This window comes from Oncorhynchus kisutch, linkage group LG12 (genome assembly GCF_002021735.2).
Source record: "Oncorhynchus kisutch isolate 150728-3 linkage group LG12, Okis_V2, whole genome shotgun sequence".
Lineage (NCBI taxonomy): Eukaryota > Metazoa > Chordata > Actinopteri > Salmoniformes > Salmonidae > Oncorhynchus > Oncorhynchus kisutch.
The window spans coordinates 26,871,213-26,937,846 of NC_034185.2; the positions used below are offsets into that span (position 1 = coordinate 26,871,213).

At 42.6% G+C, this 66,634-nt stretch overlaps 1 protein-coding gene across 1 annotated transcript; it reads left to right on the forward strand.

Moving 5' to 3' along the window:
- The first annotated feature begins 11,081 nt into the window (after positions 1 to 11,081).
- On the forward strand, positions 11,082 to 57,892 carry ptchd4 (patched domain containing 4). The gene is made up of 3 exons (XM_020497399.2): positions 11,082 to 11,887; positions 14,321 to 14,801; positions 48,667 to 57,892. The coding sequence occupies exons 1-3, from the start codon at positions 11,288 to 11,290 to the stop codon at positions 50,346 to 50,348; spliced, it is 2,763 nt and encodes a 920-aa protein (XP_020352988.2). The 5' UTR covers positions 11,082 to 11,287; the 3' UTR covers positions 50,349 to 57,892.
- Positions 57,893 to 66,634: the final 8,742 nt, after the last annotated feature.

Below are 66,634 nucleotides of genomic sequence, written 5' to 3' on the forward strand. Positions count from 1 at the left end.
TCCAGTGGGTGAGCTCTATTCCTGAAAGGCTCAGAGGCTCAAAAGTCAGGATGCTGCTATTCATGGTTCAATGTCTGCCAGCTCCCTATGCCAGACTAGACAGGTCTCTAGGCAGCATGCATGTAGCAGCCAGTGACAGAGAGCAAGAGTGCTGTGAGCCCAGTGGCTGCCATAGAGACACACAACACAGTAAACACACGTAGCCCAGTCAATACAGGCAACCTGCCCAACCTAAACATGCCGCAGGCCCCTTAGAAGGCAAGCCCTCCTAGCCCCTCCTCAACCCCTTTCTCTGGGCTCAACCTCACTCTCTTCTACTCTGTAGGTCCCCCACACACCACGATGACTGAGTTTTTATAATCACTTAAGCAAACACCTATCTTTATTTATACTGCTGCTACAGTAGGCTTCAACACTTTCAAACTCCCTTCAACACTCAAGCTCAAATACTTGAACACTCTCCAGCTCTTTACGCTCCCTATGGTTCCCTATGCCTGCATGTTCTATGACTGCATGTTCCATGCCTGCATGTTCTATTGGAATGGATGATTCAGGGGTACGACTGGCTATAGCTTCTTTCGACATTACTTCTCACACTGTGTCTCATTGCTTTCCAGACACCGGCAACCTGTTATTGGCTGTTTGTGAATCATTGTTCTACAAGGGGAATCACATAATAACTCTTTGGGGTCTTTATTGAAAAGAAGGCATTTGGTGTTTCTCAAAATGTATACTACCGTGCTCCGAGCACGCAATTGGAGTATGGTAGGGTCGGAGTATAAGTCCAAATCTAAGTATGCGAAACGGAGCGACGGAGGGCACTTCTCAAAAGTGTACTCTGTTTGTACATATTTTAAGCATGCATTGATTCAAGCTTCAACTGAAAGTATGCAAAGAAATATAACGCAACCACATAAAAAATGATGCAACATTTCTTGAAATCAATGGCGGACATTATTTGAGCTAAAGCGAGAGAAAATACACTCCGACTTCAAAATAAAATATTGCCTATTCACATGTTGCCTATTCACACCTCATACGTTAATAAATACATGTGTAAATTTTGACATGTTTACCAGCCTACGTACTGTAGATCGCAAGCCCATAATTAGTCAATTGGGCTAACTGGCTAATTACTAATACTGTTAGCTAGCCAGATAGCCACAAAGAATTGTTAGCTTGCTACCCACGAAGAATTAACATCTATCCTGATTTTTTTTTAAATCCTGTTAAACTATCTGGTTAGCTACATTATTTTGATGATTCACATATAGCTAGCTGTTATGAAGTAAAACGTTTGTTTTGTGTGTATCTTGTTTCATCTCTATTGCCATTGTTGTCCTGGCTGGAAGATGGTTCAGTGAATGGGTATAGTTTTAAGTCAATAGGGCTAACTGGCTTGTTATCTAGCCACAAAAAAATGGTAGCAACCCTCAATTTTTTTTTACATCTACCTTGCATAACATTAGTTTTAGGTCATTTTACCTGTTTAACTAGCTGGCTAACTAGATTATTACAATTCATATATCTAGCTGATAATTATGAAGTAAAACATATCTTGTTTTGTTTATCCTTGCCATTGTCTTGGCTGGAAGAAGGTTCAGTGAATGGGGAAGTGAAGCGTGAGGTAATTCAGTAAGGGGAGTGCTTCTCAAATGTATTGCAGCAAGGTAGTAGGGATATTGAGAAACACCCAATGTAGTATTATTAAGTTTTTGCGGTGTATTATCCGTATGTCTCATATCTCTCTTCCTGAGTGTAACTGTGTGCATTTTGTTGCTTCAGTCACTCCATACACAAAGCCGGTGCTCCTCTACTGCGCTTAGCCTGTGGTTCTGGAATTGTAAAGGAGTTCTATAAGAGTCCAGTCTACCTACAGCTGCTGCAAATGGAGATGATGTTTTCATTTCTTAAAAGCGGGTCTGGGTTTATTTTTACTTGAACCAAACCAGTCCAGTGAATAGTTTAAGGGAAGATGTTGATATGGAAATCTGATGTCTCAAACTGTGAATTGGAAGAACGACTTAACAGATATGATTAAGATGTAAAACATATGGAATTCATTTGCCAACCCTTGTTGTCACAAGCTAGGCACTTATTTAATATATTTCACTGTTTATATCATGGAACTAAAGTATAACGTAAAGGGTGTGTGTGTCTTAAAATGACACTCTATTCCCTGTAGGGTGCACTACTAGTCCTGACCATAAGACCATAAGTAGTGGGAATAGAGTGCCATTTCAGATGTACAGTGCCTTCATAAAGTATTCATACCCCTTGACTTATTCCACATTTTGTTGTGTTACAGCCTGAATTCAAAATGGATTGAATGGATTTTTACACACAATACCCCATAATGAAAAAGCGAAAACAAGTTTTTAGAAATGTTTGCAAACGTATTGAATATGAAATACAGAAATATCAAATTTATATAAGTATTCACACCCCTGAATAAATACTTTGTAGAAGCACCTTTGGCAGTGATTACAGCTGTGAGTCTTTCTGCTTAAGTCTCTAAGAGCTTACCTGGACTGTACAATATTTGCATTATTCTTTAAAAAAAATCTTCAAGCTCTGTCAAGTTGGTTGTTGGTCATTACTAGACAGACATTTTCAGGTCTTGCCATAGATGTTCATGCTGATTTAAGAACTGTAACTAGGCTACTCAGGAACATTCAATGTTTTCTTGGTAAGCATCTCCAGTTTATATTTGGCCTTATGTTTCAGGTTACTGTCTTGCTGAAAGGTAAATTTGTCTCTCAGTGTCTGTTGGAAAGAAACTGAACTCAGTTATACTCTTGGATTTTGCCTGTGCTTATCTCTATTCTGTTTATTTTTATCCTAAAAAACTCCCTAGTCCTTGCCAATTACAAACATACCCATAATATGATGCAGCCACGACTATTCTTGACAATATGAAGAGTGGTACTCAGTGATGTGTTGTGTTGGATTTGTCCCGAACATAGCGCTTTGTATTCAGGATATAAAGTTAATTTCTTTGCCACATTTCGTGCAGCTTGACTGACGGACCTTACAGATAATTGTATGTGTGGGATACAGAGATGAGGTAGTCATTCACAAATCATGTTAAACACTAGTTAAACACTATTATTGCACACAGAGCGAGTCGATGTGACTTAAGCACATTTCTTACTCCTGAACTTGCCATAGGCTTGCCATAACAAAGGGGTTGAATACTTATTCACTCAAGACATTTCAGAAATTCATTTTAAATTCATTTGTAAAAAAAACACACAAAAAAAAACATTATGGGGTGACACAAGCCAGTGACACAAAATCTCAATTTAATCAATGATAAATTCAGGCTGTAAGACAACAAAATGTGAATTAAGTCAAAGGGTGTGAATACTTTCTGAAGGCTCTGTATTTACTCGGGTCCAGATTCGGACATTTGTCATTTATAGAAGAATGGCGACAACCCATGCATGTGCTACACAAGAACCAATTAAATTTTCTGTTCATGGACACCCCTCGCTAGCACCATTCACTAATCACGATTTTCCGAGCTTTGTTCTTTTAATCTTGTAAACTTACTTAATTGTGCTAGGTTAGTGCAACGGAGAACAGAAACTGGATGGTGGTTGCTGATCACAGGAGAGTACATATGTCATGTTCTTAGGCTGTGTCTACACAGGCAGCCCAATCCATTTTTCTGCCCAATTATTGGCAAAAATATCAGATCTGATTGGCCAAAAGACCAATAAGTGGGCAAAAGATCAAATTTAGGCTGCCTGTGTAAACGTAGCCCTAGTGTGTACTGTGGTGAGTGGTCTGAATGTTCAGAGTCTGCAGTTGTACATCTATGAAGTCACCACCGATGGACATATTGTAGAACACCCCTGACTGTAACTGGTAAGCATCAAGTGTGTAAATGACAAAACAGACCAACATGAATGTCAGCTGTGCGCAGTAAGATCACTTGCTGGGTGTCGATGAACAGTGGCCATTCAACATGTAGAATTATTGGGAAATTATCTGAAATTACTGACAATATTCTGTGGTCTAAGGCTGCGCAGCCGCTGTGCAAGGCTGATGTAAGTGATTGGTCTGTCATGTCCTTCATAGGGAACAAAGTAAGATGAGACAAGCCATCATGTTCAACAGTGCATTTGTTGTCAAAGGTCTAATTGAACCAGAGGAGGCAGGTGGGATGAGCTATAGGAGGATGGGCTCATTGTAAATGCTGGAATAGAATAAATGGAACAGTGTCAAACACATCAAACATATGGAAAACACGTTTCACTCCGTTTCATTTATTCCATTCCAGCCATTACAATAGCATATCCTCCTATAACTCCACTCACCAGCCTCCTCCGAACTGAACATTGCCTCCACAGTTCTATCATAACACAATCCGGGAGGAGAAATAACACCAAAATGTACACAAGTACCAGTGTTATAAAATAGCAAAAAGAAACTACGACATTGCTTAAATAAGAGTTAAAGTGCAACCCATTTCACCAGGAGGCAAATGTAAACAGAAGGCTAGGACATAAGCCTGGAGAGAAGTACAATAGGACATATGAACAAAAGTGGTGTTAGGGATAGGATAGGATTCTAATATTGATTTTGTTTCTTCACCTCACAATATGGTTAGATTTTTTTTATGGTTGTCTTGTCATTATCGTTATTGTCTTGACTGTATTTCGTTTAATATATGTATTTTTTTATTGTAAAAAACAACAACTTTACCAGCCATGTTCACATAAAAATACAACTGGTCTGCTCTCTATAAAACAAATATAAGACCCTCTACTCTAATGTAGTCGGTTTCCAGCATCATATAAAGGAGAGGACACCTACCCTCTGAGTGTTCGCTGCTCTCTCAGGGAAACTAGTCGTTCCCCCTTCTCTCTCTCAACTGCCTTGTCCCAATAATACAATAATACAAAAGACTGGGGAGCTACAGGCTGCCAGACGGGAAGTGATGTCATTGGCAGACCTGTGCAGACTGGAGAAGTGGCTGTCCTCTTCCTCCACAGACTCCCCCTTCCTGTTCTAGTGGATGAATGACCAGATATGAACAAGAATAGAAACACATCAACTTTAACACAACTAAATGCCAAATTGTTTATCCATTTATGGGTCCTGCCAAAGATCAAGTTCCGCAGCTATATTCGGAAGGGGTCACTCACCTCAATGCGTTTGGACCATGTCCTTAGAGGGCATCATGTTGTCTGGCTTATGGAGGTTAAACTGCGCCTCAGCTCCTGCATGGCCTTCCACTCGTCCAGACACATCTCCATGGCAACCTGGACCACCACCTCCCCCTCCACATCTGATGGTCTGTGATGAATGGGAGGGATATATAATACAAACATTACCACTACTAAAAATATAATTATACACCTGTTGCATTTTGCATCTTCCCAGTATAAATCAATGTTATTACCCCCCAAAATTGTTGTGTTGTGGTATGTGCGTGTGTTGTACCCCCCCTCCCATCTATCTCTTCTGTGTGTGTGTGTGTGTGACTCACTGATTCTCCACCTCCATCTCCACTGGCTGTTGGCTGCCCTCAGGAGACTGTAACCATGCTAAACCATCCATCACATCACTAGGACTTATAATCAAAAAATAATTTAAAACACATGTTTACTTTTGTAACTTATCTCCATGTGGTACTCACCCCATGGCTACAGGGTATTGAAAAGATCCCCAGTTCAAAGGTCCACGGGCCCATTCTCTTCTTCTCACAGGAGATGCCTCTGAAAGACAGGAAAACAACTTTACATTTACCATGTGGTAAACAAGGATGACACATGACTTGTACACCAAGTGTACAAATCTCTTTCGCAAGATTGATAAGCACTCACATTCCACTGTGGTGTTCATATTCTCCCTTGCCCCTCAGGTTGAAGCTACCTGTAGTATCTATGTTTCTCTATGCTCTTCTCCCCCCTCTCCCCCCTCGGACCCATCCGTCAGAGTCTGCATAATAGGCTGGCCTATGGAGAACATCAGTGGGGGTAGAGTTAATCTCTGTCTCACTGATGGTCCATATAATAAGACTATTTTTTTTACAAGGCGATGAACAATAAAAAGTTTGGCGTGAACACAAAAGTTTCAAGCTCATACGACAACCATTAGCCTGGGAGGTGATGAAGCAAGAAATCCATGTCTCCACCTACTTCTGGATGGAGTACTGCTGTGGGTGCTCCTCTTGGTTGGTCCTGCATTCCCCGTGGATGACTCTCCTTGTGCCCCTCTCAGCCTCCTCTCACCCCTCAACTCTCATTCTGGACTCCTCACCCTCGGGCATAACGTTTACCACCTAAAGAACATGGAGATTGAAATGAAATAGAGTCAAATAACTTGCTGTCCATGCATCTACAGATACAGGGCCTTCAGAAAGTATTCACACCCCTTGACTTTTTACACATTTTGTTGTGTGGCACAGCCTGAATTTTAAATGGATTACGTTGAGGTTTTGTGTCACTGGCCTACACAATACCCCATAATGTCAAAGTGGAATTACATTTTAGAATTTCTTACGAATGAATTAAAAATTAAAAGCTGAAGTGTCTTGAGTCTAAGTATTCAACCCCTTTGTTATGGCAAGCCTAAATAAGTTCAGGAGAAAAATGTGCTTAACAAGTCACATAATAAATTGTATGTGCAATAACAGCGTTTAACATGATTTTTGAATGACTACCTCATCCCTATACCCCACACATACAATTATCTGTAAGGTCCCTCAGTCGAGCGGTGAATTTCAAACACAGATTCAACCACAAAGACCAGGGAGGTTTTCCAATGACTCGCAAAAAATGGCATCTATTGGTAGATGGGTAAAATAAAAAATCAGACAATGAATATCCCTTTGAACATAGTGAAGTTATTAATTACACTTTGGATGGTGTATCAATACACCCAGTCACTACAAAGTTACAGACTTCCTTCCTAACTCAGTTGCAAGAGAGGAAGGAAACTGTTCAGGGATTTCACCATGAGGCCAATGGTGACTTTATAACAGTTACAGAGTGTAATGGTTGTGATAGGAGAAAACTGAGGATGGATCAACAACATTGTAGTTACTCCACAATACTAACCTAAATGACAGAGTGAAAAGAAGGAAGCCTGTACACAATACAAATATTCCAAAACATGGCACTGAAGTAAAACTACAAAAAATGTGGCAAAGATATGAACTTTATGTCCTGAATACAAAGTGTTATGTTTGGGGCAAATCCAACACAACACATCACTGAGTACCACTCTTCATATTTTCAAGCATGGTGATGGCTCCATCATGTTATAGGTATGCTTGTCATCGGCTAGGACTAAGAAGTTTTTTTTTGATAAAAAGAAACAGAATAGGGTTAAGCACAGGCAAAATCATAGAAGAACACCTGGTTCCGTCTGTTTTCCAACAGACACTGGGAGACAAATGTACCTTTCAGCAGGACAATAACCTAAAACACAAAGGCCAAATTATACACTGGAGTTGCTTACCAAGACGACATTGAATGTTCCAGGCCTTGTTACACTTTCGACTTAAATCGTCTTGAAAATCTATGGCAAGACTTAAAAATGGCAGTTCAGCAATGATCAACAACCAAGTTGACAGAGCTTGAAGAATATTAAAAATAATAATGTGAAAATATTGTACATTCCTGGTGTGTAAAGCTCTTAGAGACTTACCCAGAAACACTCACAGCTGTCATCGCTGCCAAATGTGACGTTCAGGAGTGCTCACAGGCAACAACACAAAAACAAGATCCCACAAAACACCGTGGGGAAATGGCTGCCTAAATATGATCCCCAATCAGAGACAATGATAAACAGCTGTCTCTGATTGGGAACCATACCAGGCCAACATAGAAAAAAACGACCTAGATTAGGAACACCCTCCCCCCCCTTGGCACACCGGGAAGAACGCCGTGCCCGGACTGGGCCTTGGCGCAGAGGATGGCCCCGTCTATGGAGCTGGGTTGAACGCCGCACCCGGACTGGGCACCAGGACTGGGCACAAGGCTCCGGCCTTGGAGCGGGACTGGACGCCGTGCCTGGACTGGACAACGGCGCAGAGGAAGGCTCCTGCCATGGAGCAGGACTGGAAGCCGTGCCTGGACTGGGCACCGGTGCAGAAGAAGGCTCCTGCCATGGAGCGGGGTTGGACGCCATGCCTGGACTGGGCACCGGCGCAGAGGAAGGCTCCGGCCTATGCACCGTCGTAGGAGGTTCCGGACTGTGGACCGTCGCAGGACGTTACGGACTGTGGACCGTAGCAGGAGGTTCTGGACTGTGGGCCGTCGTAGGAGGCTCCGGACTGTGGACCATCGCCGGAAGCTCTGGACTGGGGACCGTCACTGGAAGCTCTGGACTGGGGACTGTCCCCAAAAGCTCTGGACTGGGGACCGTCGCCGGAAGCTCTGGAATGAGAAGACGCACTGGAAGCCTAGTGCGTGGAGCCGTCACAGGTGGCACCGGACTGGGGGCACACACTTCAGGGCAAGTGCGAAGAGGAGACACAGGATGTACCGGACTGGGAAGGCGCACTGGAGGCCTAGTGCGTGCAGCCGGCACAGGTGGTACCGGACTGGTGACACACACTTCAGGGCAAGTGCGAGGAGCTGGCACAGGACGTACTGGGCTGTGGAGCCGTACTGGAGGTCTGGTGCGTAGAGCCGGCACATATTGTCCCGGACAGATGACACACTCCGTACGGCGAGTGCGGGGAGCTGGCACAGGACATACTGGGCTGTGAAGGTACTGGAGACTTGGTGCGTAGAGCCGGCACAGTTTTTACCAGACTGATAGCATGCTCCTCAGGATGAGTACGGAGAGATATCAAACTGATAACACGCTCCTTAGGGCGAATGTCGTGTATCATACACCAACACAACAACTCTCTCATTTCTCTCTCCTCCAATTTCTCCATCAACTCACTGACGGTCTCTGACTCTCTCCGTTCACTCTCCTCCAATTTCTCCCTCTTCTCCCAGACTGGCTCTGGTTCACTCCTTGGCTCCACCGACCACCCTGTGAATTTTTTTTTGCGGGCTGTCTTTTGGGCTTTCTATGTGGTCGCCGAACCCCGGCGTCGTCGCTGTCCTCCCTTCTCTCCTTGCGTCTGCTTCCAAGGAAGGCTTTCGTGTCCTGACATGATTTCCTCCCAAGTCCAGGATGTCTTCTCCTTTATTTCCTCCCAATCCCAGGATACCCTCTCCTCCCGGGCACGCTGCTTGGTCCTGTTGTGGTGGGATCTTCTGTCACGATCGTCGTAAGCATACTCGGACCAAAGCACAGCGCGATATGGGTTCCACATGTTTATTCAATGAAAAGCACAAAAACAATTAAAGAACAAATGAAACGTGATGTTCAGGAGTGCTCACAGGCAACAACACAAAAACAAGATCCCACAAAACACAGTGAGGAAATGGCTGCCTAAATATGATCCCCAATCAGAGACAACGATAAACAGCTGGTCAACATAGAACCATACCAGGCCAACAAAGAAAAAAACAACCTATATTAGGAGCACCCCCCCTAGTCACACCCCGACCTAACCAAAATAGAGAATAAAAAGGCTCTCTATGGTCAGGGCGTGACAGGGTGTGAATACTTACGTAAATTAGATTTTTCTGTATTTCATTTTCTATACATTTGCTAAAATCTCTAAACACATATTTTCACATCATCATTAAGGGGTATTGTATGTAGATGGGTGAGAGAAAATAAAAATGTAATCCATTTTTAATTCAAGCTGTAATACAACAAAATGTGGAATAAGTCAAGGGGTGTGAATACTTTCTGAAGGCATCTACTGTTAATGTGCCTTCTCAAATGGCTTATCACTTTGACTTTCGGTCCTCTGCTGAACTAGTCAGGTGTGTCACAATCATATCAGCATTTATTTCCTCATTGGGGGCAATTTTTCCCCCCCAAACATCTGCATGTATCAAACACACACAAACCTCTCAATGACAGATACATATTTTATGGCTTCAGAGTACATTCAAAACTCCCAATGGGCTGTCACTGGTGGCCATTCTGAGCAGTCTAGAACTATGACTATAACCTCATAAGAGTAAGACTGACCTGAAATACAACAAATCACTCTGATTTAATATCAGTGATATATCAGTATAAAGCTGCTTTCATTTTGAAAGATGCTAGCTAAATTACCTTTTTCCTTTAGGCTTCGGCTTTCTGGCTCTGTTTGAATGTGGCTTGATGGCTAGTTGTTTCTTGCATATGCGATTGGCTCTGGTCTAGGGGGCGGCATGCAGGCTGGGAGACAGGCTGCCTGTCAGGCTCTGTTAAGGACTTAAACGCCCCATGAGCGAAGAGACTGTTGCTGTCCTGGTGCTGAACTTCCGAATTCCGATTGCGTTGCTGTCCACTCCAGTGGTTCCGAATCGCCTCTATTAGCTAGTTTTTATTATTTTTTATTTTTATTTTTTTACATCGGACGATTGACAATACTTATTGTGAGGCATCAAAAATTCCTAACAACGCAAATACTTACAATATATAAATGCTACATTGGTGTAGGACCTAGGCTACTGTAGAAATGTGACCCCAGACGATGACTTGAGGCCCTTTGTCACTGAATCCCAACAGATAAAAGTGAGCTAGCCTACTGTAACCCAATGATGACACTATTGTCCCAGGTTGGGTGGCATATGTAAACAAGTTTCGCATTGAGAGGCAATCTAGTGTGTCTTTACTTGACTTTGAAGCATAAATCTCCTGGGGGGGGAAAAAGTACTTTATCAGTAAACTCCCCATGACTTTGAAAGGCTGTGTAGGACCCGCTGTCTCCCTCTCTCAAGAGGCTAACCTGGGTTACTGGCTATTAGATCTACGCGCAACTGTATGGTTTCCCCATTCATGAGGTGGGAGTGATTTCAGGAAGTGCATTTGGCCATTGTGCCACCAGTTAATATTTCACGACTCTCATATGGCTATTGTGTGTGCTTCTAAAATAACCCACCATCAGCATTACCCCGTCTTCCCCCTTAATCCCAGCACATGGTTACAGTCAAGTAGCCTACATAAATCAGGCGCCACGGATAGTGTAGTTAGAACTAGGAACACATGCACATCAGACGGCCGAGGCTTGCTGCTATTGCAGCAGGAGCAATAGGAATAGTCACTGGTCCGCGGTTAGTAAAAGGAGGGGAATGGCTTGAAACAAAAAAAGCAGAGATGATAAGTATATGACAGTTCTTGTTGCAAATTGCTGCAGTGCTCTTTTTATAGGTGTAGTGTATTCTCATTCGGATTGACTAAACTGGGCAACCGAGCCTCATGTCACATGTGCTTCATAGGAAGAAGCTGGGCATCTGCAAGCTGGATCTGGAGGAGGATGCTGCGGCAAATGATACACAGAGGGCTCAAAGCTTCTTTCTACTGGCTGGGCTTATTTGTTAGTAGGCATCCGGTTTTTTTCCTCACCGTTCCCGCAGTCTTAACCATCATTTTCGGATCTACCGTCCTGAGCAGATTCAAGCCCGAAACGGACATCGAGATACTGGTTGCCCCGACACACAGCTTTGCTAAAGTAGAGCGGAGTCTTGCGAACAGCCTTTTCCCCATCGACCAGTCAAAAAACAAGCTGTATTCCGACCTGCACACCCCCGGCAGATATGGCAGACTGATTCTGCTGGCCAAGTCTGGGGGAAATATACTGGAGCTAGCCGACCAGGTCCTGCAGGTTCACAAGCAGGTGCTGGATTTGCGGGTTAATTACAAGGGATTCAATTACACTTTCGCTCATCTCTGTGTCCTGAGCCATCAGGATCAGCGATGCCTCTTGGATGATATAATTACGATATTCGAAGATATCCGCTTAGCCATTCTATCGAATCACACTTTTTCAAAGGTGCCCGTGAACTATCCAAATACCACATTAAAGGTAAGACGGCGAGGATTTAGTTTTATAACACGATAGTCTACAATGTTTCCGCCGGCCGCGGGCATCAATTACCGATTTGAGTATCGTATGTGGTGACAGTTACCCTTAAAGAGAACATGACCGACGTGCGTTGCTACCCCAAACTCCGAATGACCTGGATTAGCAGTGGGACAATGTATCTGCAATGAGACCATAACCTACTGTCTGAAGCCTGCATTCATTTCTCAATGAGCAGTGGTTGTATTCACTCAGCCTCTTATGTAGACTGCGGATGTCTTCGTATATCAGGCAGGCAAGGCAAGGAAATACTCTGAATGGATTGAACAGCCAATGTAGGCTAGTTGTTAGCTGCAGGTTGTGAATTGGCTGCATGGCCCCTCACTGCTTCAATATAGAGGGAATGTCCCCCTTCTTATTTTGATGCAGTGTAGTTTTCCCTCTCCTGCACATATAGAATGACATTGCTGATCGACTAGTATGGAGCCTGCATCCTCTCCTCCCCTGTAAGATGTTGCTATGCCTCCTAAGTGTGTGCTGTGGTGCAGCCCTCTGCAGACGTATAGCAAGGCTGTTAGGCTACCTCTGCCTACCTCTATAGCCTACTGTCATTTTAGACAGTAGGCTATAAATTAGGTTAATGTTTTAATCAGATGTTACACAATTACAACAGGTAGCCTAATTTTACAACAGGTGACCAGATCTGTTGATAATACCATGACACATTGAGCACATGTAGTGAATGAGTGTGGAAAATAGAATATTGTGTATGATCTGCCTTGAGTAAGACTCACTATAGTGGGTGACATGGCTCGTTACTGAGTTGAAAACTGTTCTGTGCTAGGTCTTAAGTATCTTAAATTGTAAGGCACAAATCTAGCTAGTGTTGTATATCCTCCAATAAGAGAATCTCTAGTGGGAGGTAGCTAATCCTCCTGCACCAGGCCTAGCTGTGAGTAATGCACTGGGCCTGCTCTTTTCATTCAACCTGGGCTGTCCCTAAATCACTTCTAGATTGCACATCCTACCACTGTTCATTACTCTACATCCAAGGCCACTGTCTTCACTCACTTTGATTGCAGGCAATTGCCTCATTCCCTATGGCTCTGGCCCTTGTGCGCCCCGTGACACTAACCCCCAAGTTCCCGCTTTAAGGTTAGAATAAACTGACCTTCTTTTCCACCCCTCTTGGCAGATACTTCTACAACGCCATTCATTCGCCGTGTTGTGTCGCCTGCATCATTGATATTCCCCGTCTGTCTGTGCAGATTGTCTTGACACGTTTTTTTTGCTCTTCATTCAGTGCTTTGATGTCAGCTGGTGGCTTTATTAATTTGTTTACTAGTCTGATGCTAACCCAAGCCACAGCACTGCACTACTAATGTTAAATCCCTGAATGTTATGTCAGAATTTCATGGCTTCTGCTTGTATGAGGAGTCCTTGTGGTGTAGGGTTGATACTATGAATGTTCAGGCCCAGTGTTACTGAATATTCCATTTACATGATAATGATAGGGAATAAATGGCAATGATATCATGCAATTCCCTATTGTGCTGACAGTGTAAGTGATATTTAATTACAATACCCCATGGAATCCCACTCTTGCTGACGTTACACTTGTACAATCAACATAAAACATTGCATTGAAGAGATTCATTATTGGCTGTACAGTACAGTAGGTTACAGTACAGTGCAATAGCTGTAAACATAGATCAAATCAGGCCAGCTAGGGCCCTTGTCTGAAATGAACAAACAATGCTTTATTACATTTGCATCGTTTCACTATTGACTGACAAGTTAGCTGTTCATCCACTTGTCCAAGAGATCCATCTTCTCTGGAGGGCAGTCAAGTGGTGTCATATATCTCATCTCCACATATCAGTCATCTTCTGGGAGAATTATTGTCACTGCATCGCTATACTAGTGGAGCTCCAATCTAATAGGACACCTACAATATGCCCGTCTAAAAACAACTAGGAAGCCAGTGATTGGTTTAATGCATTTTTTATTCAACAGTGTTTAAGTAATCATACAGTACAGTGCATGTCGTCTGATTCTTTAGTAGCCGTAGTAATGGGACATTCTCAAGCATGAATCCAAGATACAAAGTTCAACTTTCTATAGTAGAAATAATGGGAATAGTTTGCCATAGCATCCATTTACTATTGCTTGGTAAGTATGATATACCATTTATCTTAATGTAAAATGTATCAAATATGGGAATTCATGCATATTGTAATGGTTGATTGGTGGGTTACTGTGTTCAAATCATTTTCAAGATTTAACCATAATCCACAATGAACTACAAATTACAACTGTTGCTAATATCAGCTAACAGAAACCAAACAGCATATCTCCAGGTATGCTCTGTAGGGACTTGAGATCCCTCTCTCAGTGTGTCTGATAGTAACCTGTCTGCTGTGCTCTCTCCCCCAGGATGGTCGTGTGTCCTTCATCGGCCACCAGCTGGGTGGAGTGGCCTTCTCGCCCAACAGCCGAGACCAGCAGGTGAAGTTTGCCCGGGCCATCCAGATCACCTACTACCTTCGCAACCATGGCCCCGTGGTGCAGGACGTCATCGCAGAGAAGTGGGAGAACGCCTTCTGCGCCCTCATCACACGCCTGTCCACGCTCAGCGAGGACCTGCACATCCAGTCTCTCACCTCCTTCAGCCTGTGGAGGGACTTCCACCAGACGGGAGTGCTGGCCAAAGGGGAGGTGCTGGTCAGCCTAGTGCTCCTTCTGCTGGCGGCCACCATCTCCAGCTCAATGAGGGACTGCCTGAGGGGAAAGCCCTTCCTGGGTCTGCTGGGTGTGCTCACAATAGCCATCGCCAACGTGACCTCCACTGGCATCTTCTTCATCTCCGACGGGAAGTTTAACTCCACGCTGCTGGGGATCCCATTCTTCTCCATGGGTGAGTGTGAAGCTGCTTAGCCTTATCAGCAGTGGCCATATTGCCTATTGGGGAGGGGATTAGGGTAATTGGCTGTTGTGGGCTTCCTCAAAGAGGAGCGCCCTGTGCTACACTGATTGTTTTCGGTTTGTTGTTGCAGTGTGTTGTAAATTTGCAAGTGTTTGTGTGCCTGCATATGTGTGTGTATTACAGCACATCCTTCAGGACAGTATAACAAGCTTGATATTTCCCAAACAATCAGAAAGCTTCTCATGGACACCATCTTCAGCTCCTAGCCCTCCATACAATTACTGCTATCATCCTCAGAGTTTCATCAGCACTTAGGCATTCAATCATCAATCAATGTATTACATTTTAATCAATATTCTTATCCTTTCTGGCCAACACACAAAATGCATACCTAGGGACGCATGCCATGGGAGAAGGGGAACGGTACCAGTGGTTAGGGGCAACCTTGCCATAAAAATACTCACAATCCATTGTCATCACTTTGGTTTAGGCCACAGTCGCCACACCCGTCCTCCCAAGGAATCCCCGCCTGCACATACTGTAGTAGGGGGATCCCCTGAATGAAATAGACAAGCATTTATACCTGTCCTACGCCCGAAATTACAACGAGGCAAACCTGGGACTTGCAGAGAGGAAAATACATTCAAGAACAACAAATCTCAACAGTTCAAACCCGTTACATCTACAAACATCACTATCATAATTGTCCCATTGTCGGTGGAGGGTATAAACGTTTCCCAGCAGAATTGTCCTCTAATTTCTACTCAAACCGTTCTAAGCCACAGTATCACGAGGAGATCTCCTGTGTACGTGGCTTCTGCCTTATAACCTATTTTCCCAGTCTGAAAGGTTCAGAGGTCAGTCAAGCCCTGCAGGCTGAGACTACTCTAAGTAAGAAGCAGGAACAGGAGGCAAAGGCATCTTGGTGACCTCGGTTGTGTCTCACCAGGGAAGGAGACAGAGTCAGGGAGGAATGGAGGAGGACGAACATAGGCAGGGAGGAACTTAAATACATGTGACAGGTCCTCCGAGACGACAGATGTCCACCACCCACCTCCTGGGATGACACTATAGTGTAAAGACTGTACTTGAGTCCATCCTGTAGTTATCCTCAAAATGAATAAAACATAATTATCAACAGACTCAAAGTCCAAAATTATCTTTTAATTCTGTAATATTAAATCATCTGACAAATTGTACTTGAACCAATTTCACTTTCTCCTAGAGAAAGTCAGACCTCAACCATTCAACAATAGTTTTTGGACTGGGATAAAACCTACAGGTTGGCAGTTAACACTCACCACGCCAGTGGACAACCGTAAGATGAGACAGCCGGACAGAGTCTTAACACAGTGCACCTTTTCATGTCTTTCCCCAACTATGTATATCTGGGATGTCATCTTAGTGAAGCCAATTACTGTAGCGCTGAGCTTGTCAGTTCTCCTCTTCCTGGGTAGCTAGGGGAAAAAAGGGAGGGGGCTTTGTACCAGGACTAATGAAACATACATGACACAGACACATTGGCAGGGCACTGCCTCCCATTCTATCTCTCTGCTCCAAATGAGCTGTGGATATCGTCCTCACCTACTGTATGCTGTACCTCACCCACACACTATTTAATTTACTGCACTGTAAATGAGTACTTACTTTCTGCAGTTCTTCTAATGATTCCTCTGTGTTGGAAAATATGGAATTTTTTATCCCAGAAAGAGTTGACTCACAATCCTAGAACATAAATCATATCAAGAATGGAGCAAATTAAAATATCTTGACACTGTGTGTATGCTAAACAGAATGGTTCTACAGGCAAGCACAGTGGCCTTTGTGGGAGTTTCACTCCATTTCAATGTCATTTCTCTCGTTTCATGCCTACTGAACACCACCCTGGAAAAACTGTGCCTTAGTAAATTCCTATACCTAATACTTGTATCTAGGGCTGTTATAGTGACTGTATTACCGCCACACTGGCAGTCACGAGTCATGACCACAGTCAAATTCCACGTGACTGTTTAGTCGTGGAAACTAGGCTTCTTCAAGCTCTGATACTGCTGATGATCATTCGTAGCCAACCAAACTTTAAACTGCCAGGTACTCAGCACTCTATTATCCCTCTAATCATTCTGATAGCGATGCAAATGTTTTCCAAAATCAATTCAAACACTTCATGAGAGCTCATGAGCTCATGTTGCGCAACATTTCTATAGTCTATGCAATTGCATGAGAAAACAGTGATGGCCTCTATTAAAAAGAGGAGGATCCCATCAGCTTATATAGGCTAGGCCTCCTGAATTTATTTATCAACTTTCCTAATATGAAGCATATTGCTTTGATTTACAACAGGAGTATAGCCTACCTGGCTGGCATGAAAATGAACCAAGGGAAAAGGTCCTCCATTTTGCTATTTAAGTGCATAGACATATTTTTTTCCATTGCCCCTGTTCCAAGACAGGTGCAAGAGAATGGTCCATTATAGATCAAACTAATTTCACACATACAGTATATTATTGTGAGGACAGAGGCTGGGAGACGATGATGACAGGTGTGCGTAAGGGAAGCAGGAGCAGGCGTAACAGTTCCCCCCTCTAGGGGCGCCTGATGAGCTGTCTGAGGCACCCCCGGTTCCTTCGGCAGCGGCACCCGGACCCGACGTCACCCCCCCCCCCCCCCCCAAAAAAAACTCCCTGACGCTTCCGATATTGGTGTCTGCATTCTGTGAGGACAGACGCTGGGAGACGAGAAGCAAGTACAGGGAGTGAAGATTTAATGGATAAACGGACATATAACAAAACAAGAACAGCGTCTGAAAAGGGGGAGCAAAACAACATGAATGCAGACACAGGGAAGAAATATCAGGAAGTGACAGATATAGGGGAGGCTAGAGGTCGACCGATTATGATTTTTCAACGCCGATACCGATTATTGGAGGACCAAAAAAAGCCGATACTGATTAATCGGCTGGTATTTACATATACATATACAGTGCCTTGCGAAAGTATTCGGCCCCCTTGAACTTTGCGACCTTTTGCCACATTTCAGGCTTCAAACATGAAGATATAAAACTGTATTTTTTTGTGAAGAATCAACAACAAGTGGGACACAATCATGAAGTGGAACGACATTTATTGGATATTTCAAACTTTTTTAACAAATCAAAAACTGAAAAATTGGGCGTGCAAAATTATTCAGCCCCCTTAAGTTAATACTTTGTAGCGCCACCTTTTGCTGCGATTACAGCTGTAAGTCGCTTGGGGTATGTCTCTATCAGTTTTGCACATCGAGAGACTGAAATTTTTTCCCATTCCTCCTTGCAAAACAGCTCGAGCTCAGTGAGGTTGGATGGAGAGCATTTGTGAACAGCAGTTTTCAGTTCTTTCCACAGATTCTCGATTGGATTCAGGTCTGGACTTTGACTTGGCCATTCTAACACCTGGATATGTTTATTTTTGAACCATTCCATTGTAGATTTTGCTTTATGTTTTGGATCATTGTCTTGTTGGAAGACAAATCTCCGTCCCAGTCTCAGGTCTTTTGCAGACTCCATCAGGTTTTCTTCCAGAATGGTCCTGTATTTGGCTCCATCCATCTTCCCATCAATTATAACCATCTTCCCTGTCCCTGCTGAAGAAAAGCAGGCCCAAACCATGATGCTGCCACCACCATGTTTGACAGGCCACACAAGGGGGAAATTCGAGGCCTGGTGAGAATATTATCAAGTGCTTGTCAAATTGTGAATGAGAGACTGATAAAGTGTGTCATTAGAGTTTCATCATGCAGCCTTAGAATGTATTAAAAATCTAAACATATAGCACAACTTTTGTATCACAACTAAAGTTGCATAAATAACTTTAAATTAGGCATACAGGAGGACCTGTTCCTTTGATAACTGCTCAAAGTAGAATAGCCGCATGTATGCACTTCCCTGGAAATCGTTTGGAGAAAATATCCTTTCTATTTTATTCAGCTATGTTCGATTGTATTCTTCATCCTACAAAATAATGAAAAATAATGCCACGGAATTCAAAGCAAATGTTGTCTGTTAAATGAACTAGTGCAGTCTACAGCCATATGGCATTGCCAGATCAGGGCCTAACATAAGGACAACTCAGAGTATGCTATTCTGTTCTTCTGAAAGAGACTACATTTTCTTCATATCATGTTTCTTCAGACCTGTCTAAAATAAATAATGACTTTAGGCTATATCAAATGGATTTATTAGGCCTTTTAAAATGTGCCTCATTTCAGGAAATTAGGCGAATGTTGCACGTCACTATATCATAGGAGCGGCATTTGAACGTAAACGTTTATTTTTTATCAAAATGCTTTCTGGAACATGTCAACTTTAATGTGCCTTAATAAAAACTTGTATTCCATCCATAAATTCTAATAAAATTCTTACATTTCTAGCCTAGTTAGTTTAGCCATGGAAAAAGACAGGAACCTTCCCGCTAGCTTTTGTATCAGAGATACAAAGATAATGGATAGTCTGGACATTCTGGGAGATAAGTTTGGATTAGTCTGCCATGTAACATGCTTCTGTCTATAACGTGAGCTGTTCGGTGTGTGTTGACAGTCCTTTCTACCGTGATGTTTTTGAAAGATATAACATTAGCCACCGAGATCTACAAAAGTTGTGCTACTTTTCTCAACAACATTGATACCTTGAATTTAGCAGGTGCTGTCGACAGATCAGTTGGAAAAATTGAACAGGCTACTTTCTACCCACACCCCCGTCAGTGTGAACCGAAGTGATTTGTCACAATGCTGGCAAAAGAAGATGAACTGTAGCTACAAACAGTTAAATGGTTCCAGTCTGCCGCCATCCATTTATACGGGTGAGAGTCTACAGTAGCTACATGTTCAGATATATGTTTTTAATTTGGTCAGAAAGTCGTTATTATTGCAAGTCAAAGCATACTGTTAGTTAGCTAGCAAACGTTAGCTTGCTGGCTCGCTAGCTAACGTTACATGTATGATCTGTGTAGTAATATTATTTGGATCAGAAATCCAGTTGCATTGCTAGTTACAGCCTAATGTTAGCTAGATGTGGCTTGGGGGTGGTTATAGAATTTCCTTCACATTAACCATCAATTTAGACAAGTGTGTTGGATAAGCGTCATCTAATATTTCCTACGCTTTCTTTTTTTGATATTGCTACTATGTAAGTAACAACTTCACTGTACCATTTACACCTTCTGTATCCTGTGCATGGGATAAATAAACTTAGATTTGATTTGATATAGGGTGTGTTTACCACATGGCCTCACATGTGAATCCTTAAAGAGATGGTTGGGGCTAATGCTTAAGAAGGTGTGAACGATTCTGAGTGGGTGTAGACAAAGAAGAGCTCCCCAGTAGGTGTACCAAAACATTCAAGGGCCATTTTCTTAAAAGTGGTGTTACGAGTTTATCAACTTTCAAAGCAGAATTACTTTTCCATTGTTCCTCAACTGCAGTGTATGATATACCATTTTCTAGCTCTGAGTCTCTACTTTTATCCATTGTAAAAAACACAACTTCAAATTTTGCTACATAAGCCCAAATCGAGGCTTTCGGTGTTCCAAAAGTCTGCATCAGTGGCTTGTAGGCTGTGCATGGAAGCCAGGAGATGCTAAACATGTTTATGTTAATTAACGGTCAATTACTGTGAGACCGGCAGTTATTTGCTTGACAATCACCAGCTGACAAAATGTCATGACCGCCACAGCCCCACTTGTATCTCATTCCCATCTTCATTTTGAAAGTGCTCCCCTGCACACGCCATGCTTCCTCTCCATAGTCCACAGTCAGATCAATCACAGTTAATAGTTCTCTACAGGAGGGCCTTTCTGATTTACAGTGTTTTGCATTTTCCTTTCTGGGCAACACCATTCTGGAGGCATTGATTTTATCCCGCAGGCTCTGATGAATAGTGACACTGGACACGGCTGTTCACACAACGTTGTGAACAGGGCTCCTCTGGGACCCAGTCGGCCGCTGATGGACTGGAACAACTGATGACACATTCATAAATATTATTGTCATGAACGTAGGATGATTATTATGATGTGACATGTGACAACTTCATAGCCGTTGTGATTATTGCCATAGGGAATAAGATATTCTTTAGGCCTTGATTAACAAGAACCAATTAATTGTGCTCAGATGAGTGTCCCGGAACAGATGTCCAATCAGAGATAGTGAAATAGTTACGAGAAACATTCCGAGAGAACCCCATGGTGAATAACTTCAGGATGAGGGGATGGCCATTTATTTAAGCAATGTATGTCAATGCAGACAGTTGGTTGTTCTATCTACAGTATATAGTCAAGTTAGAATCATTTTAATTTTTGAGTAGCAACACGGAAGATATGTTTTGTTGGAAAAAGCCAGTCCACCAGGACCAATGAGAATGGAAAAGAAAGCAGTAGGAAATGCTACAGCTAATGTGTTTGGTTCCTAATGATCACACTGATTAATTACCATGAGTGAACGTGGGATTTACAGAGAAGAGGGAATAACACTGTCGCATGTCTGGTTCAGGAGTGATTTTTATTAGTAGTGTGGTGGTTATTATCATTCATGATCAAAAGGTCCATGGAATTAATGAATAGATGTCCCATATGACTACACCACTAAAGAGAGCCACCACATTTACTCATTCCACATAAACACATTCATTCCTAAGAGCAGTGGAAGCAATAGAATAATGTAGGTTTATAGGCAGCTATTTCACTTCTTGGGCTAATTTGTCAGTGCTGTTGCGTCAAAGACAAGTCATTCGTATTCAGTGCTGTGCTACTGCTGCCACCAACTTTGAGTCAGTCGCCTCATCCAGGATGAGTGTGAAACAGACAGACACTTGGTGGGTGTATCGTGCTAGTATAGGCAGCCCAGAAAGCTCTTCCTCAGTACATCAGCTCATTGATCCAACTCATTACTGTTACAGGCCTTAGACTGGGGATGAACGTGTGCTGCATGTACACACAAATAGACCTATTGCCTCACACACACAGAGACACACAAACACAGAGACACACAAACACATACACACCAGTCGTGACCCATCTTTCAGGGCATGTGGGGCAGAGATTTAAAAAAAAATATATATATCTATATATTTTTTTACCCATCTACCAATAGGTGCCCTTTATTTATTTATATATATATATAATGGTAACCTATTGGTAGATGGGTAAACATAATATACATCTAATATCCGTTTGAGCATGGTGAAGTTATAAATTACACTTTGGATGGTGTATCAATACACCCAGTCACCACAAAGATACAAGCGTCCTTCGTAACTCAGTTGCCGGGATTTCACCATGAGGCCAAATGTGACTTTAAAACAGCTATAGAGTTTAATGGTTGTAATAGGAGAAAAGTGAGGATGGAACAACAACATTGTAGTTACTCCACAATACTAACCTAATTGACGGAGTGAAAAGAAGGAAGCCTGTACAGAATAAAACATTTTAAAACATCCTAGTGGAAAACTTGGTTCAGTCTGCTTTCCACCAGACACTTGGAGATTAAATCACCTTTTAGCAGGACAATAACCTAAAACACAAGGCCAAATCTACACTAGAGTTGTTTACCAAGAAGACCGTGAATGTTCCTGAGTGGCCGAATTACAGTTTTGACTTAAATGTACTTGAAAATCTATGGCAAGACCTGAAAATGGTTCTCTAGCAATGATCAACAACCAATTGGACAGAGCAAAGAAAGAGTTTGGAAAATAATAATGTGCAAATGCTGCACAATCCAGGTGAGGAAAGCTCTTAGAGACTTACCCAGAAAGACTCAGCTGTAATCACTGTCAAAGGTGCTTTTTCAAAGTATTGACTCAGGGTTGTCCTAGCTTCAGGGGGAAGTTGGAAATCCACAATTGAAGAGTTTGGATTGTGCTGAGCGGAGCTGTCCTCCGCTAGGGGTGGGAGGACCAACAGACCGGAGGTGGCAGAACGAAGTGGGGTGTAGGGTTTGAGCATAGCCTGAAGGTAGGGAGGGGCAGTTCATCTTGCTGCTCTGTAGGCAAGTACCATAGTCTTGTTGTGGATGCAAGCTTTGCCTGGAAGCCAGTGGAGTGTGTGGAGGAGCAGGGTGACATGGGAGAACTTGAGAAGGTTAAACACCAGGCAGGCTTCAACATTCTGGATAAATTGCAGGGGTTTGATGGCACAAGTGGGGAGCCCAGCCAACAGCGTGTCTCAGTAGTCCAGATAGGAGATGACAAGTGCCTGGATTAGGCCATCATTGTAAATCAGACTTGCCCAGTTAAATAAAAGTACATTTTTAAAATTACATTTAAATATCTAACAAGTCATATCTAACAATTTCACAACATATACCAAATACACACAAATCTAAGTAAAGGAATGGAATCAACTGGTTGATGGACTGTGAATAATGTTATGTCTATCTCCCAGGAAATTACAAAAGAAATAGCTCATACTAGAAGATCTCATGTCAAGTGTTATTGAAGTGTTGTGGTTGCAGGTTCACCTGCCTCATCTAAAGCCTATTATTTTAGCGTTTTGCTATATGCCACCAAGTGCTAACACTTATCACTCATCCAACTAGAGTGCAAACCAGTACTTTTGGATCTTTGACATCCACTTGTATTGATCATATCTTCACTAAGGCTGCAGAGTTTAGCTCCAAAGCAATATCAGTTCCTATTGGTTGTAGTGACCATAACAATAACATGCAATAACATGGAAAGCCAAAGTGCCAAAGATTGCGCCTAAAGTCATTTATAAGAGTTCATATGAGTTTCCTCATGACTCTTTTGTTGAAGATGTAAAACATGTATGTTGGTCTGATGTGTGTGAGGAAGTGAATCCAGATGCAGCACTGGAAGTATTTGTAAAAGTATTCATGACAATTGTTGCCAAGTATGCACCTGTTAAGGAAATTAACTGTGAGAACAGTTAGAGCCCTCTTGATTGATGATAAATATAAAAATTGTATGGTTCAAAGAAATTATGCAAACAAGTCAGGCTGCTCAGCTGATTGGTTGACATATTGTTGACATACTGACTAAATTGGATCAATTACATTCCCAAACCAAGATACATGTCATAAAACAATGGAAAAAGACTTTGGAGCAGGGTTTCCGTTATGAAAATGTGGCGGGACATTTAACCGGCAGCATTTAAATTTACCAGACATTTGAGAAGTGTACCGGACCCATATGCATTGGGTGCATAACCTGATTAGGGCGTCCACCCACAGTGCTCAGAATGACAGAAATCACATTTAGTTTATGGTAATTAATCTTAGCAGAACATGCAAGTCGAAGAGGCAATGATGTGTGCTTTTACCGCGCACTATTCCTCATCCAAGAAGATGAACAGCAAAATCACTAGCCTATGCATAGGCGGAGCGTGAGTTTCAAGTTTGAGGAAGCACATTTTCACCATAAAAATCCTCCTTTATAATAAAGCATTCCATGCATCACATTTTCAGATTCATGTAAAATAGCCTTCTATTCGTAATGCAATGAGTAGATTTGATAGTCATAATTTAGGATAGTAACTCAATTCTTGTTCGCAGCAAGACCGTTCAATGCATGACTGAATATAGTGTAGAGGCTGGGATAGGGGCAATATCAGATCTGTTTATTCTTTATTCTTTCTTAGCACTGGAAAAACACATTTAATGCAATTTTACTGCACTTTATATGACTGGAGACATTAGCAGAATCTTTTTTAACACAACAAATTACAGCGTAGCCTACTCTCCTGACGACATTGTCCATATAATAGGCCTACGAGAAGGGGAGACACGAATAGAATATGATGTCCATCTAAACTGGAAAAGGAAATTATTGTCCAAAAACAAACTTTTAAGTGGCACTGACCCAAAAATGACAAAGTGTATATGCGTGGTGCGCACTCACTGGGGACATGGCCGATGAGCTCGGTTGGTACCAATAAGATAGGCCATATGCCTAGTGTTGTTCACTCAATTAAGGTGAGCATTTTGATAACTAAAAGACAGATTAGAGTCTTTTCATTGTCTTCTCTTATTTTTCATTGTCTTCTCTTATTTTGAAATATTGCAAAACCCCTGGGCCTCTCTACTTTTCACTGACAGTAGCAACTCAACACTAATCTCTTTGGTATTTGCTTTGTGCAGCCTTTCCTTCTGACTGTAGACAATGTGATTTAAAACAATGCCATTTTTTAAGGCTAGGGGAAGCTAACGATCCTCTGTGGCCAAATCATGCTTTAGTAGCCTATTTTGTATTTATTTATGTATAGCCAGGAGTAGGCTAATTAGGTTATATAATTATGGCAATTGAATTTACTTAGGGAAAGCTTAGCTTCCCCTGGCCTTATAGACGCGCTACCTATGAGCCTATGTCAATCTGCTACACCCCATAGTAGAAAAGTTGGCCTATTTTATTGGTCAGCTTTTCGAGAAAGAAATATCCCAAACAGTACAATGGATCCCAAATTCATACAACCAGTAGGCCTAGACTACATAAAAGAAAACATTAAAAATGAATCTGATGCAACAGATAAACTATTATTTCTTAACATTATTAGCGCAGAAATGCGCACAAGGCAGTAGGCTACGAAGGAATGTGCATTTGGCTACCAGACAATGAAAGTTGAAAACCAATAGAACATGAGAGAAATAAACTACTGGTTTCAACCGGCATATGGACGTCTGTATAAATAATTGCCTCCACCGATATGGTAGGATTTTGCCTTGACGTAAGGTAAAACATGACTCATATGTAGCAAAACGTTCAGGTTTCAAACAATTAAGTTGCTATATGTTTTCAAAATGCATACTGCCTCCAGCATACTGCCTCCAATTACCAGTTGAGAAATACAAATATTAGCAATTAATCGAGGCCCCAGAAATATTTTGAACACATGATTGCATTAAGAATGACTGTGCAATGACTGGGCTTATAAAAGCGCTGGTTGGCAAATTTTCTGCTAGAAGGCACTGTACATACCGAACATGCACACACAGCTTCTCTAACATCAGATAGATACAGTGGGATGTCCCTCAGCGAAGTTGCCTTGGGCGTTACTCTTCTCTATTTTTTTTAAACTAATTATTTGCCACTCCTCATACACTCCTCATACACAAAGCTAGAATGACTACTATACATGACCAAATGAATGTGCACACTTGCTCGTCTAACATCTCATTCCCAAATCATGGACATTATGGAAGTTGATTCCCCTTTGCTGCTATAACAGCCTCCACTCTTCTGGGAAGGCCTTCCACTAGATGTTGGAACATTGCTGCGGGGACTTGCTTCTATTCAGCCACAAGAGCATTAGTTAGGTCGGGGTCCTGATGTTGGCCGATATCGGCCTGGCTCGCAGTCGGTGTTCCAATTTATCCCAAAGGTGTTCGATGGGATTGAGGTCAGGGCTCTGTGCAGGCCAGTCAAGTTCTTCCTCACTAATCTCGAAGCCATTTCTTTATGGACCTCCCTTTGTGCATGTGGGCATTGTCATGCTGAAACAGGAAAGGGCCTTCCCCAAACTGTTTCCACAATGTTGGAAGCACAGAATAGTCTAGAATGTCATTGTATGCAGTAGCGTTAAGATTTCCCTTCACTGGAACGAAGGGGCCTAGCTCGAACCACGAAAAACAGCCCCAGACCATTTTTCCTCCTTCACCAAACTTTACAGTTTGCATTATGCATTGGGGCAGGTAGCATTCTCCTGGCATCTGCCAACCCCAGATCTGTCCATTGGTCTGCCAGATGATGAAGCGTGATTCATTACTCCAGAGAACTCGTTTCCACTGCTCCAGAGTTCAATAGCGGCGAACTTTACAGCACTCCAGCCGACGCTTGGCATTGTGCATGGTGATCTTAGGCTTGTGTGCGGCTGCTTGGCCATGGAAACCCATTTCATGATGCTCCCGGCGAACAGTTATTGTGCTGACATTGCTTCCAGAGGCAGTTTGGAACTCGGTAGCGAGTGTTGCAACCGAGGACAGAAGATTTTTACGCACTACGCACTTCAGCACTGCGGTCCTGTTTTGTGTGCTTGTGTGGCCTACCACTTCACAGCTGAGCTATTGCTACTCCTAGATGCTTCCACTTCACAACAATAGCACTTACAGTTGACCGGGGCAGCTCTAGCAGGGCAGAAATTTGTCGAACTGACTTGTTGGAAAAGTGGCATCCTATGACTGTGCCACGTTGAAAGTCTGAGCTCTTCAGTACGGCCATTCTACTGCCAATGTTTGTCTATGGAGTTTGCATGACTGTGTGCTCATTTTTATACACCTGTCAACAATGGGTGTGGCTGAAATAGCGAATACCATTCATTTGAAGGGATGTCCACATACTTAAGTATATATAGTGTATATACAGTATGCGGATGATTCCACACTACATGTCACCACCCAAGCCAGTGAGCTAACTGGAATTCTAAATAAGGAGTTACAGTCAGTATCAGAATGGGTGATTAATAATAAACTGGTCTTAAATTAATCTAAAACGAAAAGCATTGTATTTGGCTCAAAACATTCTCTAAGACCTACACCTCAGCTGGAGTTGTACATAAAGGGTGTGAGCATTGATCAAGTTGGGGAAGCTAAACTCCTAGCTACAACAATGGATGATCAATTATTATGGTCAAGTCATATTGACAAAGTTGTGGTGAAGATTGGGAGGGGTATGTCTGTTATTCAGGCTCTGGTCTTGTCCCATCTTGATTACTGTCCAGTAATATGGTCAAGTGCAACAAAGAATAGACCGAGCTGCAGCTGCCTCAAATAGAGGGCAGCACGCCTTGCCCTTAACTGCACGTGCAGAACATCAACAACATGCATGCCAGTCTTTCCTGGTTGAGGGTTGACGAGAGATTAACTGTTCTCTTCTAGTTTTCATGAGAAGTATTGCTCTAATGAAATTTCCAGATTGTCATAATCAAATACAATTCAGCTCAGACAACCATATATATGCCACAGGGACTTCACAGTCCCCAAGTCCAAAGGGAATTCACTGGAACGCACAGTATTATACAGATCCTTCCATCTCCAATTACTCAGGAAAACAGCAAAATTGCCTTAAAAAAAAGATTAAACAACATTTCATGGAACGGCAGGGACTGTGAGGACACACGCACACACACGCACGCACACACACACACACACACAGCAACACACATTATTTTGCTGGTGTTGTATTGTTTGTACTATCATTTCTGTTGTTGTTGTATTGTTTTTATAGTGTTCTATTAATGAATGTGTGTGACGGTCCTTGTCTATCAGTATATATGTGTTTTGTTACTTGTCATGTTTTATGTTTTGTGTGGACCCCAGGAAGAATTAACCAATGAACACTCTCTCTCTCTCTTCCACTCTCACAGTTTTCTGTATGTGAAAGAGAGTCAGACCAAAATGCGGCGTGGCTATTTGCGATCCATGTTTAATGAAACAAAGTAAACACGATCAAATACAAAAACAAATAAACGTAACACGTAAACCCAAACAGCCTCATACTGGTGCAAAGTAACACAGCGACAGAACAAGGACAATCACCCACAAAAACCCAACACCAAACAGGCTACCTAAATATGGTTCCCAATCAGAGACAATGACGAACACCTGCCTCTGATTGAGAACCATATCAGGCCATACATAGAACTAGACAAACTAGACATGTAACATAGAATGCCCACTCAGCTCACACCCTGACCAACCAAAACATAGAAACATACAAAGCAAACTATGGTCAGGGTGTGACACAAACACAAACACACACACACACACACATACACACAGAGAGAGAAAGATTCACACAAACTTAATTTATCTTGCAGAGCAAACCAAAATATATACATTTAGTGGATAGGAAAGTGTATGTGTTGAACAAAACCTATTGATCTGCTCCAAGGAGAGCGAAAAATATTCAGGAAGACATTAGATACATTCTGATAGAGCTGCTTATCACTGATGTCCTCAAGCATGACATATTACATGTCATTAAGCTAGCAGCTATTTCATTTCCCATTGCCGTGTTGGACCAGGAAGCAGAGAGATTTCAGGGCAATGTGGCAGCAACCTAAGTTAGAATGGCATTTCCATGTTCACCCAGGCAGAGAGAGAAACCACTCACCATGCAATATGGTTAGATGATGCATACTTTCCTCTACCTGAACTTTTACCAATACAGTACTTGGGTCTGTATGTTTTGCCCAAATTCATTCACATCTTAACTTTGGTTTTATGCCTGTCTAAATACATAATAAACTCAGAGGAGCAGTTTGTCAAATGTCTCTTTTCTGTATGTTCTTACCATTTACTCCAGTTTACAGAAGTAAGAATTAGCCAGATGCTGTTTTAAGTGATCTGTTTGTGGTATGTGAGAAGGCGAGTATTGACTGGGGAGGAAGCGACTTTATAGATGAGAATCAATGCAGTGGTATGTATGTTAGGGTAATCCATCTTTAATTGAACTGTTAGCAGGAAATGTGCTTTGACGTCACAGATCTGTTCCTTCCAGGTCTATAGTTCTATTGGCCTCTCAAGACAGATTGCCAAGTTCACAAGACAACAGCTTCCATGTTTTGTGTCTAGATGTCAATGGATAATAAAGTTGTATTCTGTTCCATTCTATTCTAGACAAATAACTATGTTGATACTGTACGTTTTATAGTCGGTTTCACCAATTACTTTTTGAGAACGTTTCAAACAAGTCATCTTAAATCCCCCATTGTTCCCACATGTCACTTGCTGTGGTGAAATCATGTCATCTCTTGTGGATATGTCTGAATAGCTCCTTTATTTGGTCATCTCAGAAGTAGAAGCTTTAAATGAAAAGCAGTAATGTTACCAGAGACTGCTGAGGCAATCATTAAGACTCTCCACCCCATGCAGCACAGTATGACATCTTAGAGCACCAGTTTCAATCAAACTGAATCCAATGAATTGCTCTTAAATGTATATGACCCAAACACTCTGCCCAATGGCCCATAACTGGACTACTTTTTTCAGTACCTCCGTAAAATGTTTACAAGTGAGAAACTGTTTTGTGTGTTATGGTCCATTATCCATTATCCTAATCAGGTTTGATGCTTAGCTGATATCGTCACTGTTACTGTAATGCCATCCTATGACCCATAGTTGCACATTTAAGGTGATTGTCTGTCTTACCATAAAATTATCAGATAGGTCATTTACGCAGGCACATACACACACTCAGTCACTCACACACTCTCACAATTCAATTGTTTCTGGATTGGTGTATGGCTGGAATGAAATTACCGGAATCAAATGTCCATTAGAAACTGGGTGGTTCGAGCCCTGAATGCTGATTGGCTGACAGCCGTGGTATATCAGACCGTATACCACGGGTATGACAAAACACTTCATTTTAACACTAATTATGTTGGTAAACAGTTTTTAATAGCAATAAGGCACCTCGGGATTTGTGATATATGGCCAATATACCACGGCTAAGGGCTGTGTCCAGGCATTCCACATTGTGTCATCACAAAGAACAACCCTATATTGGCCATATACCACACCCCCCCGGGCCTTATTGCTTAAATAAAAACTGATATACTTTGTATTCCCTCAGGAATGTAATGACCCACTGCACAGATACTGAGATATTTTCTAATTGCACACATACACAGACCCAAAGTAAAGAGGGTTTCTTCTCCTCCTGTGAATTTCTAATTCAGCAGCCAGGAACACAAGGCTTAAACAATTAATGTTAAGTAGTGTTTTTCCAGGAAGAGAAACTTCAAAATGCAAATGACTAAATTAGCTGTTCCATTTCTCTTGGAATGTTTCAGAATCCATTTCTGCAGAACACGACTCCTGGTGGTATTACTGAAATGACATAACTGGCTTCACCGGATTGATCTGGCTCATGTGTGTGCTCACATTTGTAAATATCATGTATCACCTTTAATCAAACTCAGAGGCACAAGTCAAGAGTAATTGATTTAGGATGATCTGGGTATGGATCAGAATCCACATAAGTATGAAATGGATTTGATCCATCCAGAGAAATAATGATTATAACTGTATCTATGTTTGACAGATACATGTAGATATGCATAGACAGAGATCCACCATTCTGCCCCTTATACAGTATGTCATGTTATAGAGCAGTTCTATGTTCATCAAAAGCAGTCTCAGTCAGATCAATAGAACTAATTCATTGATTACAATGAGACAGTTACTATTTGTATTTTGTTCTGCCTTGTTAATTAACACCCCAGTTCAACACTATGATCAATATCATACATTTCTAATGTTGTTTCTCACTCAAATAAAGTTCCATAGTCAAATCATGCAGTTTTGCAGGGGACATATTTTTAATTTGTTTTTATTCTTCCATTTATTCCATTTATTCTTCCATTTAATTTGTTTTTATTCGTCTGCCATTTAAACTCCAACAGTAATTCATGATTTCCTTTGCATTCCTGAAGTATCATAAATGCACTCCTATTAGGAATCTGAAGATTCACTGCAGAAATATAGTTTCCAGCTGAGCAAACTTGGCCACCTTTGGGTTTTTAGATTAGCTCTCAACGGACAAACAGAAAGAAAAAAAAAAGAGCCACAAAATAAAACAATATTCTCAGATTGTCTTTTGTATCTTGTACATTTTAGCAAAAGGAATTGGGAATTGTAGATGATTGACGAACCAAATGCAGTGAAAGCTCATATCTTTATTTACCCATGGTGGCTGTTACAGTCAGCGGGTGACACATGTTTAATATCTTTCATGTGTTTTCCACCATGCTGCAGGTTTAAGGAATAGACTGGTATTAGTACCTATATGTATGTGTGTGTGTGTGTCTCTTACATCCTTCCACCTCTGACCATTAGCAGTGAGTTTCTCCAGATGGCTGGGCCTCCCCTCTCCATGCCTCAGGGCAGGCAGTCGGTAGATTAGGCTGTGCTGTGCTATGCTGTCTGGAACCACATGTGATGCCCATGTGTAGGCTAGCTAGACTGACTTGTGTTTGTGTGTCTGTTATCAGGGCTTCCCTCTCTCATTTATATAGTATTGTAGGCTATACTCATTGCATCTGTAATGCACTGCAGAGGGATTAGCTCACCTACAGAGAGAACGACTGCTGCTAACTAGGCCAGGATTTGGAAAAAATGTATATTTCAGAGTAGACAGCATTGGGAAACCAGTATCTGTAGCTTAACGAATTCCTATTGAAAGACATGTTTCAAAAGTCTAGCAAGAGCTAGTTTGTTGCTCAGAGGGAAATAAAAATGATACAAACAGATTATAAAGTTGGTCATTATCTAAACACCTGGTTTTATTTTAGATTTTGTCAGGATATTGATTTGACATTAGTTTACTTCGATGTAGGTAAACTATACTCCGCAAAGCCACATTCTTTATTACATACCACTACTCATCTGTCTTTTTATCAAGTTTGATACATTCTCGAAGAAAGCAGAGCTATCTTTCCAATGTTTGCTCTGTCACATCACCTGTGAAAAATGTATGCGAATAAAAAAATCAATGGCGAGGTGTTTTCCTCATCTGAGATTGATGTGTTTTCTGCCTGTATGCCATTGAAGTTTAAGAGCTGTAATTTGGTTTAATGACTCGGGCTGATGCGACTCCGGCTCGGGGATGAGGCCTCCCTCCTGCCAATAATTGTTCCAAGTCCTTTGTCGTGCCTGAAATGGTCCACCAGAGGCCTTTGACAAACTGCCCCCTCAAGCTCAGTGGGATGTTGTACCTGTCTGGGAGCTGCAGTGGAAATGAGGTACAACCTTTCATCTAACCGCCTCCTCCTGAGATACCGTTGGCTACTGCCGCATGGCACGCTGCTCCGCTTCGGAGATTGGGGACGGCAGGTAGCCTAGCGGTTAGAGACGCAAGCCAGCAAAGGGTTGCCAGTTTGAATCCTGCATCCGGAAGGAAAATTCTGCCAGAAAGTGAGCTGGCAACCGGAGGGTTGCAATTATCAAATCCTAGATACCATTGCCTGAAGTTTTGTAGTTGAGCAAGGCACTTAACCAAAAACCTGTATGTGTCTTTCGAAGGGGTTGGGCTAAAAGTGGAAGTCACATTTCAGTTTGAACTGACAATTGACAAATAAAGTGATCTTATTCTTAACGTGAATGTCCTCTCTCCATCCGGAACAGAATGTACGGTGCCAGGCAGCATCGTGAGAATGGGACATTTAGATAATGTCTGGGATTTCAACATAAACATCTCCTCCTGAGAGAGCATGGCAGGTGGGCCTCCCTATAGCCCAGGGAATGGCAACTTTGATGGGGGTGGGATGGGGGCAAATTCCCTGCAATTCTACACATTTTGCCATAGGGTGGAGGCAAATGTTTGATAACTGATGATCAATGGGCCCCACCCCGGGCGGTAGTTCGACCATGCTTACTACAAGTTTCGATAGTTGGCCGCTAGAATAACTTACCAATATGAAATGTTTTTGCTGACATAGGCTAATTAAGTGACTGATGATGCACAACCACATTTTGAAATTGAACCTTGTGTATTCTATTATTCTAACTCTAAACAGTAAATTGTATTGGTCCGCAGACCTACAAAAGGGTTGCCCATCCCTGCTGTAGCCTATTCCTCTTGACTCTGAATGTACTGAGATGGCTGTCCTGACGATCACAATGTGTCCGACTGTATGGCTAGTGGTTGTCTGTCCCAGTCATTAAAATGAGATTGTGAAGGATAATGAGGCACTGGTTTTGCTTTATTGTTTTATTGGCAGAAGCCATGCTAGGCCTTCCACACATACTGTACTGTATGTTCTGCCAACAGTATGGCTCTACAGCCCATGAGGGACATGTCTGGGAAGGCCTGTGGACTGCAAATCAACTCCTCTCTCTGAAGCGTATGCAGTTGCAAGCGTGCTGTAAGCTACAATTTGGCTTTTCAGTTTTGAACCGTCTGAAAATAACGTTGTAGCGGTACTTATTAGAGAGGGTAAAGAAAGATTTTGTTCGGGCGCCAGGCAGGTATTAACCATGCCGAAAGGAAAAGAGTAGCATAGAGAGAGTACCACTACCAGACACACACACACATCAGCAGAAGAGACTGCCTAGAGTGTAGCCTGTTTACCAGATAGCCAGTGGAGAGAAAAGAGAATACACACCATATAAAACCCACATCACAACACAGGGGTAACCCAAACAAGAATACCTCATACAATAATACTAATACTAATAATGGCAGAGCAATTCAACAGCAACTTCATACAAGAACGAACCCAGTCATCAACATAGGATTTGCAATAATCTGTATTATTATTTTCTAGTGGATGAGTGCAGAGGGTATGAATGTGGGGGGTGTTCATCGACACAACAAAGGCCTTAAAAATGTCCACAGTCTTCACGGCCACATGTCATTAGTACACCCCACCTCAATACAGTTCACATAATATACGACTTGCAAGCAACCTACTAAAATGTCCCTCCAAACACTTCTGGCAGGGAAATAATAGTCCAGCTCTAATGAACTTCAATGGGAAGTGCATTTGAAAAATAGAGAGTCTGTTGCAGGGTAAAGCACTGGAATGAGAGGGAAGAGAAAGAGAAAAAGATGAGAGATCTTAGCTGTGGTCTTCAGGCGTGCAGGTGTACTGTCTGACTGTCCGATGGTTTGTTGGTTGGTATGTTAAAGCTTCGCAACAATGTTGCTACTAATCCATGCGATCCATAACGGGCGCGGTCCCAAACGAAAACAACCACGACCTAGAGCGATTACACCGATGATTGTGTTATATACTCTATAAACTACACACGCTGAAAACAAACAAAACTTCTGCAGCACAGCACACATAATCAAACTGTCGCGCCACCCAAGAGCCCCTTCCCAAAGAGCTGAACGAGCTCTCTTTATCTCCTCCTTCCTTACTGCTCATGCGCTCTTAAAGTGGCAGCGCACGGTGAAGGCTCCGAGCAGATTTCGCCACACTCCTCCCCCCATGAAAAAACAATGCCTGTAGAAACAGAGAGGATACAGGCTTTGACAGGTTCATGTTCCTGCTACACAAAACCAGGGAAGTCCTCCTCATCAGAGTCCTCCACGAAGAGGTCCTGCAGGTGTTGCTTTTGCCTGCGATCCAGCTCTTCTGCCGTAGGGTAGCAGGGCTTTAGGTCAACAACATGCACTGTCCTGACATCTTCCCCAGTGTCCTCCAAACAGACCAAGTAGTTCACTGGTCCAAACTGCTGCACTACACGGTATGGACCTTTCCATCTCAAAGCTAGCTTGGCAGTGAACTTCTTAGATGCCTTTGACAGATGATGTGAACGTACCCAGACACGAGACTGGGGTGGAAAACACACGTCTCGTCTATGTTTGTCATAGTTTCTCAGCTGTCGTTGTTTCGCTTTGGTTTTGCTGGCCTCCACTCTGGCTAGCAAGGTGTGGTGGTGTTGTACGGCATCAAACGCTGGGCAGTCAGGTGAAACATTCGAACTTTGCAAGACCCTGTCCATCGGACCTTTTAGTGGTCTTCCCAGGTGAAGTTCGGCGGGAGTGACCCCAGAAGTCTCCTGCACGGCAGAGTTCAGTGCAAAGCGAAATTCTGGAAGATGCTGATCCCACCTTGTGTGCTGATCCCCCACGAATGAAGCAATCATCCCCTTCAGGGTTCGGTTTACCCTCTCGGTCAGGTTGGTCTGAGGATGGTAGGCTGTGGTCAGCTTGGCAATTACACCCCAGTAGGTACAGAGCTCTTTGTATAGTCCTGATATGAACTGCGGACCTCGGTCAGAGAGGATTTGGTCGGGAATTCCAAATCTGGTAAACACCTCCCTTCGCAGAATTAGAGCAATGGCTGATGCAGTAGCTTTGCGGAGGGGAAACAACTCCACCCAGTGTGTGTAGTAGTCCACTACCACCAATAAAAATTCATTCCGTGTCCCCCGGCTGGGAGGAAAAGGTCCCATGAGGTCAATTCCCAACATTTCATTTGGATGGTTCACCACGGTCTGCTGCATTTTCCCAGCAGGTCTGCCAATGTCTGGTTTGTATTTCTGGCAGACATCACACTGCTGTACAAACTTCCGGGTATCAACCCACATGCCTGGCCAGTAAACCACCTCTTGTAGTCTTCGATAAGTTTTAACTCCAAGATGGCCACTCATGGGATTGGCATGATAAGCTTGGATTATCTGGTCACACAATGTAGAGGGAATGAAGACGCGATAATGGGTGCTGTGTATTCCATCTCCTCTTGGAGTTTTTCGATACAATTTATCCTGAATTATGCTATACTTATCATTGAAGCGACTCTTGGAGTCTTCTTCCGACAGACTCTTGTGGATCGCCATGATGGCAGCATCCTTCTGCTGTGCTCTCCATACACTCTCATCATCCAGAGGAAAGGAATCATCCAGACATTTAGCAGTAGTATAAGTACTGCACAAGGGAGGACAAACATTGGCAGTCTCTGTAATCTGAGAAAGGGCATCTGGTACAACGTTCAGTTTTCCTTTGCGATACTCAATGATGAAGTCAAACTTCTGCAGTCTGATAGACCAGCGAATAAGACGGCTGTTGGTCTTGCCTGATGCCAGAACCCACTGCAGAGCAGCATGGTCTGTGACAATGGTGAAGATCTTTGCCTCCAAGTAGTAGCTCCATTTCTCCAAAGCCCAGACCACAGCGAGGCACTCCCTTTCAGTCGTTGAATAATTCCTCTCTGCTGAATTAAGGGTGCGACTTGCATAGGCAAGAACTTCTTCTGTTCCAAGTCCTGTTTGTTGAGCCAAGACTGCTCCAAGTCCTGTTTGACTGGCATCCGTGTACACAATGAAATGAGCATTCAGGTTAGGATGTCCAAGCACTGGAGGAGTAATTAGACTGTTTTTGAGTGTGTCAAATGCACCTTGGCATGCAGGGGTCCATTGGAATTTCAACATCTTTCTTCTTAAGGTGGTTGAGGGGTTCGGCTACCTTTGAAAAGTCAGGCACAAACCTGTGGTACCATCCAGCCATACCCAGAAACCGCTGAACAGCCTTGAGGGATGTGGGAATTGGGAATTTCTGCACAGCTTCAACTTTGGCTGGATCTGCATGGATACCTTCAGCATTAACCACATGACCAAGGAACTTGAGTTCTGGCAGACAGAAACGACACTTCTTCAAATTCAAGGTCAAACCTGCAGCCTTTAGTCTGTCGAAGACGGACTGAATGTCTTGCAGATGATCCGCAACAGAGGAGGAGTAGATTATGATGTCATCCAGACACACGAGACAATTTCTACCCCTCAGATCTCCCAGGACAGTCTCCATCAACCGTTGGAAGGTTGCTGGAGCATTCTTCAAACCAAAAGGCATGACTTTGAAGGAGTACAAACCAGCAGGGGTGACAAAAGCAGTCTTGTCCTGACTAGCGGGATCCATTGACACCTGCCAATAGCCACTGTTCAGATCCAGATTACTAAAGATGGATGCTCCTGCCAGAGATTCCAGTATGTCATTTATGTTTGGTAGAGGGTAGGCATCGCTTTCTGTTATGGCATTCGGCTTCCTGTAGTCCACACAGAATCGATATCCACCATCTTTCTTAGGAATCAGGACAACCGGAGAAGCCCATCCAGAAAAAGAAGGTTCCACAATTCCATTCTCCAACATGCTTTTGAGCTGTTCATTGAGAATTACCAGTTTGGCGGGGGACAGCCTGTAGGGACGCTGCTTAATGGGGACCTCATGCCGGGTATAGATTTTGTGTTTGAAGACGGTTGTACGGCCGAGTGTAAGAGTACAAACCTCACTGTTCATGTCCAACATCTGGGAGAGCTGCCACCTTTCATCATCCGACAGACATGCCTGTTCCACCGCTTGCTTGATGTAGAAATCCGCATCAGGTTTGTTTTTGCTCTCGGATAGAAGGGGAGGTACGGCGGTAATCAGGGTGATAGTTTGGTTCTCAGACTTCACTGGTGGAACATGTTTTTGTCTTTGTCTCTTTATATTTTCTCTGTCTCTGACTTGACCTTGTCCGGACTCTGCATAATGTAGCAGGCTCCAACCTGAAATCAGTGCATTACCAGGTTGAAATGGATGAGGCTGGGAATAGTCAGAGTGTAGCCGATAGGAGGGTTCGGACATAGAGATGGTCAGTCCACTGAAGAACAGGAAGTCTAGGCCAAGGACTACAGCAAATGCAAGGCTCGAGTCTGCAAGTATTGCCACAGGAAGGTTAATAGTCTCACCATGCAGTTTTATTATTATACTAATCCAGCCCAAGGGAGTGGTAGGTTCTCCATTGGCCAAGTACAATGGTCCTTCCTCCCATGTTCGTAGCTCCTCATGAGGTAATGCCATGTTCTGCCACAGGGCCTCTTGCATCAGGGTGTAAGATGCCCCTGTGTCGATTATGGCCTTCCCTCTCCAGTTTCTAACAGTCAGAGGAACCAATAGTTGTTGCGGAATAGGAATAAGACCGCTAGCTGTACTGTCTAAAGGCTTCATGGTGGGCATTAAGGCTGACCCAATTGTATGCAAGCCACCACGCCTGTCTAGACTTTCAGTCTTCGGTCCTTTCTGACCTTTTCCTGAATCCTGACGCTGGACATAGAGCGGGCAAGAATCTGGAGGATGTTGGACTTTACACCTCCAACACACAACTGGACATTTGTCCTGGATCTTGGGTACAAATATCTGAGACGGTTTAGCCCTAAGAGAGTTATGGGTATACTGGGATGAGGGAACAGGGTTTTTAGTTTGGAGGTGGTGCTTCCAGTCCTTCTCAAACTGAGTCCCAAGACGCACCAGATCATCCACATTTTCCACACGTTCTCGAAGTTGACTAGCAAGGCGGGGAACCATGTTCTTAAGAAGGAGTTTAACCATCTCCTGCGCAGTAATGTCAGCCTTCCATCTCCTACATAGAACTCGATAGGAGAAGGCAAAGTCCCGTATTGGCTCTGCTTCACCCTGGACTCTGTTACGAACACGTTCCGCCAGTTCATCCCCATAGTCCTCTGAGAGGAAGGCTAAGAGGAATATTTTTTGAAACTCCTCCCAGGTTGACACATGTTCACGGGCTATCTCCCACCAGTCTCTTGCTGTACCATGGAGAACACTGCGGAGGGTGGCAAGAACCTCCAAGTCGGTAAGGGGCCGGATAGAAAGAAAATCATTACACTTCGATAAGAAAAACAGTGGATCAACATCATCTTCTGGGCTGCCAAAAGTGGGGAAAAGTAGTTTGATAGGAAGGGAGCGCTCTAGAGGAGACATGACAGTGGCAGCGGGAGTTCTGTTGTTTAACAGTATCAGAGGGGTTTTTGTAGTACTACCTGTTCCTATTCCCTTACTGGCCAAGCCAGTGGCAGAGGTAAAACCTGAGGGAGGTGCAGAAGATTTGTCCAGAAGGGAAAAGCACTGCATTACCTCCTGGTGCAGCCCTTCCAGTTGAAGGTCTGTGGCCTTCTGTGCTTTTTCCATCTCAATAACGGTGTCCTTTTGAGTCTGTTCAATCAAAAATCGTAGTTCCCCTGTGAGAGTGTTCTTCATGTCCTCCATAACTTCCTTCAGATAAGAACACACTCCCTTCACAACAGAGGCTGACTCCTCTGCTCTCTGTTTTTGTTCCTCCTCAAGAAAGATTATGACTTGATGATGGTTAGTTTCTATTTGTGTTTTGAACCGGTGCAGTTTTCCTTGAATATCCTGCTTCAGAGAATCGTGTAAATATTTCTGCCTCTGAACCATTTGTTGTTGGTTTTCCTCCATTTGACAGGGAAGGTAATCCAACCTCCTCTGCACATCTGTCTGATGAGCCACCACACATTCACTGAGTTTGCGAATTGCATTCTCCTGCATTGTCAAACTATGATTGGTGTGTGTCCATTGATGTTCCAGTTGTCCAGTGATCACAGAGACACCTCTCCCAGTCTCTCTGGACAGGGTAACCGGAAGGGTTTGAAGCGAGGTTAATGGTGGAGATGTTATAGGTGAGCCAGAAGCCTGGGGATTAGGGGCAGTGCTATCGAACTCCATTAGTTCATCGAGTCCTTCCACAATGAAAGAATCCCGAGCATGATTACCATCAGGTGTGTCCACATTGACACAGTATGGGGTTCCAACAAAAGACATGATTCAACCTTGTGTGGATGGTGTCATAGGTGTTTCTCTTCAAGTCCCTGTTCGGGCGCCAATTCTGTAGCGGTACTTATTAGAGAGGGTAAAGAAAGATTTTGTTCGGGCGCCAGGCAGGTATTAACCATGCCGAAAGGAAAAGAGTAGCATAGAGAGAGTACCACTACCAGACACACACACACACATCAGCAGAAGAGACTGCCTAGAGTGTAGCCTGTTTACCAGATAGCCAGGAGAGAAAAGAGAATACACACCATATAAAACCCACATCACAACACAGGGGTAACCCAAACAAGAATACCTCATACAATAATACTAATACTAATAATGGCAGAGCAATTCAACAGCAACTTCATACAAGAACGAACCCAGTCATCAACATAGGATTTGCAATAATCTGTATTATTATTTTCTAGTGGATGAGTGCAGAGGGTATGAATGTGGGGGGTGTTCATCGACACAACAAAGGCCTTAAAAATGTCCACAGTCTTCACGGCCACATGTCATTAGTACACCCCACCTCAATACAGTTCACATAATATACGACTTGCAAGCAACCTACTAAAATGTCCCTCCAAACACTTCTGGCAGGGAAATAATAGTCCAGCTCTAATGAACTTCAATGGGAAGTGCATTTGAAAAATAGAGAGTCTGTTGCAGGGTAAAGCACTGGAATGAGAGGGAAGAGAAAGAGAAAAAGATGAGAGATCTTAGCTGTGGTCTTCAGGCGTGCAGGTGTACTGTCTGACTGTCCGATGGTTTGTTGGTTGGTATGTTAAAGCTTCGCAACAATGTTGCTACTAATCCATGCGATCCATAACGGGCGCGGTCCCAAACGAAAACAACCACGACCTAGAGCGATTACGCCGATGATTGTGTTATATACTCTATAAACTACACACGCTGAAAACAAACAAAACTTCTGCAGCACAGCACACATAATCAAACTGTCGCGCCACCCAAGAGCCCCTTCCCAAAGAGCTGAACGAGCTCTCTTTATCTCCTCCTTCCTTACTGCTCATGCGCTCTTAAAGTGGCAGCGCACGGTGAAGGCTCCGAGCAGATTTCGCCACAACGTTCTCTGTCTAGGGGAAAGCTGATATAGCATTGAACAGTCATGGTTTCAGACTTGTGTATTGGGTTTTTCACCTCATGTTTGATTGAGGAGTTTGGGTTCTTTCAGACATTGCTTGTCAGACATTGTTTACATATTGAATGTGAAAGTGTCTCCTGAACTATTCGAGGTTGCTCTGCCTGAATGAAGATCACAGTCATGAATATGTTGTTTCTGAAAGTTCTCTCATCCCTTAATTTGAATTCTGTTACATTCCCTGTTTACTATGTTGTTTCTCGCTAGCCGTTTACACTTGTAACCGTATTCTGGTTGAAAATGGCAGATTTGGGCACTGATAAGCACCTAATTGGAACGCAGTGGCTATAAATGATGTCACAGCGCTGTATGGGTTTTGACTGAGAGCCGTTCTGAACGTGAGCACCGCGTGCCGCAAGAGGTTCAACCCACACTGTCAGAACTTAGCTAGTCGTGTTGGCAATCGAACAAGCTTTCAAATGATGCCCACGTCACACAGATTGCAATTTATAATGGGCAGTTTTTGGATTGCGTAAACAACAGAAGTAACTGTGTGATAGCGTGCATGCAGCAGAGTTGTCTTCCAAACAAAACAACTACAAGTGTGCTTGCTGTAGTTCCTCAACAGCATAGCTAGGAGAGCACCAAAAAGCACCTTATAGTTGAAGACTCTTCTTTGACTCATAAAAGTGTATTGAAATTACTTAGGAACTGTGCACACTTTGGAGAGGTGTGTGGCCACTTGGAGACACCAGTAAGTCCTCTTACTCAAACCCTTGCAATTGTTTTGTCTTATGTTATGTCCACACATTTTCCTGGAATATTCTCATCATATTACTGAATGTATCCGATTTTGTTATGTAATGCTGTGTAAAGTACAGTACATGTAAAATGCACATAAAATCAACAGTGTGATGTTTGGATCTTGTCTCAGGTGAACTGTTGTGTCCTCAACTTTGGTCTAATAATTTATCTATAATCTCAGAACTTTTGCCTTTCAATTGATACCATGCTTATGCATATGCTTTTCATATTTCTTCTGTAAGATATATTTCCATTTAGCCCTATCCATATAGGCCAATTCCCACAAGTGTAAAGGGTTTAAGTAGCCTCAAAGTAAGCCTCAAAGTAGTCAAGGTGAAACTGTAATCTTCCAAGTGTGTATTCATTAAACAGTATTATATCAGTACGATCAAGTTTTTGCCCAGAGGCAGAAATGGATGGAATGCAATCCCAAAAGGGTCTTGTTCTTCACTTTGTTCAGAAGTCTACCTGTACAGAATGATGAGAAACAAAAGGAGAGCAATTCCTCATGTGCTCAATTATTTATCATATTTTGCCTACAACCTATGTTACTGGTGAGCTATCAAATCAAATTGTATTGGTCACACAGACATGGTGAGCTGATGTTATTGCGAGTGTAGCGAAATGCTTGTACCAGCTTCCATAGTCCTGCATTCTGTGTTTCAAACAGCGAAGACTGATACCACCATACCTCAGAGCGAGTCACTTTAAAAAAAAAAAGATTAAATCCCCAGTGAGCATGCAGGCATGGTGTCAGAAGTAGGCAGAGCAGCAGACATGTATGAATGAAGCAGCCAGCAGTGATCCTGACCTCGGACAGCCTGGCACTACTAGAATGCAACAGTGATCCTGACCTCGGACAGCCTGGCACTACTAGAATGCAACAGTGATCCTGACCTCGGACAGCCTGGCACTACTAGAATGCAACAGTGATCCTGACCTCGGACAGCCTGGCACTACTAGAATGCAACAGTGATCCTGACCTCGGACAGCCTGGCACTACTAGAATGCAACAGTGATCCTGACCTCGGACAGCCTGGCACTACTAGAATGCAACAGTGATCCTGACCTCGGACAGCCTGGCACTACTAGAATGCAACAGTGATCCTGACCTCGGACAGCCTGGCACTACTAGAATGCAACAGTGATCCTGACCTCGGACAGCCTGGCACTACTAGAATGCAACAGTGATTCATAGATCCTTGCAGGAGACAAACACATTTGTGTCCTCAAGCCTACTTATGGCATACTTCACATTTACAGTAGCTAACAAATAAAGCATTTTAGCAGCATCTGAGGGGAGTGATAACATACACTGTGTTTATCAGAGCCGCTTCTGTTTCTGACTGATGTTGTTGTTGCATAGGACCGACCGGCTGAGTCACAAGCACCAGTTTATACTGCGCCTTCTAATGCCTCTCTGCACGTGTATTATTTAACCCAATCATTCATGTAACTGGAGTTTAATGATAAAGGACCTGTCAGGGGTTCAGTGGAGTGGAAAGTGTGTCACTTTGGTCTGTGTATGGAGGCTCATTCAGTCCCATTTCTGTTAAGAGAGAGAGCGAGAGCCCAGGGATGCCCCTGATGATGATGCAGAGGATTAGCCAGAAGTCCTATAGAGTCAGATCCTGTCTGTACCTGCAGGCTATTTCCTGGTTATTAGGCCTCAGAGACTCTAGCCTACAAACTCTGTCATGTAATCTCAATGTACAGTATATACCTAGTATTCATATATTCATGGTAGGCATGGATTTCTGCGCCGTACAGCTCGAATTCAAAATAGCCCTAACTATATAATTTTTTTATTGTGTCTGAGTGGAATTCCTGTCCCTGTCAGCCTGACTGATTTTGTATGTTGTATATGCACATAATAATATATTTATTTTAGATAGTGCTTTTCATTACAAAGAGAATTTCAAAGATGCTGTAAAAAAAAAGTTTTTAAATTATGTATTTTTCTGGCAGGTCTTTGGTGACATCAGACCAAGGTTTTGGTAACAGAGTTTGTTTTCGCAGTCATTCTAGTGGAGATATTATCTGGGGATATTTTACCAGATGGGCCCAACACTATCATCCATTCCCCACCTGCAACTCATAAATCACGTTAATGTAACCCAGGGTTTTTCCAATCATACCCAGAAATGCCATGTGTTTTCATGTCAGATATGTAGGAAATAGCGCCAGATATGCAGGAAATAAAGAAAGGCGCCGGATGGGATGGTTGCCGATTTACGCGTTCCTAACGCTATTTTGTGTCTTTTCTCTTTGTTTGTAACTTATTTTGTACATAATCATGATGCTACCTTCTCTCATGACCGAAAAGAGCTTCTGGATATCAGAACAGCGATTACTCACCTCGAACTGGACAAAGATGGTTTTTTTATGAGTCTGACGCATCGGATATAATGTTGCTCCCAGACAAGGCCCAAATCCCTGTCATTTGCATGAAGAAAATAAGGAAATACAGTGGGCGGAGATCAGGGTGCCTTGTGAGAATTCGTCGGCGAGTGGGCCAAAGTGCAATCACTGGTGAATAAACTGGATCAGCTCCATTCGAGACTATCCTACCAACAGGACATTAAAAACTGTAATATCTTATGTTTCACCGAATCGTGGCTGAACAACGACACAGATAATATACAGTTGTTTGGGTTTTCCGTGCATCGGCAGGACAGAACAGCTATGTCCGGTAAGGCGAGGGGTGGGGGTGGTGGTCTATTTGTCAATAACAGCTGGTGCGCAACGTCTTATATTAAGTTAGTCTTGAGGTATTGCTCGCCTGAGGTAGAGTATTTCATGATAAGCTGTAGACCACACTATCTACCAAGAGAGTTTTCATCTATATTTTTCGTAGCTGTCTATTTACCACCACAAACCGACGCTGGCACTAAGACCGCACTCAACAAGCTATATAAAGCCATAAGCAAATAAGAAAATACTCATCCAGAAGCGGCCCTCCTAGTGTCTGGGGACTTTAATGCAGGCAAACTTAAATCTGTTTTACCTCATTTTTACCAACATATCACGTGTGACCAGAGGCAAAAAACTCTAGACCGCCTTTACTCCACACACAGAGAGGCATACAAAGCTCCCCCTAGCCCTCCATTTGGAAAATTTAACCATAATTCCATCCTCCTGATTCCTGCTTACAAGCGAAAACTAAAGCAGGAAGTACCAGTTGCTCGCTCAGTACGGAAGTGGTCAGATGACGCAGATGGTACGCTACCGAACTGTTTTGCTAGTACAAACTGGAATATTTTCAATACAGGACTAAGATTGAATCCTACAACACCGGCTCTGATGCTTGTCAGATGTGGCAGGGCTTACAAACTATTAAAGAATGTAAAGGGAAACCCAGCTGCCTACCAGATGGGCTAAATGCCTTTTATGCTTGCTTCAAGGCAAGCAGACCACCATAGTCCCTGTGCCCAATAATGCGAAGTTAACCTGCCTAAGTGACTACCTCCTCGTAGCACTCACATCGGTAGCAATGAAGATCTTTCAAAGGCTGGTCAGGCTCACATCAACACCATCATCTGGGAAACCCTAGACCCACTTAAATTTGCATACCGCCCCAAAAGATCCACAGATGACGCAATCTTAATCTGACTCCACACTGCCCTTTCACACCTGGACAAAAGTAACAGCTATGCGAGAATGCTGTTCATTGACTACAGCTCAGCGTTCAACACCATAGTGCCCTCAAAGCTCATCACTAAGCTAAGGATGTTGGGACTAAACACCTCCCCCTGCAACTGGATCCTAGACTTCCTGACGGGCCGCCCCCAATTGGTAAGGGTATGTAACAACATCTGCCACACTGATCCTCAACATGAGGGCCCCTCAGGGGTGCATGATTAGTCCCCTCCTGTACTACCTGTTCACCCATGACTGTGTGGGCAAGCACGACTCTAACACGATCGATGAGGCAGCCTATAGGGAGGAGGTCAGAGACCTGGTGTGGTGCCAGGACAACAACCTCTCCCTCAATGTGAGCAAGACAAAGGAGCTGATCGTTAACTACAGGAAAAGGATGGCCGAACACGCCCCCATTCACATCGACATGGCTGTAGTGGAGCGAGTCGAGAGTTTCAAGTTCCTTGGTGTCCACATCACCAACAAACTATCAGGGTCCAAACACAAGTCCTGAAGAGGGCACGACAACACCTTTTCCCCCTCAGGAGACTGAAAAGATTTGGCATGGGTCCCCAGATACTCAAAAAGTTCTACAGCTGCACTATCGAGAGCATCCTGACCGGTTGCATCACCTCCTGGTATGGCAACTGCTCAGCATCCGACCGTAAGGCGCTACAGTGGGTAGTGCATACAGCCCAGTACATCACTGATGCAAATCTTCCTGCCATCCAGGACCTATATACTAGGTGTGTTCAGAGGGAGGCCCAAAAAATTGTCAAACACTCCAGTCAACCAAGTCACAGACTGTTCTCTTTGCTACCTTGTGGCAAGTGGTACTGGAGCGCCAAGTCTAGTTACAAAAGTCTCCTTAACAGTTCTTACCCCCAAGCCATAAGCCTGCTGAACAATTATTCAAATGGCCACCCAGTCTTTTATGCTCGCTTCGAGGCAGCAACACTGAAGTATGCATGAGTGCCCCAGCTATTCCGGATGACTGTGTGATCACGCTCTCCGTAGCCGATGTGAGCAAGACCTTTAAACAGGTCAACATACACAAGGCCATGGGGCCAGATGGATTACCAGGATGTGTACTCCGAGCATGAGCGGACCAACTGGCAAATGTCTTCACTGACATTTTCAACCTCTCCCTCACCGAGTCTGTAATATCTACATGTTTCAAGCAGACCACCATAGTCCCTGTGCCCAAGAAAGCGAAGATAATTAACCTGTCTAAATGACTACCTTCTCGTAGCACTCATGTCGGTAGCCATGAAGTTCTTTCAAAGGATGGTCATGGCTCACATCAACACCATCACCATCACCCGGAAACTCTAGACCCAATTCAATTAATCAAATGGCCACCCGGACTATTTGCATTGACACAGCCCCTTTATTTATTTTTTGGATAACTGCTGCATGTACTGTATGCAGCCTGAATTTCCCACACACACCTTCTAAATGAACTGACAATAATTCATTGACTTGTACCACAGCTTAGTAAATCTAAAAGCAAGCAAATTCAATCCACCTCACTCATTATTTCGGCGTAATCCTTTATTGTTACGTTTTTTTTCCCCCTTGTCAAATGTATGACGCCGTTGAGAGCAAGGACCCAAACATGGAGATTTTTAAGGAAATATTTTAAACAGTGTCGAACACATCATGAAGATGGGCCAAATCAACCACTCCCACTGAAATATTTAGGAGATGGAAAAGTGTTACATTTATTATATTGTTCAAAAGCCAACACATTCACGGCAGGCAGCGCCCAGACAGTAATATGGCTGTGACCCGTCACTACAGTGTGTGTGTGTGTGTGGGGGGGGGGGGGGGGGTGAATATGGAGCATATCCCCTGAGTGCGTCTATTTACGGCTCTTTTTATAGCCCATGAGCAATCCCACAGATTTAACTTGTGTATTTTTGCATTGAATGGGGCAATCTGCAGTTGCTACATCAATTTTTGGATTAGTTAATGATATGTACCAATTGATTTTTTAAGAATATAACTTTGAAATATCTCATGAGCTAAGTTCAACTGTCGTACCCAATCAGAACCCCAACTATAAGCTTGTTTTGCTCCAATATTTGTAAACAAAGAGTAGTGGGGGGTAATAATGATCATATATGCATATTATATACACCTCACATGCGACTCATAATAAGACTAAGCAATTAGCGCATTGAAATGTTTATCCGATTCCATAAAATAAATAGGAAAATGCAAGGAGACTATGGTTGAGTTACAGTAATAGGCAATCAAGAAATGTCTGAGAATTTAATTCTAAATACAAGTGTCTTTAAATAATTTGTCAAATTAATGGATTCACATACAAGGCATAAAGATTAAGTTACAAAGCATTAACAAGCATTATTAGGCATTATTCTAAGAATGATCCGAGAGATGTCTACTAGGCCAGAGGCCTAGAAGCCTAGGAAATTAGAATTGATCATACAACCTTCCTCCATGTACTGGATACAGTATAAGAGAAGGAACAAAGGCATTTCATTCCATTTATAACATCTAAAGGTGTAACCTTTTCGACCCAAAACCCACAACCATTGACCAATCAAACAATACCAAGTTTAGAGTAACCTGACCACCAAGGCCCAATCTCCACAGGGTGTCACAGCATCTAAAGGCTTGTGGGGGGGGCGAGACCAATGGAAATAAGACAGGATTCCTTTTTATAGAGTCATTTAGAGTTCACCCTGTACAGAAATATAAGTTACCACAGAGATCATACATAGCATCAGAGTTATCCTCAGTGAACACGTTTCAGATAGATACCAGACATGAATACTATAGTACTTTTCTATCACACATACAGTATCCAGAGGACTGACTATTGAAACAGAGAGATACATTGTGGCCCCTCCGAGGTGGAAAGGCTGACTAGTCCTTGGGCGTTGTCCGTTATGTTTTCCTTGTTGTTCCTGGACCATTTACCAGGTATTACCAGGTAACAGAGTTTAGGGTCGAGCCTACAAAAGTAAATGTAAACAAATGCTTTATAGCATCAAAACATGGTTAAAAATATAAATGTGATATCATGGATGGTTCATTCTTGCATCCATAGCCGTTTTTAAGAATTTGACTGAAACGGGCGAAATAACGCTTTATTAGTTTATCTGCTGATTGCTGCTTTAAATATTTTACTTCAGTATTACAATGCATGTGCTATATGGTATCATTTTAAAACTGATAAACAGAAATTGACTAATGTGTATTCACGTGCATTGGCATTGACAAAGTATGTGTTCCTGTCATTTCAGGTCATGGAACCAAAGGAGTGTTTGAGCTCCTGGCGGGCTGGCGAAGAACTCGAGAAAGCCTTCCCTTCAAGGAACGCGTGGCAGACGCCTTCGCCGACGTGATGGTGTGCTATACCATGACCAGTTCCCTCTACATCATCACCTTCGGCATGGGTGCCAGTCCCTTCACCAACATTGAGTCGGTGAAGATCTTCTGCCAGAGCATGTGCGTGGCCGTCCTGGTCAACTACTTCTACGTGTTCTCCTTCTACGGTTCCTGCTTGGTGTTCGCTGGTCAGCTGGAGCAGAACCGCTACCACAGTGTGTTCTGCTGTAAGATCCCCTCAGTGGAGTACCTGGACCGTCAGCCCACCTGGTTCAAGACCATGATGAGCGACGGCCATGACCATGTCACGCACCACGAGGTCGTGCCCTACCACAACCACTTCATCCAGCACTTCCTGAGGGAGCACTACACGGAGTGGATCACCAACACCTATGTCAAGCCCTTCGTGGTCATCCTCTACCTGATCTACGCCTCCTTCTCCTTCATGGGATGTTTACAAATCAGTGATGGATCCAACATCGTCAACCTCCTAGCCAGCAACACGCCCAGTGTGTCCTACGCCACGACCCAGCAGAAGTACTTCAGTAACTACAGCCCCGTGATCGGCTTCTACATCTATGAGCCCATTGAGTACTGGAACTCCACGGTGCAGGAGCACCTCACAACGCTGAGCCACGGCTTCAACAAGATCTCCTGGATGGATAACTACTTTCAGTATCTGAAGGTGGTGAATGTGAGCGCCTCGACCAAAAGTGATTTCATCACCATCCTGCAGGGCTCCTTCCTGCGCAGCCCGGAGTATCAGCACTTCATGGAGGACATCATTCTGTCCAAGACAGATGGGGATGAAATGGAGATAATCGCGTCCAGGATGTACCTGGTGGCGCGGACCACAGAGAAGACACGGGAGGAGGTGGTAGAACTGCTGGAGAGGCTCCGCCCCCTTTCGCTCATCAACAACATCAAGTTCATCGTCTTCAACCCCACCTTCGTCTACATGGACCGTTACAGCTCCTCTGTGGTCTCACCCATCCTCACATCGGCCTTCAGCGTGCTCACCATCCTCATCCTCACCTTCTTCCTGGTCATCAACCCTCTGGGGAACTTCTGGTTGATCCTGACCGTCACCTCCGTAGAGCTGGGGGTCCTGGGCCTCATGACCCTCTGGAATGTACACATGGACAGCATCTCTATCCTGTGCCTTATTTATACTCTCAACTTTGCCATGGATCACTGTGCACCCCACCTGTACACCTTCGTACTGGCCACGGAGCACACCAGGACCCAGTGCATAAAGATCTCGTTAGAGGAGCACGGGGCGGCCATTTTGCAAAACGCCTGCTGTTTCGTTATCGGGATGTTGCCCTTGGTGTTTGTGCCTTCCAATCTGACCTACACGCTGTTCAAGTGCTCCCTCCTCACCGCAGGCTGCACAGTGCTGCACTGTTTCGTCATCCTGCCTGTGTTTCTAACGTTTTTTCCCCCATCAAAAAAAAGGCACAAGAAGAAAAAACGGGCAAAACGGAAAGAGCGGGAGAGGGAGCGGGAGATGATGGAGAGGGAGAGAGTGAGGGAGAGGGAGGAGATAGAGTGCATTGAAGTCAGGGAGAACCCTGATCATGTGACTAACGTCTGAGAAGCCGTGTGTCGGTGAGCGGCAGCTGGACAGTCTTCAGTGATTGTTGGGTGAGGTGTTGGAAGCATGTCCTAAAGCGAGGGTGGCCATGTGTTGTAGCCCCTCAAAGGGCCAGAGGGGTCAAAGCTGACCAGTCCTCAGAAGGAGGAGGGAGGGAGGGAGATATAGACCAGCAGCCATGACCCAGCTAGACAGCCAGCAGCCATGCTGTCTAGAGTAGAGACCAGACCGGGTCAGACCCATAGATCAGCTACTCCTTCAGACTGGATGGGACAGTGTATCTTATCTGCACAGTCTGCAAACGGTTCCCTCTGCTGTTCATACAGACACTCACACAACCAGGAAGAAACTACAGTATCATACATTTACTTACAGTGTAATGTGTAAGGGGATAATATATCTTATTCTAACAATTGTAAATCTACAGTATCGTGAGGAAAGTATGGTAGCATAAAAATGAGAGCAATGCGTACCTCCAAGGTTGGTGGTCAAAGTTATCTAAATTGTTTTCTACAATTTGTCATATTAAATATTTTTATCATCTACACAGGCTTATACTAACCCCATCACAAAGACCCCATTATAGTATGATTAGTATGACAGACAGACAGACAGACAGACAGACAGACAGACAGACAGACAGACAGACAGACAGACAGACAGACAGACAGACAGACAGACAGACAGACAGACAGACAGACAGACAGACAGACAGACAGACAGACAGACAGACAGACAGACAGACAGACAGACAGACAGACAGACAGACAGACAGACAGACAGACAGGCAGGCAGGCAGGCAGGCAGGCAGACAGACAGACAGACAGACGTATACATTTGAATTTGTTTGAGAGTACACAGAAATAAAGCATACCCACAGTAGATTCCATTCTTTCTTTCCGGTAAACACCCGAGCGAACAGCTGAACTGGGCAGATGGCGTACACTGTGTCCATTATGAAGAATTATCCTGCACATTGCATTGTGTGGATACCATTGTCAAGGTTAATTTTACAGGAAGACAGATATATCTGCTTTATTTCCATTCTCACATCTGTTCTTAGCCAACAATTAGAGTAGAACTGCAGCAAGGTACATAATCTAGGGCTTCATTCAGTCTTTATCCCTGAAATGTTACAGATTGCACCATAGAAATGTAAATGTCATTTCAGACTGAGCTGACATATGCAGCGTTTATTGTGAATGCAGTCTCCGCTAACGCGGTAACATTGACTTTCAAATCCAATCACGCTGTAACTTCTGCGATACGGATTGAACAGATCCCTTAATAGAGTTAGGCATGTTCAGGAAATCATAGCAGGTGGCTTAACTAGGAGGGAAAAGGCAACTCTGAACTAGTAAAACCAAAAGGAGGAAGTACTGCAGAGGTTGAAAATCATACTGCCTTCCTAACTGGGCTAAGATATGAGGTGTCTCGAGAAATCATCTGAACATCATGGTTGGCAAGGCATCTTCAGTGTTTAACACGTTTCAGTGTCACGCGTTTCAATGTCCCATGATTAAGAGGTGATTATGGATCATCATGAACAAAATAAATGATTGGGTGGGTTGGACACGACAGGTCATAACTTAATCAGAGATACATTGTTTCTTTTTGTTTGTGTGAAAGACTATGGTGCCAAATAATTTGAGTGGGAAAAAAAAATGGGTGCCGATTTTTTGGATGTGGATATTCTGTCAAATCAAATCATGATGTAAAAGACATCCTATTGGTTCAAACCTCAGAGTAATGCCATACATCACAATGATGCGTGTTTAAACAACCGTTGGTGATGTATATTAGCATTCCAATGGCTTTCATGGACCATTGCTTGATCTACTTTAGAAATCTCCAGAGAACATCAATATTCTCCTCTAGTAGCCTCTCGGCTATCCAGAATGGCCAGAGTGGAGTCCCTCTCCCCGTCGGAAAACCAAGCGCATTATCAAGCTAAGTCTGATGATGCTGGATAAGATCTCTGTAAGGGCAGACACTCTCAAGGTCAGAATGCAGGAGATAGTCATCACTGACCTCCTTAGGATGGTTTGTCGCATGTAACAGAATGCCTCTCATGTAAAAGGATGTGGCTGTCCGTAGGTTATTCTTAATTGAAAGTTATGACCTTGAGAGGGCATTGCTGTCTTTATGTGCTGCTTGAAAGGGACAAAGTACCTCTCAAAAAGGGCAATAAAAGCTATGAGGGCAGCTGAAGCAACTTTATGTCTGTTTGGACCAAAAGTTAGAGAAGCTTACAGGAGTAAAATGGTCAGTACAATTAACCATCTTGAAAGCAACATATTGAAGTAAAGAAGCGAAAAGCAGTTTCTGCTTCTGTATGAAACAGTAGCTCGCTAGTTATCAAGATAATGCCTTTACCTGCTCATGGGCTTTCACACTCCTCCTTTAGTAAAATAAATGGGATGAAAAGGGTCCTCTCCCTCATGCAAGAAATCACCCTCCTCACAAAAGACTAATGACGGCCATTTTGTCTGAAAGTTAGCAATGAATGAATCTCTCACGTAAAAAAATGATGACAAGGTAAATCCCTAATTTCATTCTCAAATCTCTTATCCGTGGTGATGATTAATCCTAAGCGTTAAAGCCTAAATAGCAAGAGAGAATCTCATAACTTTTAACCAGACATAGTTACTCCAAAGCGATGGGTATAGGCTAGCTACAAAACCTGCAACTGTTGGTGTCACTGCATTTTTGTAAAAGCCATGTCATGTATGTATAGTAAGAAGGTTTGAACATTGAATATAAAGGGGACAAATGCCAATTGAAATCATTGACTTCCCAAAATGACTGTGTACGCATGGCACTGTAATGTATTGATGCATGTATTTGATTTCTGTATATTTAGTCTGTGTATCCTTATTTTGCAACGCTGTTTTAACCCATGTTTGTTGTTTAAATGCATATTCTATAACATTTTGTGCCACAAAGTAACAAAATGTCCTTTATGTTCAACAAAACAGAAGCCAGAGGATCATATGTGTAATATAACTGTATATGATTTTTTTTAAAGATTTTCTATGAAAAAAACTCTATGATATTAGATTTTTTTAAAGCTGAAATGTTCTTATAAAAAAGCAATAAAGGAAAAAAGGGTTGAACACAGTAATAAACTGCAGAATGTCAACAGTAAACTGAGTAGATCAACCTGTTGCACCTCCAGTGGACCTAAATGTTTGTGGTGCATCAACAAATGTAATACGTTCTCTATGGGGAGACTGTGGATTCTGCTTGTTTTCCTCGTTTGTTTCTTTGTTTATTCCTCACTACTTGGCCATTATATTACAGGGAGATATTACAGCCTCTTTTTATTACACTGCAATTTTGTTTAGCTTGGTTGTGGTTATTTTCTTTCTATCACAATAGTATGCAAAACAACAAACAATAATGACAAAGAATTGCAATGGTATATGCAGAACATGTCTAAGACTGAGCTAAATGGTTTGCTGTGCTGTTATGACCCGTACTTACATAACTACTGTTGAATTTTCAGATTACAATATCATTATACATGATCCATGAACATGCTGAACCCTCCAATAACTTTCAATGTTTTTTTCACTCATGATACAGGATAGTCAATTCATCTTTTGAAGTACTCAGCTTGCTGTACTTGCTGTATACAAGCCATCTCTGGTGAAGCTATATTTAATGCGGTCTTTCTGAGTCTAGTATGTGTTCTAACGTGCCATTGACCATCACTTGTCTAACACTTCACTGTCTGCTCCACTGAGAAAGTCATTACCTCCACCAATGTTTCATTTACCAAACCCCTTGCTCATGGTTTTGTCTAACTCTTAAATCAGGCTATCTAATGCAGTGATCTGTTGATGCTTATTGTATGTGTGGTAGGTTGTAATTTTGTCAGTGAGTCTTGAGTGTCAACTCACTGTTCAGATCAGAACATGGTCATTGATTGATGACATCAGTGATGAGGTCATTATCTGAGGTTTGGTTTTGATGTGGTGTCTGATGCTCTGTGTGTGAATATAAAAACCCAAACACTGTTAACGAGTAGCAGGTGATAGGCGACTTGTTCTTATTTCACCTCACTTTTATACAAAGGATGGGCTTCAAACCTGATGCAGTTGCCAAGAAAACAATGTAATAAGAACATGTGTGAAACAACCAATGAACATGATGACTGATTTAGAATATTGCATAGCGAAGTGAGAATAACTCAAGCAGCAGATTAACTAAAGTCCCCCCCCCCCCTTGATACACCAGCATAGTTAAGTTTGCGTGTTCAGCTTGAACACAACACAACAACATACACACATTGCAATAAGATTATGCAATTCTAAACTGTGGTTGAACAGGCATACTGTTCCAAAAGCACACATCAGAAATGTTAAGGCAGCAAGAACACACCCATGCCATATTGTCTGTTATCCATTTCTACAATGGTTCTAGCCCAGACAATCTCTGCTCATTCAACAATTCTGTAGTTTATATTTGAAATGATCATACAGCGTTTCAACACCACACAACAATGTCAACATTTGACTACTGCAGTAGGATTTCCCCCCTTACATGAAGAGAGAAGGAAAAAGAAAACTATTGCATAAGGACTTGTGTGCCGTTTGGTGCTAGGGCAGCTTAACTACAATGCTACCAACATAGTGAACATGCATGTTAGGCATCTTTCAGAGACTGCATGGAGACAAAGTGCTCAGTGGGAAAGATAGAAAGTCTTGGGAGAATGATTTATGAGGATGTATTTGGGAGAAGTGTCTGGATTAGGTTTGAAAATGCCAAGGTCTGAGCCCTAAGTACTGTGGCTATGTACAGATGTAGGAACTTCATTTGAGCCAGTTTGCTACAGCAGGAACATAATCCTGCAACAGCAGGAAATGTCAATTATTTTGTGGATTATAATTAATGGACATTTTTGTAGGGGTTGATCATTTTTTTCTTAAGGTTAAGGGAAAATCAAGTCTGAAATTACAAACTTCAGAAGCCTTTTTAAACCTAAAATACACTTATATACTTTTCCTGCATTGTATGGAGGTTTCTGTGCAACAGAGTGATCGAATTAAGATCCTACATCTGTATGTGTCATAATCTCTAAATTACATGGCTATGTGCGCGTTATAAATTCATAAGCCTATGGGGTCCAGGATAGATGCACACAATTAATCTAGAATGGAATTACTCTTGATTTGACAAAATGGCCTGGCTGCATTGCCTTACTTTTCAATGCTTTATGTGTCTTTTACACAAAGAAACTGTTTAGATTGTGTTGAATGTGCTGTCGATGCTGTTGTCATCAAACTGTCCGACAGAGTTAAGAACTGGTGGTGGGTTGAGCTGACTGTATACCAGTGAATACATGTTGTTTGGAGTTGGATTGTGATTGTGACCGTCAAGATTAAATGTTATGTTGGATATACATAGAATTTAGATCCTGAATTAATCAAGCAGCTGGTGTAAGGATGTGGTTATGACAACAACTCTTGTTTGTGTAGTTAACACACCCTAATCCATAAAATTACACTTTATTTATTTATTTAAAACTTTTTTTTAAAGTGCACATGTTTTAGCTAATTCGCTTATCCTATTATTTTTTGTTTAAATCATGGTATAAAGGGACTAAGGGGATTTCTCAATGTATAATCAACCCAAATGTAATCAATGTACTGTAGTGCAAAAATGGCCTGTCACCCATTAGGTCTTCTCATGGTTCGGAGAAACTTTACTCCCTGCCTCAGACGCAGGTTGGCATTTACTGTCAATGATCTTGCCTTGGAGGGAGCTCTTTAGACTGGTCACTAGCTGGCACAGACACAAAGCCATAGTTTAAACCTAACCCCAACCTTAACCCTAATCTTAACAGTACTGTTAACCTTAATGCCTAACTCTAACCATAAATTAAAACCAAAAAGCAAACTTTTGTTTTCATGAAATGTTAAGATACAACCAATATTGTCTTTGCATTTGGCCCATCTAGCAGAAATCACTTAGTTCTGCCTCTAGGGCAAGATTCATGACAAACAATGTCAACCTGTGCATCGGACCAATGTAGGGGGAAGGATGCAGGGAGGAGGTAGAAACAGGGGTGTGAAGTGAATGATTCTGTAGGAACACTGGCTAATGACACTGTGATGACCACAATGTTCCTTCCTAATCAGTAGCATAGGCAAGGGAGCCTTCAGACCAGGCCATTAGGGTAGAACCATCATTTCTGACTGAATGGGCTTTCCTAGGCTCCAGTGCTGTGGTAAGTTATAGCTGTTAGGGCTGGCAGCAATCCCCTCTCTCTCTTTCCCTCTTTCCTTATCCTGTGGCAGCATGATAATATTTCAAATATTCAGATAACTGGAGAGGTAAGCCCTCATTTGAATCTCAAAAGATTTTAGTAGCTAGAGCAGGCAAGAAACTGTGATAGTCATTACAGAAGATGACTGCAAGCTGTCTGATTACTGCAGCTGCAGGATGACTCTCAACCCGCAACATATTTACTCCTAATGTTGTAGCGTTGTATCCAAACACCCAGAGTTTCCTCACACTCTTGTTTTTTCACCATAGACTTTATCTGAGAGGAGAAGTTGGCAGAATGAAGGGTGGTTTGTATTATGTGTTTGGTTTGTCTGTTTACTGTACTGTGTGCTGAGAGGGATATTCTTGGCTCCTCTTCCATGTCATAATCCTGTCTTGATTCTGCTTGGGCTTATTTGTGCTCTGTCTCTGGCTCTCTTTCCCTCATCACTGGCCTGTCTGTCTATCTGTCTGCATGGGCCGGTCTGGCTACTACAGCTTGTAGGTTGCTGATTCAATGAACTGCTCCGATTCTACACTGATGGTGGTGAAGTGCTTCTACCAAGTTATATAAGCTATCTGCAGTGATTTCTTCCCACTCACGTCCACCCTTTCTTCAAAGGGTGTCATCAGGGGTGGACTTAGTGATTTGGAGGCCCCAGGGCAGAGGCTAGTCTGAGGTTTTTATAGTAAAGGTGTAATTTAATTGTAAAAATGTATTACCTTTTAATGTGCCATGAACACAACCAGTCATTATGTTTTCATCTGATTCTCAAACAAATCACTTCAAAAAGATAGGGTACAGCCAAAATAATTAAATCTTAAATAAACAGTACACTGTGCACCCGCCAACTTCAATTCAATCGCAAGTCGATGAAACTATCTCATCGGAGAAAGCATTAGAGCGAGCGAAACAGTGCCCCTCTGTCTTATTATATGTAGCCCATGTATCTGATGCTGTCTGGCCAAAAAGAGTATGACATGCCATACTCTTTTTGGCCAAACAGCATCAGATACATGGGGTACACATACAGTACATGTCCTCTGCCTCAATTACGATGCCAGTATTAGCAGCAGCATCTGTCTTTTTACTAAAGAAATGACTTAGGACATTTTTATGTCAAAATTAAATCTTCTTTCTATCTTTTTCTTTTCTCTGCTCCACTCTGAAAGTGCCTAATTTCTTCTTCACCCCTTTTTCATGGTATCCAATTGTTTAGTAGCTACTATCTTGTCTCATCGCTACAACTCCCATACGGGCTCGGGAGAGACAAAGGTTGAAAGTCATGTGTCCTCCGATACACAACCCAACCAAGCCACACTGCTTCTTAACACAGTGCCATCCAACCGCACCAATGTGTCGGAGGAAACACCATGCACCTGGCAACATTGGTTAGCGTGCACTGCAAAAGGCCCACCACAGAAGTCACTGGTGCGCGATGAGACAGGGATTTCCCTACCGGCCAAACCCTCCATAACTCGGACAACACTATGCCAATTGTGCGTCGCTCCACGGACCTCCTCGTCGTGGCCGGTTACGACAGAGCCTGGGCGCGAACCCAAAGTCTCTGGTGGCACAGCTGGCGCTGCAGTACAGCACCCTTAACCACTGCGCCACCCGGGAGGCCCAAAAGTGCCTAATTTCAATTAAAGTAAGGAACTCTGTCATTGTGATATAGCCCATTATTATAATTAATGACACTTGTTTCTACTATTATGAGAAAAATGTGGATAATATTGATAAGAAATATATACAGTTTTCAGAGCCTTGACCTTTTCCACATTTTGTTACATTACAGCCATATTCTAAAATGGATCAAAAAAATTATAATCCTCAGCAATCTACACACAATACCCTATAATGACAGTGAAAACAAGTTTTTAGAAATGTTTGCAAATGTATTAAAAATAAAAACGATGTATTCACACCCTTTGCTATGAGACTCGAAATTGAGCTCAGGTGCATCCTGTTTCCAGTGATCATCCTTGAGATGTTTCTACAACTTGATTGGAGTCCACCTGTGGTAAATTCAATTGATTGGACATGATTTGGAAAGGCACACACCTGTCTATATAAGGTCCCACAGTTGACAGTGCATGTCAAAGCTAAACCCAAGCCATGAGGTCAAAATAATTGTTCATAGAGCTCCGAGACAGGATTGTGTCGAGGCACAGATTTGGGGACGGGTACCAACATTTGTTTTGCAGCATTGAAGGTCCCCAAGAACACAGTGGCCTCCATCATTCTTAAATGGAAGAAGTTTAGAATCATCAAGACTCTTCCTAGAGCTGGCTGCCTGGCCAAACTGAGCAATCGGGGGAGAAGGGTCTTGGTCAGGCAGGTGACCTAGAACCCGATGGTCACTCTGACAGAGCCCTAGAGTTCCTCTGTGGAGATGGGAGAACCTTCCACAAGGACAACCATTTCTGCAGCTCTCCACCAATCAGGCCTTTATGGTAGCGTGACCAGATGGAAGCCACTCCTCAATAAAAGACACATGACAGCCTGCTTAGAGTTTGCCAAAAGGCACCTGAAGACTCCCAGACCATGATAAACAAGATTCTCTGGTCTGATGAAACCAAGATTGAACTCTTTGGCCTGAATGCCAAGTGTCACATCTTGAGGAAACCTGGTACCATACCTATGGTGGTGGCAGCATCATGCTGTGGGGATGTTTTTCAGCGGCAGGGACTAGTCAGGATCGAGGCAAAGATGAACGGAGCAAAGTACAGAGAGATCCTTGATGAAAACCTGCTCCAGAGTGCTTAGGACCTCAGGCTGGACCTTCCAACAGGACAATGACCCTAAGCACACAGCCAAGACAACGCAGGAGTGGCTTTGGGACAAGTCTCTAAATGTCCTTGAGTGGCCCAGCCAGAGTCCAGACTTGAACCCAATCGAACATCTCTGGAGAGACCTGAAAATAGCTGTGCAGCAACTCTGCCCATCCAACCTGACAGAGCTTGAGAGTATCTGCAGAGAAGAAACTCAAATACAGGTGTGCCAAGCTTGTAGCGTCATACCCAAGACTCGATGCTGTAATTGCTGCCAAAGGTGCTTCAACAAAGTAGATTAAAGGGTCTGAATATTAAGTAAATGTGATATTTCAGTTTTTAAAAAAATTAAATTAGCAAAACATTCTAAACTTGTTTTTTGCTTTGTCAGTATGATGTATTGTGTGTAGATTGATGAGGGGAATTTAAAAAAACATATATTTTAGAAAAAGGCTGTAACCTAACAAAATGTGGAAAAAGTCTAGGGGTCTGAATACTTTACAAAGGCACTGTAAAGTCCAAAAGTATTGGGACAGTGACAATTGTGTTGTTGTTTTGGCGCTGTAATCCAGCACTTTAGATTTGAAATTATGCAATGACTATGAGGTTAAAGTGCTGTCAGCTTTAATTTGAGGATATGTTCATCAATATCAGTTGAACTGTTTAGAAATTTTAGCACTTTTGTACATAGTCCCCCCATTTTAAGAGACCAAAAGTATTGGGTCAAATTCACTTGTGTATTAAAGTGGTCAAAAGTTTATTTCGTATTTGGTCCCATATTCCTAGCACACAATGATTACATCAAGCTTGCGACTCTACAAACTTGTTGGATGCATTTGCTGTTTGTTTCGGTTGTGTTGAATGAATGGTAAATATTGTATTGTGTCATTTTGGAGTTTATTTTAATGTAAGTAAGAATATAATATGTTTCTAAACACTTCTACTGATATTTATTTCTTTGTAACTTTCTCACTCATCATTATTCACAATTCATTCAGGATTATCCATAATCATGGTAGCATCCACATTAATGTAGAACTGTTTAGAAACATATTCTATTCTTATTTACAATAAAAGTGACTCCAAACTGACGCAATACATTATTTACCATTCATTTCTATTGGCCACAAAATAATCTGAAACAACCAAAACAAACAGCAAATGCATCCAACAAATTTGTAGAGTCACAAGCTTGATGTAGTCATTGCATGCTATGAATATGGGAACAAATACTTAACTTTTGACTACTTTAATACACATACTGTATAAGTGAATTTGTCCCAATACTTTTGGTCCCCTAAAATGGGGGGACTATGTACTAAAAGTGATGATATTTCTAAACGGTTCACCCGATTATGGATGAACATACCTTCAAATTAAAGCTGACAGTCTGCACTTTGACAAAAAAAATGTGTCACAGTCCCAATACCTTTGGAACTCACTGTATTCATGGAAAATAAATAATTTATCTATAATGAACAATGTGGTCTCATTAACCTGGACACAGTAGCCAGGCAAAACCCCCTTCCCTCCCCATTTATTTTGTAACTTTGAAGCGTCCCTCAGATTTTGCTGTTGCTGAACCAACATGCTGAAGCAGGACAGAAAGAGCGATGAGCTGAGCAGCCCACGACAGTGGGTCATTTGTCAGGGGAGCGGAGCATAATGGGGCCTCAAGGGGAGAACTACATATTTTTTAAATGATTAATAGTATTATTTGTTTTAATTATGACCAGATCATGAGGCCCCTTCATGTGAGGCCTGAAGCAGTTGCCTCTTCGGCCTAATGGTAAGTCCGCCACTGGGTGTCAATACAGACAAACACTGTGTTTCTGGGCAGAGAATGGACCGTTTAGGAGTGTATAGAGAATATAGTATGAGTGAGCCTTGTTGTGATCAGACAATGTTCTGATTTATGTTTCACTGTGCTGTGTTGGTACTATGGCTGGATGATGACAGTGGTTAGAGTGAGTTGCATTTAAACTAATCATGAGTTAACAAACGTGTTTGTCTATGACATCTCAGCTTGTGCAGTGTGTGTGTTTGTGTTCGTTCACCTGGTATTCAAGGTCACATTCTGCACTGTGGTGGTTGAATAACTACTTTAAGAGTATAGGTGATATTTGATGTTTTTGAAAACATATGGCATTACTCTTCAACGATATATCTGCTTCAGCAAAATACGACAAAATGGTCAGAGCACCAAATGAACAACAGTCTTCCATAAATCCAGTAATCAGCGTAATAAATGGCAGAGAATACATTTAGGACAGCATATGTTCGTCTCACCTGACGTACTGTGTAGATAAACGTTTAGATACTGTATGCAGGCGTCTGGCTGAACTGAAGGGATCCAACTCCAGGAACATCTTGACATTTCAATTGTAGCGAGGAACAGTATAATAACCTGACCAGCCAAAAATAGAACCATAGTGAATTGATTAAGTAAAGGAATGTTTCAGTCTGAATTTATTAGAAGTATGCTTTTCAATGCTATGAATATTTTCAATGTAAGCTATTTTCTACTGCCTGCTATGTTGAAGATATAAATAGTATGCATATGTGACATTTTTATACAACAGAAAAATACAATTTTCATTAAAACCTTTGTCTATGAAAAACTGTCTATGAAAGACCTTGGTCTTCTTCTACTTACTGTGATTCTTTACTCTCAACCTAACTTTATTTCTCATAAACTACAAGTGAAAATGATTCATCTTTAGTATTTGTCAACAATCTCCTCCTATCACACAGCAGACAACAAGGTCCCTCACACAAATCATTTAGCTCTCATTTGATAGACCAGTTTCTGCTCTGAGTAATTAGCCCTTATTCTCTGCACACGTACTGCCTGACTCATCCTTTTGTCTTTATATCATTTTTATAACGTTACAGGGCAACCAAACCTGTTTCCAGAACATTTCCACATCAGTCTCTGTTCTAGACTGGAGCTGTGCCAGTAACCCAGACAGTAACTGCTCTTCTGAACAATGTGTGTGTATTAAAAACCTCTTAAGGATCCCGTAGGATCGGTGTCCCTATACCGGGACGGTTGTTGCTAACGTGCGCTAATGTGACTAGAATGACATGGTAAGTAACAGCAAACTTTCCAGGACATAGACATGTCTTATATGGGCAGAAAGCTTCAATTTCTGTTAATCTAACCGCAATTTACAGTAGCTATTACAGTGAAAAAATACCATTCTATTGTTTGAAGAGAGTGTACAACAGGCAGCTAGTTTGATACATTCACCTCTGAAGGTAAATAATGTACTTACATTCAGTAATCTTGCTCTGATTTTCATCCTGAGGGTCCCAGAGATAGTTAGAGCCTAGTTTTGTTTTGATAAAATCCATTTTTATATTCAAATGTAGGAACTGGGTTCTACAGTTTGAACCCCTGCTGTCTCTGGCCCCACACCCACCCTGTACGGCCATATAGATGTGTGAAGGTTAGTGTTTTTTCTGAAGGGAAGCTAATTATGCATCATGCATGACATTCCTGGGAGTGTGTAAACTTACATTTTGAATTACCATATCCTTTTTGTATGTTCTTTATAGTTGTGTACTTGAAAATGTATCAACTGACCAATTCGTCACATTTTGGCAGACTTGAAATATTGTCAAGTATTGCAATGCACTAGATCAGTCTGAAACTTTGCACACACACTGCTGCCATCTGGTGGCCAAAACCTAAATTGCGCCTAAACTCCTATATGATATTATGGCCTTTCTCTTGCATTTCAAAGATGATGGAACCCCCAAAAATATAGAAAACGCATGTGTTTATGTTTGTATTATCTTTTACCAGATCTAATGTGTTATATTCTCCTACTTTAATTTCAACAAACTTCAAAGTGTATCCTTTCAAATGGTATCAAGTATATGCATATCCTTGCTTCAGGTCCTGAGCTACGGACATTTAGATTTGGGTATGTCATTTTAGGTGAAAATGTTTTTTTTTAAACGGGTCCGATCCTTAAGTTAACAGCATCGCAGAGTATGGAGGGGACTGACTGAATTCATACACGCAGACACACACGTACGCATACTGTTACAGGCCTTAGACTGGGGATAAACGTGTGCTGCATGTACACACAAATGGACCCATTGCCTCCAGGACACACACACACACATTCACTCAAACAAACCCCGGAGTCTCTGTGTCCTAGTTTGTTCCATGTGCGGTCCCAAACCAACACGTCCATCTGTCAGTCTGTCCGTCCTGAGGATGTGATGACAGACTGCGGTTGGCCCACACCTCTGATGTATGTGAACTAGTATTGCCTAAGGCGGGGAATATTTATAACTTCAATCAATTCCCAATGCATAGCACTCCTACAGTTCAGTTTGCCTCCCATTCACTGTGTGTGTAGCTACAATGAGGGCTTGGATGAATTCATATTTAATGGCACTATAGTTTAAATAATATTTCAAATGGAATTGTGAAGGTGGGGTTCAATCAAACCTGCCAGATTCATTATCCAATATCTTTGTTTACAAAATCATTCCACACACTCTTACCATTAAGCCAGTGGAAGTGCAGAGGAAATGAATGGTTTATTATCAATCCATTTTTCAATCATTTTCCACGCTGGAGCATGTTATTCCCCTCTACATTTAATTAACATGGGGATCACGGCTAGAAGAATTATATTAATCAACTGACAGGACCCGATATTTGAGCTACTCCACACAAACACTAGTGCCCAGGTTCTCCCTTATGCATTCCAATGAACCAGATCAGCCACCAGATCCCTGCTACACCAATAAGACTGACAGCAAATAATCTCCCCGGCACATCTAGCCATACAGATGTAACAGTATTGCTTGTGTCCCTCTCCTTGCCCCAACCCAAGCTCGAACCAGGCACCCTCTGAACTCATCGACAACAGTCACCCTCGAAACATCATTACATATTGCTCCACAAAAGCGAGTGACGTCACCAATTAAAACCGTACTAGCACACACCGCTAACTACCCTAGCCATTTTACATCGGTTACAGTCACCCCCTTTGACCTTTTTCTTCTCCTTTTCCACAGGTCAGAGCCCAACTTGGCACCAATTTAACAATATTGCATCTGTCCCTCTCCTTGCCCCAACCTGGGCTCAAACCAGGGACCCTCTGAACACATTGAAGCATTGTTACCTATCGCTCCACTAAAGCCACAGCAAGGGAAACAGCTACTTCAAGGTCTTAGAGTAAATGACATCACCGATTGAAATGCTACTAGCGCGCACCGCTAACTAGCTAGTCATTTCACACCAGTTACACAGAGAATAATGACAATTTCAAAATGTATTATGCTACATCTGTGCTAATTATAAAACGGAAGCGGTGCTGAACTGAACGACCAGTTGAAAAACGCAGTTCAAAATGCACTGCTGCCCTTTAAATATGTCACTCATTGCTTCAAGCAGCACCGCTGCGGAGCAAAGTCTGTTCAAGAACGTTTTGGGAAAACCTAGTTCAGTACAAACCCTTCCGCAACGTAGCAAACATTCAAGTGAACTGAATGAATCCCACGATTTGATACAGCCGTGCCCCTCTGCGTTCACACAGGGCCCTGGCAATGGCAACCTTTATCCTCCCTCCATCCCTCGACCAGAATAAATGCAAAAGTGTCTCAGTGAGACAGCTAATGAATGAATGCATGTCCAGCAGTGGAGGCTCCTCAAATGAGAAATGGGAGGACCATCCTCCTCAGTGAATATCATAAAAATAAAAATAGTGAAGCATTAAAAAAGTTATCCTTTTTAGATACAATTATACTAAATATATTCACATCACCAAATAATTTAGTAAAACACAATGTTTTGCAATGAAGGTCTACAGTAGCCTCAACAGGACTCTGTAGTGTAGCGCCATGGTGTAGCTGGAGGACTGCTAGCTTCCATCCTAATCTTGGTACATTGACTTCAATAAAAAACCTAGGAGGCTCATGGTTCTCACCCATTTCCATAGACTATAACACAGTAATTATGACAACTTCCGGAGGATGTCCTCAAACCTATCAGAGCTTCAGAACTCTTGTCGCATGAACTGACATGTTGTCCACCCAATCAACCCAAGGATAACAAAATGAACCTAGTACTGAAAGCATAAGCTCCAGCTAGGTAGCAATGCAGTGCATAAAATGTGATGAGTTGTTGACTCAAAGCGAGAGAAAGACAATAGTAGAACAGTTTTGAACAAATACATTCCTTATAAAATGAAGGAGAAGCTTTTACTTACTTAGCTAGCGAATGCAGCTGGCTAGTTTAGCCTACTCAAACACCCGGCTCAAACAGAGAGGGATGCTATATTAGCTAGCTGGCTATGGCTATCCAACACTGGATTTCTTCCAAGTCAAGGTAAGCTTTTGTTTTTTATTCATTTACTGCCACCGGGTCCCGCCGGTGGAACCGCTAAACTTCTTGCTGTACACTGTACTGCGTGTTTATAGTGGGTTTACTAACGTGTTAGTTCTAGTAGCTATGTTAACTATGACGTTAGCTAATATGGGGACAACGATGTAGGCTGTGTGTAGTTGTTAGCAGTTATGGTATGAAGGTTCGGCTTGTTCACAGACAGCTGTTGTGTTGTGCAATGAAGTCCACCAGTGAATGGAAAAGGTGAGAGGAGGACAACACGTAGATGCAAGAAGGAATTCTTCAACGAGCGAAGTGATCATGCTGTTGATTCTGACGATTCTGTTGAAAAACGTTTCTTAAACGAAAGCAAACTGAACAAAACTAGGATGAACATACCTGAATTTGTCCAATAGAAACTCTTGTTTGCAGGTGTTGGACTAATGATCACGCCTTAGATCAGGTAGATACAGGCAAGAGTGTGCAAGTCAGTATTGAATGTGTCACTCACTGTCTGTCACCTTGTTTACTCTAATTTTGCTCTCGACCTGTGCACCTACAATGTATTCTTCCATTTGAAGGCTAGGTTGTAGCAACCTCATGATGGGATATAGGGAAAATTACAGTATCATGTAGTAGCCTAAACCTATCTATGTTACATTGAGCTGGGTGAATGGAATATCAATGACAGTCATCCAATATGCTGTAATAGAAATAAGGCCATGCTCATGAAAAATGTTTTTTTCCTCCCTCATCTTAAATGGCACCGACCGCCAGTAATGTCCTTATGCAGGCGTCTGCTGCTGAGGGGGAGCCAGCTATTCCTAGTAGCAGTGCACTGGAGATTTGGAGGTAAATGTCACTTGGCCGTTTCTACAAAACACTA

Bases quoted from the DNA above. Each gene is read 5' to 3' on its own strand.
- ptchd4 (XM_020497399.2), top strand. From the start codon at position 11,288: ATGTGCTTCATAGGAAGAAGCTGGGCATCTGCAAGCTGGATCTGGAGG. The intron at 11,888-14,320 runs GTAAGACGGCGA...TCTCTCCCCCAG, and splicing joins ATCCAAATACCACATTAAAG to GATGGTCGTGTGTCCTTCAT. The intron at 14,802-48,666 runs GTGAGTGTGAAG...CTGTCATTTCAG, and splicing joins GATCCCATTCTTCTCCATGG to GTCATGGAACCAAAGGAGTG.